General features: G+C 43.5%; 3 protein-coding genes across 7 annotated transcripts in view; 2 read left to right on the top strand and 1 right to left on the bottom strand.

The window, feature by feature from the left end:
• The first annotated feature begins 3,869 nt into the window (after positions 1 to 3,869).
• tent5c (terminal nucleotidyltransferase 5C) lies at positions 3,870 to 6,494 on the top strand. 3 transcript variants are annotated; one of them, XM_015965831.3, is made up of 2 exons: positions 3,870 to 3,959; positions 4,973 to 6,494. In XM_015965831.3, exon 2 carries the CDS (start codon positions 4,989 to 4,991, stop codon positions 6,126 to 6,128), a length of 1,140 nt encoding a protein of 379 aa, XP_015821317.1. In that variant the 5' UTR covers positions 3,870 to 3,959; positions 4,973 to 4,988; the 3' UTR covers positions 6,129 to 6,494. The 3 variants fall into 3 exon arrangements, with proteins under 3 accessions (XP_015821317.1, XP_015821316.1, XP_015821315.1); XM_015965830.3 differs by lacking the exon at positions 3,870 to 3,959 and adding an exon at positions 4,096 to 4,230; XM_015965829.3 differs by lacking the exon at positions 3,870 to 3,959 and adding an exon at positions 4,103 to 4,235.
• A 13,458-nt stretch (positions 6,495 to 19,952) lies between these two features.
• gdap2 (ganglioside induced differentiation associated protein 2) lies at positions 19,953 to 55,439 on the bottom strand. Of its 2 annotated transcripts, none has more exons than XM_015965832.3 (14): positions 55,302 to 55,439; positions 54,156 to 54,379; positions 46,877 to 47,016; positions 46,603 to 46,756; positions 46,386 to 46,474; positions 44,735 to 44,811; positions 41,962 to 42,121; positions 38,650 to 38,800; positions 38,207 to 38,283; positions 35,193 to 35,269; positions 34,952 to 35,091; positions 30,098 to 30,152; positions 29,845 to 29,988; positions 19,953 to 20,208 (listed from the first exon to the last, which is right to left on the bottom strand). In XM_015965832.3, the coding sequence occupies exons 2-14, from the start codon at positions 54,335 to 54,337 to the stop codon at positions 20,176 to 20,178; spliced, it is 1,479 nt and encodes a 492-aa protein (XP_015821318.1). In that variant the 5' UTR covers positions 54,338 to 54,379; positions 55,302 to 55,439; the 3' UTR covers positions 19,953 to 20,175. The 2 variants fall into 2 exon arrangements, with proteins under 2 accessions (XP_015821318.1, XP_054602573.1); XM_054746598.2 differs by lacking the exon at positions 19,953 to 20,208 and adding an exon at positions 26,010 to 26,162.
• A 4,400-nt stretch (positions 55,440 to 59,839) lies between these two features.
• wdr3 (WD repeat domain 3) overlaps positions 59,840 to 64,576 on the top strand; it is a 12,519-nt gene continuing 7,782 nt past the window's right edge. Inside the window, exons 1-7 of one of the 2 annotated variants that reach the window (XM_015965833.3) lie at positions 59,840 to 59,956; positions 60,657 to 60,926; positions 60,995 to 61,204; positions 61,278 to 61,396; positions 63,200 to 63,278; positions 63,438 to 63,533; positions 64,534 to 64,576. The exon at positions 64,534 to 64,576 is cut by the window's right edge and continues 50 nt beyond it. In XM_015965833.3, coding sequence (XP_015821319.1) covers positions 60,753 to 60,926; positions 60,995 to 61,204; positions 61,278 to 61,396; positions 63,200 to 63,278; positions 63,438 to 63,533; positions 64,534 to 64,576 — 721 coding nt within the window. In that variant the 5' untranslated portion in view covers positions 59,840 to 59,956; positions 60,657 to 60,752. The remainder of the gene's footprint in view (positions 59,957 to 60,656; positions 60,927 to 60,994; positions 61,205 to 61,277; positions 61,397 to 63,199; positions 63,279 to 63,437; positions 63,534 to 64,533) is intronic. The other variant, XM_015965834.3, reaches the window with a different exon arrangement.

The following is a 64,576-nucleotide window of genomic DNA, read 5'->3' as shown; positions in this document are numbered from 1 at the left end:
GTGGAAATTGGCTTAGTTATTCTAATACACATAGGTCCTCATAGTGCCTGTACGTTTTCAGGTCTAATGTCTGCTTATGCCACAAAGACACACACACACACACACACACACACACACACATTCTCTTGCTCACTACCTCTGTACCCCTTGCAGCACCTAGGTCCTCCACCAGAGAGCAGATGTGATGCTGCAGGTGTTTTTAGGACCAACCCTGTCAGAGTGGATGTTTGTGATGTTTCAGCTCCATCTGGCATCATAGATGTAACAGAGTTGATTCTTCTACACAATCTGGAAGACATTAAGATGAAAGTCCTGCTCTGGGCTTTTGTGCAGCGATCATTAGCACATGCTGTTTCTGATAAAGTCATTTATTTGTTTCTACTTTCATCTTCACTAATTTTCTAGGAAAGTAATAAATACCTAATATAGAAATGCACTAGTACTCCTACCTACACAGCAGTTTACATATGAGTGTTTACTCTCAGAAAGGGATGTTTACATTTTCTGCAATGTTCCAAAGTTAGGCAAAAAAGAGGTGTGAAGTGCTCAGCCCAGAAGCTCCCTCTCTATAGCTGGTTCTTGCATAAATCAGCCCGTGCAGACGGACCAACGCTGAAGTCAAGTGTATAATAATATTGTGGACAGAGTTGTGTTTTAGACTTTGTGGTAAAGGTTTGGGAGAGACTTTTCCCTGTCTTGGCATGTTTGTTCCCAGTGTAGAAGGTCACCCGATGGCTCTGGAACAGTAGCAGAACACTTGGGCCTTAGCTTCAGACTTAGACCTCACTGATTTTCTCATGATCACACAGAAAGGTTTTCCTGCTAAACCCAATGGGGAGAAGGACGAGCTGTTGAACCAGTGGATCCATGCATTTAGATGTCAGACATGGACCCATCATCACAAAAAGACACAAAGCAACATTAATATGTTTATTTACAACTGAGGGCTGCACAGTGGTGCAGTGTCTAGTGCTGGGTTCAAATCCCAGCCTGGGGTCTTTCTGCAAGGAGTTTGTATGTTCTGCCTGTGCATGTGTGTGTCCTCTCTGGGTACTCTGGCTTCCCCCCTCAGTCCAAAAAAATTTGACTGTCAGGTTGAGTAGTTTCTCTAAATCAGGGGTCACCAACCTGGTGCCCGCAGATAAAAATAAATAAATACATCTGCTGCCATCTTTTAATCACAAATGGATTACTATAATTTTTTAAGTCTTTAAAAAACATTAAAACATGTTTATTATGCATGAAGTTTAGTTTAACTCTGATCTATTCCAGTTCAAAGGTCAGTGTTGTAGCCACCTGGTAGCCCTTTGTATGGCTCAGTAACATCGCTCAGTACCCATGAAGTAGGGCTTCACAAAGGTTGGTGGCCCCTGGTCTAAATTGTCCCTAGATGTGTGTGTGTGTGTGTGTGTGTGTGTGTGTGTGTGTGTGTGTGTGTGTGTGTGTGCGTGTGCGTGCGCGCGCGTGCGTGCGTGCGTGCGTGTGTGTGTGTGTGCGTGTTGACTTGCGATGGACTGGCTCTCTGTCCAGAGTGTACCCCACCTGATTGCCCATTGACCGCTGGAGATAGGCACCTTGTGTGCTCTGAGGATGTGTTTTGTCTTGAGCTACTAACACCAGCATTAACTGACTCAGGTACAGCAATGACTGGGTGGAGGTCTTCTGGCTGCTGTTAGCTCGTGGGCACGGGGCAGTAGATCACCTCCATCTTGGATCTACTTCTTCTGTAAATAAGCAGTTTAGTCTTGCCTCCACTGACCAAGGTAAGGAGATATTCTGAATAAACACTAGGACCAGCTAACTGACCAGATGAGAATGTGACATGATTTTTTCACTTGTTCAGCATCAAATATGACTAGTCTGACCTGGAAGTGACTCCTTCATCACAAAGATGTGCTGCTATAAAACAAAACCAGCTCCGACTCTGAATCTCCCCCGGTTTACTTTAATAGCAACTTTGTAACTAAGGAGTGTCTCAGCTGCTGTTTCTGATTTAGGACAGAAAAACTGAAGTTTTGTGTCTTTTAACTGGGTTTCATTCTGCTGACAGCCATTAGTGAGGGGTCACAGGCTAGCACAGAGGGAATCCCCTTTTAGCACACACACACACACACACACACACACACACACACACACACACACACACACACACACACACACACAGTGCAGCTCTGCTGATTTCTCATCACTTCCTGGTTTTCCATCTCTGATGCATTGCTGGAACAGAAACAGAATCTGAACTCAGATCTGTTTCTCTGACTCCTTTCTCTCTCTCTTCACAGACTTTCTTCCACAGAAGTTTAAATGAGTTCCCCTGACAGCAGCTGTTTATCTGGTGCAAAGAACCAGAAAAGGGCCATCAGCCTCTTGTCTAGTTTCATCCTATTTGTTCTAGAACCGTAGAACCTCTACATCCTTTCAGGAGTGGGTGTGCCAAGTACACCTAACTCTAAAAGTCTCCTAATCAGAGTTGTGTCAACGCAAAAGCAAACAACTGCACAAAAATTACATCAATCTGGATGTCATGCATTTTGTTACCAGCGTCCTGTCACAGCGACACCTTTGTTTAGACCGGACACATCCACAGTGCAGCTTGGGGGACTTTTGTGACTCTCAGGGATTTCATCTGCTGGCCGTTTACGTGAATTGATACTTTCTGACATTTTATTTTCAGATTTTTACTAAAATGACTACAGAAGAGCTAATTTGAGGATTACAAATAAAACCAATTACCATAAAATAGGTTTCACATTTTATAAATAAAAAGTACTTTTTTTTGCCATGTGAGACGTATTAACAATTTTGACCCTCGCCTTGGAAAGTTTGGTCAGCTCTGCTTTATATGAATCAATAAAGAATACCAAAGACTTATGGGTTGACTCTGATGATGTTCAACTAAAGGATGACACATCTGACCTTTAAAGAGCAAGTCACCCCCAAATAAACTTTTTTTTGCTGATAAACTAAATAAACGAGTGTCTGATCGTGCTGCAGACACGTGTAGTCAATAATTTGGCACTTTAGTGCATTTTAGTTAAAATGTAAATATTCTGTCTATAACTGTCAGTGTTGTGCCGTTGTCAGGTAAAAATTCTGCACTGTATTTGGATCTAAATCTGCCATCGATATTGGCTAAGAGGTATGCTATGATGTAAACTGGTACATTATGATGTCACAATGCTGTCGTGAGCATGTGTGTGTGTGTGTGTGTGTGTGTGTGTGTGTGTGTGTGTGTGTGTGTGTGTGTGTGTGTGTGTGTGTGTGTGTGTGTGTGTGTGTGTGTGTGTGTGTGTGTGTGTGTGTGTGTTTGTTAGCGGCTCCGCCCTCTCGGTCTGCTAGGCAACAGCATTTGTTGCCTTTTTCAAACATGAAGTGGGAGTGGTTAGACTCTGGTAGGGGGTGACTTGTTCTTTAAGTACATGTTCCCTAAATGTATGACTCAGAAAGTTTATTTTCTCATTATTTAACCTTATAAAGGTAACTTTCTGGTTTAAATCATTATTTATTTGCATCATCCTCATTAGAGCTGGTGTCTGTCTCCAGCATTCAACATAATAATAATAATAATGTATTATAATAATTATTTTGCCTGCATTTTTGGGCTCAATATATTTTAAGAACCTTGTTATTTTATTTTTCCTCTAATTTATTTACCTGTATATGTGCATGTCCTGATCTCGAGACACAACAATAGAAATTGCACTTTTTAAACCCTTCAGGCTTCCATAGACCTGCAAAATATGGCTACAGTTTAAATATTGAACACGTTACACATATTGCATATTTACTAGCGATTTTCACGTTAAAACAACCGGAACAACAACCTGGGAGAATCAACTTCCAGGACATGCGTCTCGTTACCTAGCAACGGCGAAACATTTTTGACCAATCACAAACGTCGCAGAGTCAGCTCGGCCGTGTGAGAAACCGGGAGTTTGCAGTACCGATTAAACGTACAGGTAACCGTTTCGTGGTGTTGTGCGGTCCCGGGCTCGGTTCTGATTCGGTAAACGTGGTATTTACGGTGAGAGGGCCTGTGTCGCGCTGCGGCGCATTGATCTGAGCGGGTGGTGCTGCGGCTCTATAAAAAAGGCGTGTCTCGCGCGGAGGTCGTGGTTCAAACGCAGTTTTAAACGCTCTGTGAGCTTCCTTCAGACAGAGGATTATGCGGAGGTGTGCGCTAGCTTAACATCTTCCTCCGACTCAACGGGCACACGGAGCACTCCCTCGGTAATGTACGTCCTACTTTCTTTCGGTTTTAATCATTTGTGAAGGTAAAGCTGCGTCTGAAGTCAGTTTGTAAAAAGAATTTGAACGCGACACCGGTTTCGTCTGTTAAATAGTTGAAACCTCGTCGCCATATGGATCAGGATGAAGTCGGATGTGAGCGTTTCTGGTTCGCGTAACGAACTTTACCCTTTAGCCTGCTAACGTCAGCTGTCCAGAGAAGGAAAACCCCACAAATGTTTGCCGTCGGTGTTGTGACCGAAAACGTGTCCCGATTATTCAAGTCGCTATTCGGTGTTTCCGTTCGGAAACGGGTTGTTCCTGTTCATGGACGAGGGGAACTTTGTCTCTAAGCGGTTCAGAAATGAAAGCAGCCGGGCTCGCGCTGAGAGCTGTTCTAGAACTCTCACGAGCAGCCTGGCTCGTGCGCGCTCTCAGCGGGCTCGTGTTGAATGATCCTGTTTCCTGAGGAGTTGGAAAACTGAAGTTTTCAAAGCTTTTTCTGATTTAATCCAATTATTTAGTAACGTCTAGCTGCTGTAAATGAGTTATCTTTGCGCCTCAATGGTGGTTTACACTTGTGTGCTTTATACTTAATGTTTTGATGGCATAATATGGTACATATTTGTATTTTATTTGACAAAATTAATTGTATATGCAAATAAAAATCAGTCTCGCTGGAGTCGATGCTCGCTGGATTAGTGTCACATTAATAATTTGTTTTATTTATTTTTTTCGGTTTCAGTTGAATTTGTGAAAAGATGGACAACAAAGAGTCCAGCAGCTCTGTCCTCACCTGGGAGCAGGTGAGCCGTCTGAATGAAGTCCTGACCGAGGTTGTTCCTGTTCATGGACGAGGGAACTTCCCTACCTTAGAGGTCCAGCTGAGCGATATAGTGGCCCGGGTTCGCTCCCGCCTGGAGTTCAGCGGCATCTGGGTGAAGGACATCCGTCTCAACGGCTCCACAGCCAGCCACGTGTTGGTGCAGGACATCGGCTGGAGCTACAAGGACCTGGACGTCATCTTCAGGGTGGACCTGCCGACAGAGGCCGAGTTCAAGCTGGTTAAGGATGTTGTGCTGAGCATCCTGTTGGATTTCCTACCTGAAGGTGTGAACAAAGAGAAAATCACACCCATGACTCTCAAAGAGGTTTATGTCCAGAAGCTGGTGAAGGTGAACACGGAGCAGGACCGCTGGAGCCTCATCTCGCTTTCCAACAATAACGGCCGCAACGTAGAGCTGAAGTTTGTAGACTCAATACGCCGGCAGTTCGAGTTCAGCGTGGACTCCTTTCAGATTGTGCTGGACTCCATGCTTTCCCACTATGAGCAGTCCCAGTTGTCCATGTCCCAGTCCCATCACCCCACTGTCCTGGGGGAGAGCATGTACGGGGACTTCAGCACAGCGCTGCACCACCTCCGTAACAAGCTCATCGCCACCAAACGGCCCGAGGAGATCCGTGGCGGTGGCCTGCTTAAGTACTGCAACCTGCTGGTGCGTGCCTTCCAGCCGGCCAGTCAGGAGGAGTTCAAGGCCCTGGAGAGGTACATGTGTTCACGCTTCTTCATCGACTTCCCCGACATCAGTGAGCAGCAGCGTAAGGTGGAAGCCTACCTCCAGAGCCACTTCATTGGCGAGGACAAGAGCAAGTATGACTACCTCCAGATCCTGAGGAAAGTGGTGAACGAGAGCACGGTGTGCCTGATGGGCCATGAGAGGCGGCAGACGCTCCAGCTCCTGGCCTCCATGTCTGTGAGGGTGCTGGCAGAGCAGAGCGCCATCCCTGATGCGTCCTGCGTCACCTGCTACTACCAGCCGGCGCCGTACGTCAGAGACCACAACTTCAGCAACTACTATGTGGCCAATCAGAACATTCCAACATGGCTGCCTTGTAACTGAGGAAACAGCCGAGGGAAGACGGGAAGATGTGGCTGCTGCTTTTGAGGAAAACCAGAACAAGAAAAAAAATCGGTTGCAATAAATACTGTGATCGTCTCCAGACACACACCCAGTGTTGCTTTTGAGTTTGGAATCCTTCCTCATTCCTTATTTACAGAGGCGTCCACATTGAGTAGAGGACATTTTTAGGTCTTTTTTTTTTTTGTGTTTGGAGTCTCTCTGTGTGCCTTCGTCTCCATGGAGATGACTTAAGAGTGCCTTCACCTCTAGGTTTACCCCCCAGACCTTTAAATAAAAAAGGGAAGTCGAAAAGCTGTAGCTTCAAATTTGATTTCCTTCTTGTTTAAAAAAAAAAAAAGATAAAAATCTGAAGAAAAAAAACAAAATGTAGAAGAAAAGGTCTGATTGGTCTAATCCTCGGTGTCTAAGGGGGCGCAGTGGCACATGAAGAGCTGTTAGTTTTAATTCACTTTGACCGGTGCCATCATGAGCCTGATGGATGTAAACAATCCTGGACTTGGTCGTTGTTGTTCTCACTGTGAATCTCGGAGCATTCGGCTCCTCTCCTGGTTTATCCAGTTTTCGGAGCGCTGTTTTCACTCGGGAACTCGTCGGACACCTCTGTGTTTTTGTGGTTTCCTTGCCCACTTTGTACATTTATTTTCCCAAAGAGGTAGTGAGAGGCAGTGTGCGAGTCTGAGTGACAGGACGGGTGGACGAGGCCCGTCTGTGGACCACTGGCCGTCTCTTCCCTTATAAGGAGCAGCACATGCAGCCGTTGCGGGCTTGACAGCGGCCCTGAAACCAGATCCTGTTTGTGACGCGGCTCTCAGAATACGGGCCATCTATAATAATCTCCTCCCCCCTGGGGAATTTCAAAGTAGGGAGCTAGAACTGCATGTGGGTCCTAGCTAACAACTGAGTCATTTCCTGTCCCCTATCCGGTGCGTTTGAACCCCTTTTGTGGTCTTGAGAGGACGAACCCCACGTCTCTTTGCAGACTTTGAGTTGTTGACAGAGCAGCCCATTACCCCGTCTATTTGTGGAGCAGCCTATTATTAGTGTTAATGTTGCAGCGCGGCATGGCTAGCTGGCAGCTAACGCTAGGACTGCTCCAGCCTGTCCCCGCTTCTCATTTTGTCCCCCAGCCGTTGGACAGGAGATGGCAGGCAGCAGATAACCTTATCTGGGTGGATGAAGACCCTCACCCTTCCCCGTCGAGAGCAGAGGCAGCTTCACAACCAGCAACCCAAACGTGCCTTTTTCTGTTGGAAGGGTTTTTGTTTTAATTGGGTTTTAATGGGGATCAGAGGGAAAAGTTTGGGTAATTAGTTTCATTTGTGCTTTTTAAAATCCTGAGAAGCTTTGCTGCAGGTTTTGACTCTAGCAGCAGGTCTAGTTTGAAAGCAGGAATCTTTTGGATTGAGTTTGGATGTTTTCTTTATTTTCAGTCCCCAGACTTTCCCCTAGACCCGCCTGGATGGGTCTGTCGCCGGCGGCCATATTTTTCTGAACATTAGAGCCCCTCCTGGTTCTGTTCTGGAGGAACGCCGATAAGCTAATGTGGTTTCCAGGAACATTTCTGGAGCGTTGGACAGAAGCTCCTCCTCTGACAGCAGCGGGTGCTATCTGCTGATCAGAGTGTCCCCTCTCTGTCCCCCCCCCCCCAACGATAGACCTATAAAGTCGAGTGATTGTCGTCGGTGCCATATTGACGATAGGTTTGAGACTTTTTTTCCTCAGCCTAGAGTAAATTAGTCCCACGCCCACCCCGTGTGTTTACGGTTGCTTTTCCCCATGGGGGTGGATGCCTTCCTGAGTACAGGTCAGGTCCAGTCCCCTCCTGTTTGGGTGAGTGGGCGTCTGCGTGGAACTATGAAACCTTTGTGAGGGACGTCGGGGAGGACATGAACCGAAGTGTAGTTTTGTTGTCCTCCACCTGTCTTTCTGCTGTGGGTCTGTCTGCCTCCCTGTCTTTGCTCAGACATTCATGTTTATTATTCAGCCTGGCTTGTCTTACAGCGGCTGATGGATGGTCGTCCTGGAGCAGCAGACCTGTGTGTGTGTGTGTGTGGTGACGTGTGTGTGGGGGAAAGTAAGTAATGTTGCACCTTTTTTTTTTCATTTGGAAATGGTGAAAGAAATGAGATGTCAGCTTTGTAATGACGATTATGATTATGAATTTCATTTTTCAGCACTTTTACCTCACTTGAGTTTTTCCTTTTTGGATGGAAAATGTACACCAGGAAGTGTGTGTGAAACAAACGATGAATAAAGATTATTAAGTGCATGGTCAGCCTCAGCTTTCATCTGTTCAGCTGTATGTCTAACCGAGTTGGGAGGATTTGGATAATCAGGGTCGCGGGTGCAGGTTTCACGTTCTCGTGTGCCGTGGGGTTCCTCCTGCAGACCACGAACGTGCTCGTTGGGAGAACTGGGACTAAGGGCTTGGTAAATATACAGTTTTATCCTGAGACTGTTAACTTGACCATATCTATGAAGTTCATAATGGAATTGATTGTTCCTCTACGGTCTTGTCTGCCTGACGGGAAGTGGTTAGTGGAGAGGTCCATCAGCTCAGCGGTCCCCCCGCTACACACACACACAACTTGACAAGGCGTTCTGAACCAAGTCAGAAGTTCCTTTAGGTTTGCGTACTAACTTGCGTGTGTGTGTGTGTGTGTTATCACACACTGTTTTCCATCAGGACCCTGGCTGATCTGAGGTCAGTGACTCATGCGTAACCTGCCCTCTTCAGCCCCTTTTTCCACTCATGCTGCTTCAACAACCTTCACTCATGCTTCTGAAACCAGCCCTGACTCATTCCCCTCCTCCTGCTGAGCTAGGGTTCAAAGGTCACCCCGGGTCTGACTGTCACTCACCCACAGGTTTCTGGGCTTTAACACACGTCATTTTATAGGATATTTTTATTTAATAAATTTGAAATTTGTCCTATTCCAGGTTACTGGGGCATGTTTCTCTAACCCCGTCGGAGGTAACCTGACTATGGGAGGAGTGACGCTCAGCTAAATCTTTAGTCATTGTACTGAGTTTCTAACGCACAAAAGTTGTGTGTAAATAGAAACCTGAACACACACACACACTTTGGTTGTTTTTCCTGTGACAAAATGTCTCATTTCCTGCTCATCAGAGGAGGAAACAACAGGGAGAGGTGACAACTGGTCTCTGTGAGAGAGTTTCAGGTCTGAAACCCACACACACACTAACACAGCAGGTCAAACAATGCATAAATTCTAGAAAATTACTGATGGTCAGGCAGAGGGGACACGAGGGTCATCTAGCACAAAGCAAAGTGTGTGTGTCTGTCCCTGCTCAGATTTAGTTGTTTGTCCTGCAGCTGCTCCTCCCCTGTGACTTCTGCAGAGGAACCTTTATGACATGTCTTCCATGTTCAGGTCGTCTCCGTCTCCCATCAGATGTCTCACCAGGGTCCATGTAGAGCAATGAGCTACAGATCTGACATCTGTTTTCTGGACCACATGTCTGCTCCGCCTGCTGGCGGCACGCCGACCTGCTGATGGACATCCACAGGCGTCCTCCAGAACATCTCTGCAGGACACATGAGAAAGCCCCTTGAGTGTTTGATCTTTGATCAGTAATATTTACTATAATTCAGTCATGAATATGTTTCTGCAGGTGTCCTATGTGTTGGAGTTCTTATGGAAACATTTAATAAAGAACCAGGAAGTCTTCATGTGGTGTTCAAATACAACCAGATCCAAGATGGCCGCCACCACTGACCAGTCTCTGCAAACACAGCTTTAACTAGGTCTATTCTATAGGTAATGACCTAAAACCTGGTGCATCTGAAGGTCACACACACACATCCATTTATATCCTCCCTCTCTCACACACACACACACGGACAAACTCAGGCTCTGTGTCGCCTTCAGAGACGTCTGGAGCTTTTATCCATCCATCTGTGTTCAGATGGTTCAGACACGAAGGCTTGAGTCGTCTGGAATGTTTACGGCTGCAGAAGCACCTGAGAACACCAGGATCACAGCCTCTTCTCCTGCTGGAGGCTACCTGGACTCTGACCTGAGGGCCAACAAGAAAACGTGTGAGAAGTGCAGCTGCTGGTGTAAACTTTCCAGCCATCAGAGGGATCGTGCAAGCTGAGCAAACAGCCACAGCATCCCCACCCACCCCCCACCCCCCCCAAGGTCCTGAGAAACAGGTGAGGGGTGGAGTCCTGACGGAGAGCAACCTGTGGCTGAAACAGAGAAAAACAAAACAACTGAGAATCTGTGTGTTCTCATGCTGCTGCACGCGCTGGTGGTTCACTTCCCAGACACACACACACACACGTTTGACCCGATGTGATGCTTTATGGTTACATATCTCTAATCCTGTCTCTTGTCCTCATGGGATGCATGGAGACAGACTAGGATGAAACACCTGTGTCGTCTGGCTGTGACGCTTCTGCAGGAAAGCCTGTTTAGGTCATAAATGACCTTTTAAACTTCCAGCTGCTGGAGTAGAAGATCCTGAAACTAACAGCCAGCTGAGCTCTCTCAAATAACTCCCATTTACATACTGAAACAACTTCTCATAACTGCTACTGTTTGTTGCCACGGAGATTTATTCTGGATGACTGTGTGCAGCTAATGACACAGGACGTCCAGATTTGGTCTAAATACATGAATAAATACTGATCTAACTATTGATAGCTACAGATGACTGCAAGTCAGACCCATCTCTGAGACCCACGTGAGTCAGAGAAATAGAGGTCACCTGCTGAACCCTGCCCCTGATCTCAGTGGTGGTCTCTGGCTGTCCACCTGCATACAAACCCAGGCCTAAACTCCCCTGACTCTGGATGGCGTTGAGCAGAAATGTTTGTGTGTTGGCTCTTTTACGCATCTTTAGTTTAGCAATACAATTAAAAAAAACACATTTAAAAGAAGTGTTTAAAATAATTCTTTTGAATGTCCACCCAGGTGAACCGAACTCCGACTGGTGTCTTTGGCAAACAAATATATTCTAATAAAATAATAGTTCATACAATCCTGGTACGTAGGTAAGCACAGCCTTCTCTAACTAAAACCTGCTGATTCTAGAGCAAAGTAGTAGCAGTGGCCTAGTGGTGGAGTGTCCGCCCTGAGACTGGGAGATCAGGGGTTCGATTCCTGGTCGGGTCATACCAAAGACTTTGAAAAAATGGGACCCAATGCCTCCCTGCTTGACACTCAGCATTAAGGGGTTGGATTGGGAGGTGAAACCACCAAATGGATCCCGAGTGTGGCTGTGTCTGCAGCTCACCGCTCCCCCAGGGGATGGGTCAAATGCGGAGAACAAATTTTGCACACACATCAGTGTGTGTGACAACTAATGGGACCTTAACTTTAACTTTAAACACAACATGTACTTGTTCATGCATCAAAACCTGATCTGGAGTCAGCTGACTGTATAAGTACATGTGGAGGCTCCAGGAGCGCCGTGTTTACACGCCCGAATGTTTCTGCTCATGCCAACATGCTACAGATGTTCAACAGTTTGATTGTGTGTGTGTGTGTGTTCTACATGTCAACACACTATAGACATCAGATTACACATCTCTGAAATAAACTCTAGTCTGGTTTGTCTCCCTGATGGACCCAGTTCACCATGACCTTCTGACCCCGTGAGACCCCCCAGCTGTAATCAGGCGAGCACACTTCTGTCACAAGGTCACATGTTTTGCCTGTGATGGAGAGATAGTAGCCGACCCTTCGCACCACAGACATGAACACCTAGATGCCCATTGGGTGTTTGAGAGCATAACAGTGTCACAGCCATCTTGGATAGGTCTCTTCACTCTCCAGAGTCAAAGCAGAGTGAGCAGCCTACGTTTACAACAACCGGTGTGCTATTGAAAACAGATCACATGGGATCACTAGGGACTTTTCTAGCCTACCTGTTGGGATTTTATATTTAAATTTATTTGGTTTAATTATATTTTATTTAAATTAACCACACATTGTGTCTGATTCAGTGAAAAAGCTCGATAAAATGTGGTTTTTAGTTGGGTAAACACCTTCCTCAGTAGAAATGAATCCACTGGGGATGAAGGGAGACCCATCCAAGATGGTGGCCAGCCACTACGGCAGCTCCAATAGACGGCGCCAGTGCTCAGGGCGGTATACGTCTGTCTACGTCTGTGCTTCACACACGTTTACTCTCGTCTGTGAGAGGTGGAGCCTCCAGATTAACCTTTACTATAGATGTATCACAGAATTATCACCTTTAGACTCAATCATCTGTGAGCTACAATTGCTAAATCTCAGTTTACATCTCAGGCATCAGAAGGAAATACAGCAGAGCAACAAAACAATGTTAATAAATAAAAAGGCTTTTCCACCTCATAAGAGTCAGTATGTGGATCAGAGGAAACGGCACATGCGCCAACATTCCTCTGCTGTTAAGCCCTAATCTGGACAGTTTCCTTTAATCATCTGGAAATCAGGCCTCCAGATGAAGACGTCATACACGACAAAACATCTGGGCTTCTCCAGAGCCCTGATGTCCACGATCATGAGGAGTCCAACACATGTGCTGTTAGAGCGAACCACTCTGACCTCCATGACTTGTTGGTTTGATGTAGCTGTTTAGTTCCATCTGTCCGAAGCTCTGGAGTTGTTCGTTTGGACGTGTGAGAATGGGTGAGCTCTGATTTGTAGCTTTTTGTTTTCTCCTGGTTTTCCCAGCAGGCGTCCACGATGGAGCAGAAAGTCTGTCAGTAACCATGAAACAGCTGCTCGTCACGTTTGGTCCTGCTAACAAAGACACCTGCTGTCTCTTGACCCTTTAAAGCCTGAGCCATGAAAGAACAATCACAAGATTGATCTAAACCGACCCCATTACTAAACGCGGTAACCATTTCAGTGGGTATCCTCTCCCATACTTTAACACAAGCCTCAGTAAGTCTCCTCTAAAAGACAAATAAGAATCCAAGTGTTTTCAGCTCCCATAGACCTATACATGTGGATGCTAAGATCCTAGCTTAAGCTTCGGCATACCGTCTGGAAAACAAGGACCAACTACTCATTCACAGCAGCAAACTGGTTTCCTTCAGGCATTCGAGGAGTACAGACGCTTCTCTCTCTCGCTCCCTTATCTTTTTTTCCCAAGGCTCTTTGTCCTGTCTGCCCACAGAGCGCTTCTCTGCATTTCTTCTGAAAAACTCTATTTTTACTAACCATGGATTCGATAAACTGGTCATTCAATGCGATCGATAAGATTTTTTCAACAATGAGAACAGAGCAGGGGGCTCCCACATGTCCACAAGGGACACACCCGGTGGGAAATATGCTGGATTCCTGGAAGGAGTGGAAGATCACATGCCTCAGCCAGCTGTCCATTGAGGACATCGAAGATGTGTGGATATTCGGCCTGATGATCACTGGATTTCTCCTGATTGGAGTGGGAGGATATCTGGTTTTCTGGAAATTTGGGAAGACGGGAGCGATTGGAGGGCGACCCGCACCCACGGAAAGCACCGTCTGTGTGGAGACTTCTCAGACTGGGACGTTACTCGAGGTGAATCATAAGCTAGACAATGTTCTAGCTGCGATACCGGTATTAGTGCGCAAAATGGATGTCATCTCAGAGAGAGTCACCGGACGGTATGGACAGGTTTAAAAACCCAAAATTGGCTTCACTGAAGGACTGGAAATGATCAGTTTAAAGACTGAAGGCAGAGAGGAAAAGTATCTCAGCCTGACCCAAACAAAGTCTTGTTATCTGAATCTGACGCCCTGGTAGCCTTGAGCTGCAAGCAAACAAAACCCCCATGAAGGAATGCAGACAGATGCTGTGCAAACCCAACCTTTTATAATTTTATGACTTATGACTTTGACTATGGGCTGCATGGTGGTGCAGTTGTCAGCACTGTTGCCTCGCAGCATGAAGGTTGCAGGTTCGATACTCAGTTGCGTGGAGTTGCGTGTTCTCCCCATGCATGCGTGGTACTCCGGTTTCCCCCACAGATCACAACATGCCCTATAGGTTATAAATTGTACGGCACTTTGGATAAAAGCGTCTGCCAAATAAATAAACATAAACATATTTTTTCTGACGTTAATCTGATTCTGTTTTGAGATCATTTTGATTTTATGATTTTTTTGTGATTCTATGTGTGTGATGACTGCTATATAAATAAAATTTACTTACTTACCTATATGTTAAAGCCTTATGCTCCAACCCGAGCCCTCAGGTCCACACACCAGAACCTTCTAGAAGTTCCAAAGACCAGATATAAAAGTCGAGGTGATCGGTCCATCCAGCGCCCCAACTTTGGAATGATCTTACATCACCCTTACGTAGCATTGACGTAATGACTTTGTTTTTTCTGACGTTAATCTATTTCTGTTTTAAGATCATTATAATTTTGTGACTTTATGTGTTATTTTGTTTTGATCTATGTGAAGCACTTTGTGATTTTATATATGTGGTAAGTGCTTTATAAACAAAATACTTACTTTATCCCTTCTATTGAGAAATCCTCTACTCCAGCTAGCGTTTACAGATCCTGTTTGATGGTCATGCAGCAATGAGAGGTTGACATGTTTTAAAGCTTTTTACAAGGATGCTAACCTCCAGTTTGCAGATCTTGCACAAGAATTCAATCTCCCGCCTCACCTGTTTTCATATTTCCAGGCCAGACACTGCTAAAGTTTTATTTCCAGTTTCCCGCTACACCGCCACGCCTGCAGCGGGAGGAGTTTCTGAGCTAAATTCATTCATTTCTACAGTAATGCTGATCATGAAATGCTTGCATTTGATTCCCCACCAGTTGCCAAAGTCTCGACTGCTTGGGAACTTGAACTAGGTTTACATTTAGGAGATGACTGGTGGGACACGGCTCTCACACAAGTTCAGTTTGAGCCTGACACCCGTTTACTCATCTCTTACTTCTATTTGGCAGGACTACTTTGATGTTTGGGCTTCCAGCTGATTATAACCGGTTTACCTCTATTCTAGCATTCCTGATTGGCAAGACTTTTTCACTGGAAATGAACCAAAGCTCCCTCCAGCACTCAGCGGCTCAGACTGTTGTTTTTAAAACTGGAGAAGAGTGGTCGGTGAAAGGTAACTAACAAATCTCAGAACACACGACGTCCCCTCCTAACGTTCTTTTAACCTCTTCAATCTTTCCCTCCCGACTGATGCCCCCCCCCTCCCGTTTTGTGAGAAGACAGGAGGAAGGTAAAACCACAAAAAAGGAGGACGATAGATAAAAGGAGAAGAGAAGAAAAAGATAACGAGACACGTCACAGGAAGCAGCACTTCTGCTCTGTTGACATCCTCTAATTAGGTTCTGTGACATAATTAATTTACAGTTAGATTTTGTTTCTTATGTTGCTGGAAAAACTGTTGTTGGATCTTCTGTCCTTGCTAATAAAGAAATCAATATATAAAAAAGATGATTTCAATAAAATAATTTTACAATGACTGATAACATGCTATTACAATGGTAATAACATGCTATTACAATGGTAATAACATGTTATTACAATGGTAATAATGCAGAAAGCTCCTCAAGAAACTTTGATGAAGCCTGCTAGGCAGCTGCGACCGAGACAGGAGGAGACTTAAGCTAGTTAACAAAGCTAGCTCGGTTCTGAGCTGCCCGCTGGATTCAGTTGAGGAGACGCGTGAAAGGAGGATGCTGGGGAAGATGACCTCCAGCTTAAAAAAAGCCTCCCACCCACTGCATTTCACTCTGGAGACCATGGACAGCTCCTTCAGGGGCAGACTGAGACATACCAGATGTAAAACAGAACGCTGCCGTAGGTCATTCATCCCCTCTGCAGTAAGCGTGTAACTCCTCAGTTTAACTGGTACTGACAAGGGGCGGCGTTAGGCCCGGCTACTTGGGCTGAAGCCCCAGATGTTTTATGAAAAGCCCCGGATCTAAATCGCAGAAGTAACATGCAGTACCAAAGTCCAACAGAGAGGGAGCAGCTGGCAGTAGTTTGTATACAGCCTGCTTGAGCCTCCACCACTGAAGAAGAAGCCCTTCTGCAGCCGGCTTCTTCTGCAGTCTCTGCCTAAAACGCATGAGTGAAGATGGACATAAGGACATTTTTTAGACCAAAAGTACAACGACAGAACCCCAGCTTTGATGAGACTGGTGTTGACTCAGGTTTGTGAGTCTTATTTGAAAATATTTGTTGTGCTGCTGGTTTGCCTAAAGTTAGCTTACTATCAGGTAAAGTTGATGGAGAAAGAAAGGGAATTTTTACTATCATCTCACACTAAACACTAACAGGAACAATATTCTGCCCTGAAAATGCTTAATATGTAGCTTCAGATAAAAAATTTTGTGGTACAAGACAAATATATATGATGTTGACTAGTGCATGTCACGTGTGTGCGCGCGCGCGTTTGTGTGTTAAGCCCAGGATCTTCTTCAGTCCTAAATCCGCCCCTGGTACTTGCTCAGTATGCGTTTAATACTCGTTCAATACCAGATTTACATAGTATGTCCCCGTCTCTTGCAGTAGGCTGCATGCTGTTGGAACCCAAGTTTTTATTTTTCGTTTGTGGTTTTTAGTGGTCGAAGGTTGCAGTACTAGACTACTGCCTATGTGTATAAATACATGCACCTTTGTTAAAATTTTTCTTCAAATTATTCTCTTAAGCGTTGGTGCTGCTGTAACAAGTGAATTTCCCCAATGTGGGACCAATAAAGTTTATTCTATTCTACCAGTTTGGTTTAGTTTTGTTTCAGAAACATCGCCACGGTAACAGATATTACCCATAATGTCTTGTGACCCGTTTATATTTCGAGCCTTTCTTAACCAGGTAAAGGTTCGAGGACACGTTCTCACTTACAAATATGACCTGGTCGAGATACAAAGGCCAAATTGGAAAGTTCTTCATCAGTAACTGGAGAATGACTGCAAGAGTGCACATGCTGCAGGAATACCAACTACTGGATGTAACTGAGAGGGATCTAGCAGCAGTCAACACAACCAGGTGATGGTTGTGACTTTAGGGGTGTTTTGTGGATTAGGGTTAGGGTGTGTTCCAGTCGTATGCTGCTGCAGTCAATGACAGAAGAGCTTGGAGACGACCTTAAAGAGCAAGTAACCCCCAAATCAACTTTTTTTGCTGATGAACTATATAAACGAGTGTCTAACTGTGCTGCAGACACGTGTATTCAATAATTCGGCACTTCAGTGCATCTTAGTTAAAATTTAAATACTCTGCCTAAAACTGTCAGTGTTGCGCCGTCACCAGGGGAAAATTCTGCACTGTATTTGAATTTAAATCTGCCACCGCTATTGGCTAAGAGGTATGCTATGATGTTAGCTGGTACATTATGATGTCACAATGTTGTTGTGAGCCTGTGTGTGTGTATTTGTTCGCGGCTCCGCCCTCTCGGTCTGCCAGGCAATAGCATTTGTTGCATTTTTTAAACATGAAGTGGGAGTGAAGTAAGTTTCTTGTAGGGGGTGACTTGCTCTTTATTGTGTTCAGCAGACCTAGTTATAGACAACAAACGCTGCCAATAAGTAATATGACGTCTGTATGAACGTGATTTCTAAATGCAACACGTTTGCATGCAGGTTCTAATTTCTATTCTCAGATCATACATGGATTTTTAAGGGGCGGGGCTGTGTGTGTGTGTGCAAGGGGCTTGTGTTTTCAATTAAACATCTTGGCATCTCAACAGCTGCACTGCCAGTCTCCCATGTCTCAAACACACTCACACCACCAGGGCAGAGTTGGCACATTTTCTTTGTCGGCTTTCTGTCCGACGCTCCCCAGGTGTCGAGCTACCTGCCTTGCCTACGATGGCTGGCGGGCGCTTTCTTGTTGCACAGGTAGTTGGTCAGTGTGGGTGGGTCCCACTTCCAGCTGGTTTATCTGTTGGAAAGCAGGTGGGACTCCTACCAGGACCTGGTGGTCCAACTTTTCATATGCGAGACGATCCCCACCGTGACCTGAACTGGTTCCTGTTCGGGTAGACCGCTCCGACCAGCTCTTAGATTATGTTATGTTAGGCCTTCTTCTTCAAGATGCTTCCCCAGCGTTGTTCAATCTCAGCTCTTGGTTGGTCCTCCTGGTTTCCACTTCTCTAATGGGAGCGGTCAAACGTCCGCATTAAGACTTCCCAGATGGGGGACCATGATTCTTGTGGCCTGTAGAAGGTAATTACTGGATGGACATCTACAAAAGAGTATTTCTGAGCTCAATTCAAGATGGCCGCCACAACCAACAGAACTAGGGCCTTTTGACATGTTAGCAACAGTGTTTTGCATGGGAATCAACAGAAGACACTAGACTCTGCTTCAAGTTACAATTCAGATTTAAACAGAAATTTCTCAACATAACTTAGAATAAAATAACATGAAATGAAAACAGGAGGCAAACAGACGCTCGTCTGATTTGGAACCAACTTTCCCAGAGAAAAGGCATTTTAATCAGAGTGTAAAAAACAGGACAAACAAAACCCCAACAGTAAACACGCCACGTTGTAAATCCCAAACGCCGGGGACAAACTGCCTTTGTTACACCACCGACGCAAAAAGTAAAACATTTCCATAAAGTCAAAGTTTGGCTCATTTAAACACATTCAGACAAAGTCACAGCTCACGTTGCCCCGGAACGTTTAGCTTCTTAAGCTTCACCCTTCACACATTGGTCTGTTAAACGTGTGTGTGTGAATTCAGTTCTGCCCCAAAAGCTCAGATGTATTTATTGAGCAGGTGATTGTTTACTTTTTCTGGTTGGAATTTTAAATGAAGCACAACAAAGTGAAGCAGCTTCTCTCTCGTAGAGGACCGACAGCATCACGATGTCTGGCGTTTTACTCAGGAGGTCCGGTTCCTGACGGGGAGGAGAGGAGCTGCAGCTCTTCAGTCTGGACACTCACCAGGTTAAAACAAACATCTGGTCAGATGTGTCCCAATTAGAGCTGTAAATCTGATTTCTGCATTTGCACATAAAACGTTCAGAGTGAAACTGAAGCCGCGGTAGTGAATGAGTTGCTTTTGGAAACAAATAAATAAGATTTATTAGAGCAGCAGAAATGTGATCCCAGTAACCGTCTCCCATAATAGACTGGTTAAAGCAACAGAGACAGGAAGAGTTTCTGGAAAACAAGAAACTCAGATGAGATTAATAATCAGATTAAGAAATTAATCTGAAAGCTCCTCCTCTGGAGTGCAAATCTTAATTTCTAAACTTCTAATGGATTTCCTCCCTTCAACATGGAACAGAGCCACCCTTAGGCCAATTATTATGGAGCATCACCAAAGCACCAAGAACTGGTCATCGGGTTTCACTAAGGTGCGGATACGAGCGATTATCAGCAGGAAACATCCGTCCAGCTCAGATTCATGGTGACTGACGGGGCGACCGGGCTGCAGAAGACCCAGACTGAAGGGGTTTTTAGCCATTTGGATCAATTTTTGTGTCAAAGTAATTAAAACGGCATTTAGTCTGAGTTTGGTTGCATTCGGACTAGCCGTTAGCTCATCAGTACTGAGAAGTTTATTTCTACAAACGGAGGCTGTTCAGGAAGCCCTCGACTACAGAAGAGGATTCATTTAAAAACTAACCCAACAAGCAGGAAGTTGCCGCAACGCCGTCCATGTGTTCCAGCAAAGCTCCGACGGTTTGGCGGAACGAGATATCAGCGGCTGTAAACAGGTAGCCACAGCGATTAAAGCTCAAAAACAACAATCAGCAAGTTCTGGAGCCTTCACTGTATCCGGCTCACGGCGTCCCACAGAAGTGAGAGAAGAAGAAGATAAGGTGGGTTTGATGAGATGAAGGACTGGAAATGTCCTCCTCGGCTCACTCCAGCGTCTTTAGGATCTGCAGCTCGAGGTTTCAAGTATCACATCAGAGGTGACTCATACGCAGGAATCTGCTGAGTAACAGTTCACTGAGGCACGACTCAGCAACCACACCAGAGCCGAGAGCAGTCGGTCACGACGATGGAGACGATGGCTCAGAGCCGTACGGAGGTCAGCAGGATGCCCATTAACGTCTCTGCTCCATCGGCCTGACAGAGTGGTCCAGATGGTCACAGGTCAGAGGCCTCCGAGGGTCCGTTCATCTGAGGAGGACAGAGACAGCATTCAAGTTCGTCGTAAAGTTTAATGTTGAAACATCAAGAAAATGATTTAGAGAATAAAAAGATGAACCCTAAAACACCCACGGGTGTTCCAGCCTGGTCCTCCACATGTTCCTCTGCTTCAGCACACCTGATTTCATTAACAGAGCTTCTGCTGAATTTAACCCATGAATCGGTGTGTAGGAGCAGGAAAACAACTAAAACCTGCAGGATGGAGGTTTTAGATTACTCAGCAAAGGCGTTTCTAGCCCATTTTAGGGGTGTTGAAGCACCCCTAAATTCAACCCTAGCACCCCTTAAGTTTGACATTTTTTAAATTATCTATTTACTTTTACTGATTGTGGCGATTTTAGTGATATCTAAAAAAAAAAACATACAATTGGTCAAAATTCTATGTTTTAAAAACAAAAATATGGTTTGATCCTGCTCACCTCTCCAGACTCGATCTGAGGCTTCCTGAGGGGCTGCTATGCTGCTTTAGGGTGACCAGTGGGCTCACGCATGGCTCTGAGCCAGTGGACAGTCCTGAATCTACATTATTGTTCTACGGTTCTGCTAACTGAGACACAGTCCGGCATTTTTAACCGTCTCCCATTTCGTCCCCCCCCCCCCCATGTCCTGTCTGGCTGTGAAGCAAACAGAATTAATGTCTGAATGCTGGTGACAAGCCTTACAGATTTACTCTGGGGGAGCATCAAAGCTTCTGCTTTAATGTCACGCCTGATCCTTAAAACTTTATTGTTATTGTTTTGGAATGTTTTTTAATTACGACCAGACATGGAGACAGAGGTGAAAGAGAAAGGAAGAGACAAAAGGTGGGGGGTTTCCCACAAAAATAAACAATAATAAACAAGTCTGCTTCTAGACCTGCAGAAAGAGAAAGAAGAGAAAAAATGGGACACAACAATACAACAAGATCAAGCTATCACTGCGTCAACTTGATGTAGAAATATAAAATCAACATTGTTTAACTGAACAATCACACGATAATAAATCACAGTGCGCGTGTGGCAACGACAGCCTTAGGACGTGTGTTGAACGTGCCCAAGTCCATACTTATGAGAGCACCATGTGAGCACCTGTGTGTGTACACGCGCTTGTATATGTAAGGTTTCTCTATAGGAGCGTCCAATAGAGAGTGTGAGGGGCCACAGATCTGCCCCTAAAGATGTGCAGGAGACGGAGGGAGCTCCAAGTCCCAGAGATCCAGGCGCTGCCCCAGAGCACAGGAACCCCAAGGAGACTGCAACGAGAAAGGCCCCCGCCCCCCTCGAGAGGTGCAGAGGATCGTCCCGGGGGGCCACAACCAACAGCCGGCAGAGTCCCGGGAGATATCAGCGGCAAGCCCACAGGCCCGCCCCGCAGCCTCCCACCCCCTAGCCGGCCGAGCCCGGGACCCAGGGGCCCCATTTAGTCTTTGAATCTCGTATAAACTGATTGTGAGGCAAAACAAAAAACAAAAACAAACAAAAAAAAAACAGCTGTCAATCAAGCTAGGAGGCGGGGCTTTGCACCGCTCATGAACCTCCGAACCAAAAGTAAACGACAGAGTGATCCTGGACTAGTGGGAGATGAGCACGGTGGAGAAATGCTGTTACAATAAAGACTGAAGGGTTAAAGAGTGACTGAGATGGTTCAGTCATTTCTCTGTCACCGTGCTGCTCAACTTCCTCACTAATCAGACAGGCTGGTGCTAAAGAAAAAAAGTCAGAACATTAAGTTTAAATCTAACTTTTGTCAGAGATCAAAATCAGTGAATTTTGTTTTCTCTCCCCTAAATATCTACTGTATGAGATTAGTTGTCATTTTTGCAAAACCACCATTTTGATTTTGTTAGTTTCTAAAATCAAGAAGAAGAAAAAGAAAAAAAAAAGTTTGGATGTTTTTTCAAAGGGATGTTGATATTAGTGGAAAATTTGGCGAAAATAAGTATAATTCATCTAAAAATATCACTGGTAATTTTAGTGTTGTGGAAATTCGGACAAAGCGAAAAAAAATAGGCTTCAATTTCAAGCTTCCACATATTAAAGGACATTTCCAACCATGTTTTTCACTCATTGAGCATCCTTAATCTGCTCATATGTTAAAACAACCAGTCGTTCCCAACCTGGGGCCGGGGTCTCGGCACAGCATATTCAAGTGCCTCGTAATTTTTATCTTGAGAGGCACGAGTCAAGAGACAATTTCTTCTTCTACAACATGTTTTTGCTGAGATTGTGAGGTTACCACACAGCCAAGCGATGCTCAAGGACAGTAGATTGGGAACCACTGACCTAGGCTCTCTAAACCTGGACCAGATTCTGCTACAATGTTAACAATCTATATGTTTACCAGATTTTGCTGTGTAAACCCGTAATTTGATTAGTGAGAACAGTGTTTTTGTTTTCTTTCATAAATGTGAAAATGAAATAGTGTTTAAATTTTGAAATTTATCTTGCCTGACCAGGCAGATCTCCACACCCCTAAATCTCTGATGCTAGAATAGCCCGTTACCCAGAAAGACCCAACAAGAACCCACAGAAACTAAATAACATCATAAAAACCTGCTGTTAGCATACTCTTTAAGTTCTTTTTTAAGCACAGGAAAGTTGTTTTGAACCTTACTAACAGTTTCAATCACTCCTGCGATCTTATTCAGAGCTAGCCGCTAATGGCGGCGTCACTTCCTTCTCCGTTTATCCACGGGCAGCAGAGGACGGTGTTGCCCTCTGCTGCCCATGCTCTCCTCATCGATGACACAGTTCCATGCATGATCTAATGTGTAGACCCCATCGTCTCTGTTCATGGTTCCATGTCCTCGTCTCCGTAACTCCATGGCTTCTTTAATCCATCTTTTATATGTTTGTGGTTCGGTGTTTATGATCCTTGTGTTGTCCCAGTCCATTATATGGTTTTCTCTTGTGCAGTGATCTGTTACGGCCAACTTCTTTATTGTGCTTTCTGCTTCTTGTTTTGCTGCTCTTGTGTGTCCGACTTCTTTCCTTCTAACACTCCTTTCTATATTCTATTGTTCGTGTGTTGAGCTGGCGTCCGGTTTCTCCTGTGTGTGTTTTATTGCAGAGTTTACATTGGATTTAGTAAATGACTCCACACTTATGTGCTACTGATATCTTGTTTTTTGGGTGTACTAGTCTTTTTCTAACTGTTGTGTATGGTTTTGTTGGTGTGTTTATGTTGTTTTTTTTTCATTGTTGCTCTTATTTTTTCTGTTATGCCTTTAATGTATGGTAGGGTTATCACTGGTTTTGGGTCTTGTTTTTCTGGGTTTCTGGCTTTTTGTTTTGGTTGTTCTTTTCTGTTTGTCGTTTTCCTTCGTTTATTGTCCATGTCGGGCATCCACAGGTCTTTAAAGTGTTTTGTATTTGTTGGTCCTCTTGTTTACAGTTTAGTTCTTCTGTTATGTTTGCTCGGTGATATAATGTTCTGATCACTGACATTTTATGTATAGTAGGGTGTTCTGATGTCCATAATAAATATCGGTCTGTATGTGTTTATGTTCAGGGTCTCGTCTTTTTGTCTATTTATTCTCGTGTTCATGACTATTATGCTGCCTTCTGTTTCTTCCTCATATGTAAATTTTATGTTTGTGTTGTTGATATTGATCAGGTGTTCTGTTAGTGTCTCCGTTAGTACTTTTGGTATGATTTCCAGTATGTCGTTTACGTAGCGTTTCCATAATTTAATTTAGCTGTTTGGGGGGAGCAGTGGCTATGGCTTTTTGTTCTAGGTCTTCCATGAAAAACTCACACAGGGTGGCTGATTACGGGTCACCCATGGCGAAGCTTTCCAGTTGTTTGTATATTGTTCCGTCTTATGTGAAGTACGTGGAGTTAGCTATCAGTTTTATCAGTTGTGCTCTGTTTTCTCCTGTGAGGTTTGTTCTTTTGTGTAAAGTTTAGTCCCGTCTGATTCTGTTCACTACTATTTCGATGGTTATCTGGGTTGGTGTTTTTGTAATCAGAGATGTAACGTTGTCTTCTATTGTAATCTTAGTTCTTTTGCCAGTTCTGTGCTGTTTCTGCATTGTTGTTCTGTGTTGCCTAATAGTGGGCTGATGAATTAGCTGATTTCTTTTGCCATGTTGTATATTGGTGTACCTATGCTGTCTAATATTGATCTAAGTGAGGTGTTCTGTTTGCGTATTTTTGGAGTTCCATAGATACTTGGTATTATATTTGCTGTAGGGATCCAGTGTTTGTACATTTTTTCTGTTATTTTGCCTTTTTCTTGTAGTGGTTTTAGTAATTTTTTCATGTTTGTCTTGATATCTTCTGTTGGTCTTTTTTATTGTTTTGTATGTATTTTTGTCCTCTAGCATCTGTTCCATCTGTTGTTTGTGTTTTTCTTTGTCCATTACCACGGTGGTTCTTCCTTTGTCTGTCGGTAGAATAATGATGGAACAGTAGTGTTGTCATGGCTGTTCTTTCTTCTTTTGTAACATTACTGTGTTGTATTTTGCTGTTCTTTAATATCCCAACTACTTCTGCTTTCTTTCCCTCATCTGTGATGAAATACCTGCAAACTCTGCATTAAAACACACACACACAGGAGAAACTGGACACCAGCTCAACACACGAACAATAGAACATAGAAAGGAGTGTTAGAAAGAAACAAGCCAAAGACACACAAGAACAGCAAAACAAGAAGCAGAAAGCACAATAAAGAAGTCGGCCGTAACAGATCACTGCACAAGAGAAAACCATATAATGGACAGAGACAACACAAGGATCATAAAAACTGAACAACAGAAATACAAAAGATGGATTAAGGAAGCTATAGAAATACGGAGACAAGGGGTCTCGGCCAGCAGAGGGCGACACCGTCCTGCTGGCCGTGGAAAAACGGAGAAGGAAGTGACGCCGCCATTAGCGGCGAGCTCTGAAGAGGATCGCAGGAGTGATCAAAACTGTTAGCAAGAAAAAAAAAACATTTCCTGTGTTTAAAAAAAACACTTTAAAAGTGTTCAGAAGAATATTTTAATCTTTTATCTGTTTATGAAATTTTATCATTTTCTGACTTTATTTTTTCTGATGTTAATCTATTTTTGTTTTGAGATCATTATGATTTTATGACTTTGTTTTGACCTATGTGGAGCATTTTGTGATTCTATGTCTGTAATAAGTGCTATAGAAATAAAATGTACTTACTACTTACTTAAAAAACACAACATACTCTTCTGTGTTTAAAAACAAATCTAACTTTTAAAGCAGAAACCCACATTTTTGATAAACACATCTCCACATTGGTTTGTGTTTACAGAGCAGGTGGAAAGCTGTTACATAATAATGAACAGGTAAATTGTTTAGCTGGTTTGTTATAGGAAAACACGCCTGATTCAAGCTTTCAGCTACATTAATAACAGATGAGGGGAAGCGTAGCTTCGACCTACTGGAATGGAGCTGGAACCACTGGTGGAGAAATAAACTGGTTTCACTGAAACAGAATGCAGAGGATTTGTTTTCCTGGATAAAGAATGGAGAGTAGGTCTTTTCCTGGAAGTCTATCAGATCGCTGCTCTATGACACCTTTTATGTAACAGGGTCGGAGCTGAAACTGACGCAGAGATCATAAGAGGCTTAGCACCAGGGTGTTCACGATCACTTATGTGGTTTAAACCCAGCTCTGAGAGGAAAACAAGGATATGTGCAGCATAACAGAGATCTTTATTTACTTATTGGAGAAAAAAGCCAACATGGCAGCAGCTTAAAGATCTCACAAAACAACCACGAGTGTGTCCATGACAACAGGTTACCAGTCACATTAACCAGGTTCAGCCAACTCATCTGATCTTTGCAACAATGAGTGAAATGGCTGCATACCCTTGGATTTATTTTATCTGTCTGGCTCTGCTCATTAGAGCAGCGCCATTTTAATTCACCCAGATCTAATCCCAGCCTGAAACGGACTCAGACCCTCGGCTGGTTTGGGCGTCTGACCTGCAAACAGAAGGAAATCTGGTTGTAGAGACGTCGTCATGTCAACCATAAATGTGTCTGATGATTTTGGAGAAGAAAAAGACCGCCTCTCCACACCAGGTATCTAAAAAACATTTTCAATGATTATTTCTGATTATAATCGGCCACTGTGGGTTTTCATGCAGGCTGAACACGAGAATAGTCTCCTTCTCCTATCTCCTGTATTAGCTTCTGATAGAAAATTGGCTCCACTCTGCAAAGCCAGCCCCCCAGCCTGGCCAGGTTGATTACACACATCCTTAGGAATGCGGACGTGACTGAGCATATGGGCCGTCTCCAAAACTGGTGTGAAAAATTGGGGCAAATATATCAGTGATGTCATGTGCGCATCTCCGACGTGGGCGGAGCATAAAATGCGTGAAAACATATGTTGTGTCTCCCTTAACACAAACAATGATGGCCATGAGCAGTGTTGGTTTTATAGACTGTCATTGACATTGCTTCCTGCTCTGCTGTCTGTCCTGGTGCAGCTCAAGGCTGGCAGCGATGTGTGTGTGCGTGTGTGTGTGAGCTTTTCAGACAGAAGGCCTTAAGTCATAGGAGATGTTTACTCCACAGCATCCAGAATGATAAGGAAGCGTGCATGCGGGAAGCCCTGCTGGCTGATTCTATCCACCAATCGGAGGCTTCCCCTGATGGTATGCAGGAATTTGAGCCGGCCAATCAGTTGGCAGTGGGTGTGTTGGACCAGTTTAGCCTAAAGCAGACCGCCTTGGGAAGATGGCAGAAAAAATGACCGGTTGAAGCTAACTGTTGGTGTTAGCAACTCCACCACACAGCAGAACTCCTTCAGGCTTGTGTTATTTGTGGAGATAAAACGTCAACATTGCAGAGCAAACAGAGTTAGCGGTAGCGTTACGTTGCTGTTAGCCAATCTAGTTACAGAGTCTGTCTTTCCTGGGATCCCGTATCACCTTTTCTTATTCATTTTCTTTCTTCCTTCTAATTTTTTAAATGAAAAACGTTTCATTTCCCTTATTTGTTATTAGAATACTTAAAGAAAAAAACGTGTTATATTTTCTCATGATATAAAAGACCCGCGGTACTCAAAGCTTTCAGTCTGATCAGCTTTAACTTACATCTTTGTGATTTAGAGTGATGCTGATTCTTCATCTAGATGCCCAGGGAGACGGCCAATAAGAGGGTCTGAGGTAGGATGAAGTCTGTGTAGAGTCAACTGTGTAAAACTATGGGCATCAGCTGCTAGACCTCAAAGATGGGCTGGTCTAGTTTGCATGGTGCTGAAGCACCAACAGGCCTGGTTGGTGATAGTCGTGTTTAACAGCATTAACTTGTTGAGGTTGATCGTATGTAAATCATTTTAGACGAAGCTGGATACGAGTTTGGATGCTGCTGCTGCAAACTGGTACGGTTTTTAACACTTCCCATATTGTCCCGCACAAACATGCTCTTTGTCCCACATTCTGCTGGTTTGGATCAGGCCACCCCATCTACAGTCCAACATTTAGTTAGAAACATCACCACAAAGTCTGAAAAGAAAAGGAAAATAAACTCATGAAAGACTTCCACACGGCTCAGTGCACATGAACAAAGTTGGTAATCGTGTAGAACCTACGGTCAACTCCTTCTACATCCACGGATTACTCACTCTGGACTTGTAGCACCGCTCAAGAACGAACCGTGTCCTTGACATCATAAAGCTAATTGAGTTTGTCAGCTAACTGATTAATATGTGTCATTTTTCGAAAAGAACACATGTGCATGAAACAAACCCAGGAGCGATTGTTTCCGTCATCTCTGAGAAGTATCAGAGCGAGATGAAAGAGCTCAGAAAAGCCTGGAATCAAACACACATGGAGGTAAACACACAACAGAGTTCAGCACAAGAGGATCGCTGGTGAATTAGGTTTCTGTTAACACTGCAAGCTGAGTGGATGTGAGGCCATAGAGTCCACAACTCAAAACAAGGGCCTGTGTCTACCCTGAACATATACCGATGACTAGAAAGTAGGGGCTGCATGACTTAATATTTTGTTAAAGGCGACAGTAAAGTAATGAAAATCTAGTCAACTTTGACTAGTCGTTGATGACGTCATACACCTGAAGCGGGTTGGTTGGCTGGAGCTTTTAACAATTAAAATTGACTATGTGACTATTTTTCTGTCCTGTCTGTTTATTATCTTCCTGCATCTCCTCTCAATCCTAAAGAAAAACTGCTACCTGGCTTCATATTTATTAACCTTATGAGTTACCTTTGAACTGCAGTTCTAAAAGATCTACCGACCGCAAAAACAGCGGGGTGCTCGCCGGCCACACCAGTGAGGTGCGTCACCGAAGGACAAAACAGGTGATGCGCCCCGCTCCACGGCAGCGAAACGCATCAGGCACAAATAAAAGACAGAAAACATGAAAGGAAATGAGCCGACATAAACGATTGCGTGTTAAATTAGTTTTTGAGGTGGCGACACCTAATTTGATGTTACTGTGGCCGTGCTCAGGATGCAGATGTCTGGAGCGCTAGGGATGCAACGATACCACTTTTTTCCAAAACGATACGATACCGATACTTGTATCTGAGTACTCGCCGATACAGATTACCGATACCGATTCTTCTACCACACAAAAAAATGCAATGAATTGGAATACAGGTTTTATTTTCTTCTCTGTTTTCAATAGGAAAAGACTGAAGTAGATAAAAAATAAAATATGTTAATATAAATGATCACAAAACTAAAATGTACATGAACAGAAATGACAAGTTACAGTGAAGTCACTTTCAAGCAACTGCATTGGTATCGGTTACTGGTATCTGTTAACTTTTACCAATACTGGTATCGGTATCTGTATCGGTACTGGTATCGGTATGATGCCGATACAGATATCGATACCAGCATCGGTATCGATGCATCCCTATGGAGCGTGTCAATGATCAGAGCTTTGCATGCGCAAGCTGGTTAAGGTTAGGATGGGGGTGAGGGGAAGGTTAAATTGCAAGAGGGTAAAGGTCACAATTCAGTCAAATGTCCGTTTTACCGCGGGTGTCAGTACCGACGCTCTGGCACAACGCGTCGCCTCCCAACGAGCAGGGGATCATTACCTGCTGTCTTTTCGAGGACTGCATCTTGTCGGTCATTATCACATGACAGCGACTAGTTAATGACAGGCATTAAAAGTCACTACAGAGCAGTGAAGTCGACTAGTTGATACAACTCCTACTAGAAAGATACGAAGAAAGCTGCAGACACAATGAAATGTGATGACCCGCTGGCGGAAAACGTTAAACCTAAAGCTCCTGGTTTTCTCTAAAGATGAACCATGGTATTGTACTCAGACGTGTCTGCAGCACCCCGTCTCCAACATCTTCTAAAGATCTAAATCTGGTCTCTCTGCCCTTTACAAGAGAAGAGCAGGAGACCTGTGAGGTGGTCACAGGAAGCTGAGGATAATCTGTGGAGATGTTTTGAGGCTATGACTGGGATGCGCTCTGTGACTCGCCGAGTGTGTGTCTGACTATAAAAACCTCTGTGCAGACACCAGAACACCCCCAATAACAAACCCTGGGTCACCAGTGACCTGAAAACGCTGCTCAACAAGAAAAGAAGATCCTTCAGGGAGGGACAGACGATTAGAGAAGCACAACACCAGCAGATGTGTTCATGTCTGTGTTTATGCTGCCGCTCACCCGCGCATCGTACTCCAGGACAAACGGAGGAATGTCGATCTGTTCGGGTTTAATGCAGGTAAAAAGCTGATGCAGGTTCTCCAGGTAACGGACCTTCTCCTTCAAACCAGACACACTGAAGGTGGTGAAGAACCACGTGGAGACCTGGACAGTTTAGACAAGGTAGTGTGAGGCACACTCAGAGTATAACCAGCTCTTGAAGACAAACTGATCGCAATAAATCAACAAGGGTCTTCTTCTTCAGAGATCCTACCTTTGCACGAAACGTTGGATGTATGAAGTAGAAGGCCTTCAGATTCCTTTTATACCTGCAACACGTGAAACACCCCATCTCAGACAGGAACAGTGTGAACACCTACAGACCAGATGTAGTGGTTGGACCAGACACGGCTGGATATCTGAACTAAATCACACAGCATTCCCTCTGAACAGAGCGACTGCTCTCAGACTCAGACACCCGAACCCTCGCTGGGTAACGAGGTCCAAGACAGTTCTCACTCAGAATCTTCACTGTTTACAACCATCTGGTTCCATCAAGCATCCATCAGTCTGATGCATCACGAACTCCTAACTGGAGTCCAGCCCTTTACCCTTGGCTAAAACCTGACCTTGTTCATTTTCGCTTCATTGCTGCATCAAACCACATCAGCGGAGGTCTCAAACTGTTGAGCTGGCAGCTACTGTTGTGGGAGAAAACCACAGCTTGTTTAAAGAGGAGAGTTCCTGATTTGACAACATCAGATGAATCTCAGACCAACAAACCCGCCGTAGCTCCGTTATAACCTTTGGAAAACCTATGGAGCTCGGCTACTGATTCAGTAGGAGGTGGCCTGGATGAGGTGGAGTTCTTCTCTTAATGGAATACTAAACTATGGTGAAGTGGTAGAACTTGAACATTAAAGCGAGTCGCTAGACTTGAGCTTTGGTACAAAAGAGCTCATAAGTCTGCTGAAGAACCAGGGACATGTCCAAACTCGGCTGGAGACGTTTGGACATCTGTTGGCCTGCTTGGGTGGAGCCAGAATGTGTCTGCTGATGAGTTGTACCAAGGGCTGGGCAACAAATCCAAAATGTATTGTTATCAAAATTTCTGACTCTTATCGAGATGAATTATCCCATGTCGATAAATTTGATAATAAAAAAATGAAAAGATGAGTGAAGGTTGGAAACATTCATGTCCCTTTAAGGGAGGGGGTGCTCACTCCCCACCCCTGTCACGTGGACATCAAGGGATAAACCATCAACCCTGCTCGATGGTCAACTTTCCTGGTAGGGTCGCTCATGAGGACAGTGGGAGGGTGAAGCTTGGTTTATGCTTGACGCGTCCCCGAGGTTCGCACGGCTCTGCGCGGCAAAATTGCGTCATTTTAACAACCACGCCCCTCCACCGCGCCTCCGCACGGCCCAAACTTTCCGCACCGTGCACCTAGGAAATTTTCTAACCACGCGGGCACGGAAAAACATGGCGGACTGGAAAGAACTAGTATGGCGGAGGTTCGTAAATACAGACCTTTGTATGATTCAGCTCTCAAAGATCACCGTGATCAACATGTTGTTAATAATTCTTGGAGAGAAATAGCTCGCACTGTCGGAAAAGACGAGGACGCAGTTAAAAAATTCTGGAATGCCACGTTGTAAACAACAGTAATTTCTACTTCTACTATGGTGTAGTGTTGGATGCATGCCGTAGAGCTCCATGCTGCCCCCTACAGTTTGGGAGAATATTGGCTCACCACAGAGACGAGCCGCATGAACCATAAACGCTGCATGTTGTGATGCGCGTTCCAGCCGCGAGCCGCATCACCAAGCGGAAAATAAATGCGTCAAGCATAAACCAAGCTTTAGGAAGCTGCATCACCATGAGTCACGTAAATATGTGACGCAACCTAATACACATGACAGCCCCATCTAGTGGGCAACCTATGTTTCTGCGCATATCTGTAGTTATCGTCCATGTGTTGTTGTTGAGGTGAAATCCTCAACATATCATGATATTGATTTTAGGCCATATTGCCCAGCCCTAACCTGATATTCCAAATCAGGGTTTTTAAGGCTCAACACTAGCAAACAACCAACGTGTAGGAGACAAGTCTCTTCACATACAGCTGTGGGTGGTTTACATAAACTCATAGAGGGATAAATGCATTCAGTTCAATGCACCGGGGCCCGCTGACGGGCTTGCCAGGGCTGGGACAGGGCACTAGATGATATTAGAAACTGGGAAGAAAACAAATACGCCCATTTAGAAAAACCTGAAAAGGAACTTTTCTAAAGGTATTCCATATTTCAATGGGAGCGCAGAACCCTGGGCTCTTCCTCACTGTTAGGGGGTCAGTGCACACCTGTATGCAGATATTCACCTACATATTTTAATAGGTGATGCTGACGGTTTTGAAAAGTCGTAATTGTTCTTCAGTGACCATTATTGACTGCAGCTGGTGAGTTTTTCATACCAATACATAAAGAATCAGCTTAACATCACCTATTAGACTGACCAATACCCAGGAGGGTGACAAAAGGGACTCCGTATAGAGGAGGATGACATCATCACAATGGCAGACTGGAACACTAAGGGTGTTTGATACGGAGACACCTGCAGCCCAGGTAAGGCTGCCCAGGTGTGTACTACCTACATCAACAAAGCAGGTATTCTTTAACCCTCCCACTGTCCTATCGGGTGACCCCTCCAGGAGTGACGTGGTGCTCACACCTCACCCCTGCCACGTGGACCTCAAGGGAACAACCGTCAACCCTGCTCAAAGGTCACCTTTCCTGGAGGGGTCACCCGATTGGACAGTGGGAGGGCTAAATGCTAGAATAAATGACTTCAGCCTGAGGCTTTTGGTGAAGGGGAAACTGGTCTGATGGAGGAAGTCTGTAGCACCTACATGCTAACACAGCGAATGACTGATCGGGCTTCCCCAGTTCAGATGAAAGAGGAAGCTGAACGTGTTCGTTCATACGAGTGATGACTGGCTGAACTTCCACTCCGTCACCGAGCAGCAGCTCGAACCTGCAGGTGGCCGTCGCAACATCTGGCCTTAGAACCAGGAATTTTCCCAGCAATAAACCAGAAACCAACTGAATGAAGATTTAGAGAAGAACACGCTGGTTTGAAGAAGCACGATGACTGTGTGGAGTTTCCCCTCCATCACAGGATGCTGGTTTAGATCTGTTCCTAGAAACCACACGAGACCAGAACTAGAGACTTTCTCCCCAGTTTCCATTTATTAGCAGAAAAATTAATGAATGGGTTTAGATCTGTGCTTGGGTGAGAATTAAAACAACCTTTTTACAGACGTTATTGTCTTTTCTGCTTTATTATCCACATTTATAGCCACGAAACTACCTACAGACTGGACAACTACCACCATAATATCCATAATTATTCAAAACAACAAACTAAAATGGTTTAGTGGCTGAAATCTAAATCAGGAAGAGCTAAAGTTCCAACTGATGGACAACGATCGGTGGCTATGAAGGTTCTGGTCTCAGAACGGCCGTGAAGAACCAAGAGTCTAAAGGCATCAAAGCTGAGATCATGGCTGAAGGTCTGCTGTAAACAATTCCTTTTGTTTAAAGGATGTGATTTTTATTAAACTAAAAGTATTCATCAGAAACGAACCTCACAGGAAATGACTAACAGCTGATGTTGGAACAACACCGAAACAACATCTGCCGAGTAAATGATAAAACGATGCTGCGTACGAGGAGAAAAACGCCCTCCGGTTCCTCAGATTTAGCTCTATTCATCCCATATTTTAGGTTTTTCAGCAGATCCACAGATCTAGATCCAGGTCCGATCCCTGGACCACATCTCCCGGGATTGGATTAGCCAAAGAAGACACTTCAGGAACTAATCCTCATCTGTGGCGTCTACAGACAACTTCCAAAGCCGTTCTCTTAAGGTTCAAGCTTATAATAAATTCTGTTCATCTATTTCCTCACATAGGTTTTATGTTTTTTGATCATTATTTAAAAAATAACTTAAATCCATCTTCAGGTTTAATTTGAACCAATACTTCTTAATATTTATCTCAGCCTGACTGGAGGGGAACCGTAAAGCCTCTTCCAGGCCTCTCCAGATCTCATACAGATGTTTACCACTGGAATGCCTTTGGTGGTTTTAATAATGACTTTTTCTAAAACTATTTTAAACTCACCAAACAAGAAACCTGAGCAGATCAGGTCCTGTTCCAAAGCTAGAAGAGAAGTTGGTCTTCTACGTTCCATAAATTCAATTCAAGTTTCCTCATACTAAGCAAGCATTTAGCAACAGTGGAGAGGAAAACTCCCTTTTAACAGGAAGAAACCTCCAGAGGATCCTGGCTCAGTATAAGCAGCCATCCACCACGACTCACTGGGGATGGAGAAGACAGAGCACGCACGCACGCACGCACGCACACACACACACATGCACACACACACACACACACACACCAACATATATACCAAGTAGTGTTTCTATGGTTACATTGTGATTTCTTAGTAAAATAAAGTGGATTTCTTAAAGGTTTTCATTAGAAAAATGAATATTTAAAGAGCAAATTGCAAGTTAGAGACTCCCATGAACCAATGTTTAGAGAAACATTTTTTACACATGCATAAATTATTTAGGCTTTTAGAGCCATTTTTGTGAGAATTTTATTTTTTATTTTTTTGTCAAACCAAGTGACGTCAGCTGAGGGAGACAGATGCCTGTCATCCAGTTCTGGAGCTCACACGGGATTCTGTGAGCTGGATCTGACCCAGAAACCAGCTCGACTGGCTCGCCGAGCCGCGCGTCTCTTCTGGTGGTTGGTTCTGACCTGGTTCTGATGGTGATGACTGGATCACATGACCTCTCTACTCTAAAACTAGCCACTCTCCACACTGAGCTGAGGCAGCACCGAGCTTCTAACTCCCTTTGGTTACGTCAGAGGTTCACATTTAGAAACAAGAGAAAGGAACTTTTACTAGAAAACTCTGCTGTTTTGTATTTTAAAACGAAATATCCACAATAAGCTTTTCAAATAGTATTTTTGGACAGCATTTTATATGAATTAGAAAGAAAAAAAACTGTAATTTGCTCTACATCAGATCTAATGTACTCTAATATCAGACTGACTTGGAGTCGACGATGTCGTAGAGGTTCCTGAAGAAGTCGGAGTTCAGATGGTTGTGTTCTCCGGTCAGCGTGTGGAAGTAAACGATCACATACTCCTTCACCGTGATGTGATCCATCACATGGATGAAGTACAACAGAGCCTGTAAACAAAGACACAACGTTAAAATCCTGATTCCTGAGCCTGACACTACCACAAAAGAACAGGATCTGGGTTGTTCCCTCTGAAACAGATGTTTGTTACCTTTTCAGGGTCAATGAGGGTCACTGGGATGTTTCGACCGACCACAACCATCACAGTCCTCCCACACATGTCCACACCTACAGACACACCACCAGTTAAAGACACCAGTACTAGATCTGAAAACCACAGAACCTCTGAACAGGATCAGGAACATCCTCGTCAAACAACCAGAGCTCTTCTGCTTTTTTACCTTTCACTGCTGAACCTTTTTGAGCTAATTTGTGTGAAACAGAATTAATGTCAATATTTACTGTCAAACGTTCGTTTTCTGCTGTTGGTTATTAACATCCATCACTCGTTAACTAAGAATAACAAGGTTTAAACCAGGCCATACTGGTTTATACCCGTCCATACTGGTTCATATATGTGGTTTTTATATGAATCTATACTGGTTAATATCTATCCATACTGGTTCATATCTGTATGTTCTGAGTTATATTTGTCTATACTGGTTTATATCAGGCCATACTGGTTTATACCCATCCATTCTGGTCTATATCTATCTATACTGGTTTATATCTGTCCATACTGGTTTATTTGAGTCCATATTGGTTTATATGAGTCTATACTGGTTTATACCTGTCCATACTGGTCTAAATCTATCTATACTGGTTTATACCTGTCCATACTGGTCTAAATCTATCTATACTGGTTTATACCTGTCCATACTGGTCTATATCTATCTATACTGGTTTATACCTGTCCATTCTAGTCTATATCTGTCTATACTGGATTATACCTGGCCATACTGGTTTATATGGTGCGATATTTCACACACACACACACACACACACACACACACACACACACACACACACACACACACACACACACACACACACACACACACACACACACACACACACACACACACACACACACACACACACACACACACACACACACACACACACACACACACACACACACAGCCTATAATCAGATCAGCCAAAGCTGATGCAGGACTGAACAACACTGCCTCCTACTGGCAAAAACGCACCACTGAGACAACCCAGTCATTCCAGTTAAACCCACAGTGAGAGGGGGAGAAAAACTAAAATATGTATTAAAGTTGTTTTCTTATTAAAATGGTCTATAATAGAGTTATAAATCTGATGTTTGTCAGTTGTGTAAAATGGTCTGGATCTGTTAAACTAGTTCATGCAGGTGATCCTGCAAAGGTGATACTCAGACACTTTATTAAGTACACCTGTTCAGTTGCTCATTAACTGCCAATCATACAGCAGCACTGACTCATCGCCTACTGAAGTGTATCCTGAGTTTAAATGGAACAGAAAGGTGACGCTGGTTGTGATGTGGTTGCTAGTACCAGACAGGCAGGTCTCAGTGTCTCAGAACCCGCTGATCTACAGGGATTTGAACCCACAACCATCTCTAAGTTTTACAGAGATCCAGTGAGCTGCAGTTGTCTGGCTGAGGTCAGAGGAGCCTGGTCAGACTGGTGTCCCTCCTGTCAGCTACGACCTCTAATCGGAGTGGCCGACGACACTTCTACATGTTTCATGTCAGCAGACACAGAACTTGGCACGACCAATCAGACATTAATAAACATGCATCAGTAAGGTTTTTTCAGTTTTTATTATGTAATTAATACTTTTAACTCGTTCACTGCCAATGACGACTAAAGATAAGATCTCTCTTTTTAATTCTCATCAGAACTCTAGCTGCAGCATTTTGGACAAGCTGAAGACGTTTAACTACATTCTGTGGACTTCCTGAGAGTAATGAATTACAGTAATCCAGTCTTGATGTAATAAATGCATGAACTAGTTTTTCAGCATCACTCCTGGAAAGGATGTTTCTAATCTTAGCAATATTCAGAAGGTGGAAAAAGGAAATCCTACAAACCTGATTAACCTGGGATTTGAATGACATGTCCTCGTCAAAGATAACACCAAGGTTCCTTACTTTGCTCTCAGAGACTAATATAATGCCAATCAGGTCAGGTGATCGACTAAGCAATTTCCTTTTCTGAATTTCAGGTCCAAAGATGAGAATTTCAGTCTTGTCTCGATTTAAAGGCAGAAAGTTTTGAGTCATCCAATTTTTTATGTCTAAAAGAAAAGCCTATAATCTTATTAGATTCATCAGGGTTAACTCAACAACTATCCCGCACCATGAGAACAAACATCTCAGCTCTAAAGTCGATCTTCATCCGCATACGTCACACGTCACGTGATCAGGAAGCAGAACATCCATGTGTTAGGAGATCGTTTTGGGACGCTGCTGTAAAAAAAAGTGAGGCGCGAACCGGAAAAGCTTCTGCCGATCACAATTCGACAACGGATTATGAAAGAACGGATAAAGCTCGAAACACACGGATTCCTCCTGATGTAAGAGGTGATTCTACTCTTTGTTTTGGTTGTTTCGGCGTCAATGTCATCCTAGCACGCAACGTTCTGTGACTCTTAAAAAAAACAGCAAAAATGGCGAGAAACGCTGGCAGCGAAGGCCGTTAGCGATCAGGAAACGGCTGGCAGCGAATGAGCTAATAATCTGATTACTTTTGCTAAATTACCATCTTTGTTTAAAATTCTTAATGCATTGTGATTCATATTAATTTAAAGTACCTGCAGAATTTTGCTACCTCCTTTTGAGCTTCCTGTAAGGGCTTCTACCTTTTAATAAACGTGGTGTAACTTTGACCTTGAGGCTCCACGTCCATCAAGAACGTTTCTACATCTTAACTGGACTTTTTCTGTATTTTAAGAAAAGACTTTTGAAAATTAATCATCAGACTCTTTCATTTTGTTGTCTTCAATACACTGACCAAGTTTATCTGTCCATAACTTTACAGGAACCATCTTTGTTCTGGGAAAAATATCATTTCTTAAGTATCGAGCGGAGATGGTTTTTGTGGCAGATTTAGCTAAAAATATACATGTTAGCAGCAAAAATATTGAGAGCTCAAGAGACTCAAGAACTCTTTTAACTCTGATTTCTTTGAAGCAAACCAGTGGACATGTCTCCAGACTCTGCCCAACACGCCCTACCTGTCTGATATAAGGCCTTCAGGGCGGCGATGTCTGACAGGTCTTCAGCTCTCGCTCGACCCAGCCAGCGACTATAGCTGCAGGATCAAAACACACAAAGAAAAACACCGTTGTTCTGTGGTTAAACAGCTGAGCACACACCCCAACTACTGAGTAGACATGCATTTACATATCGCCTCCATAGAAACTGCTGCTGTTGGATAACACCTGTTCAAACTTTGACAGGAAGGTTATTTATGATGAAATGAAGGATGTGGGAGAACTCCATCATTTGGATTTTAACTCATATTTACACAACGTTGTGTTGTGGACTTCATTTTATTAGGCTATTCAAAGAGAATCTCTGTTCAACTCAAGCAGAGAGGTCAAAGATGGCGTCTGTAGCTGGTGACAGGGGTCACGGCACCCATGTAGCTAAAATCCTCGTCCAGGTGACCACTTACTTTCTTTGGTGTTGCTTCTGCAAGGCTGCCTCTGAAATCTGTCCCTGGAGGATTTGCTTCCTCTGCTTGTCCACGTCTCCTTCCATCTGGGCAAAGGCGTGAGTCCCCACTTGACCCAAATCCAGTTCCAGACTTTCCTCTTCACCATCGTCTACATCAGTAAACAGATTGAATAAACTCAACAGCAAACGTGATACATTTTTGTTAAACTGACTCAGGTGTAAGCACTGTGGTGGGTGTCTGCTGGGGTCAGAGGGCTGTGGCAGCCATCTTGAATTGGCTCTAAAGGCGTGCGCACACGCACACGCACACGCACACGCACACACACACACAGATCTGAAAACATGACGGTGAAACAACCATAACTCAGTCAGCATCCAGGCCGAGTTTTCTCCACAACCACATGCATCACACACATTTTATCAACATCGACATGGCCATGTGTGTCGGCCAGTTGGTGTACATTAGTTGCTGGGCTTCACTCGCAAGAAGCCTGCTTGCTTTGGATCACTCTGTAGCCACATTTCCTCCTTTGAAGCACCGAGTCAGCAGACATCACCCTGGAGGTCAATGGAAGCTCAACATGGAAAACTGACTCGTTGGGTTGTGCAAAAGCTCAGATTGGCTAAAAGACAAAGTCCGGTTTACACGAGTGGTTAAAGCCGCTTTCCGGAGTTTTCTACTTTCAGAAATTATGTATGATTGTCAGAAATCCGTAAAAGCCATTATCTTATCATGTACTGTAATGTAAGCAATACATCCTTTTTTTTTTGTCCGGCAGAGCTCCGTGCAATAGGAAACTGAGCGCAGACCAGAACTAACCAATAGTGTTACGCTACAGCTTAGACGCTTCAAATTTAAGGAATACCTCGGCTGAAGCAGAGCCGATGAACTTTTCACGGACAAGAAAGTCTCCAAAATATAAATATATGAAAACACAACATGACATGAGAATAATACTCATAAAACAACGTGTTTGTCGGCTACAGAAGCACATTCATAAACTCGAAACGTGAAGTCGCCATCTTAAAAAAACAGAGTGACAGATTTTTTGTGTGATATGCTTGTCGGCCACTAGATGGTGCCATCGGATAAGAGAAACACTCCAGAAAGAGACTTTAAGGCCTGCATGAGAGTTTAAGATGCTCCTTCCTGTTTCTGAGCCAAACGAGGAAGTCTGTGAGATCCTGGTCTTTTCGTCACTACTGGAACCAAATAACAAAAAACTTTTCACAAATTCAGATGTGACAAAACTCTCCAGGAACAGAATTCATTTATTACGTTTGCTTCCTTCACACGACTTCATCTCCCTGGTTCTGTTGTAGCTCGTTGACCAAAACATCTAAACTATCCCAACCATCCTCTCTGGGTCCCTCTATGTAACCCCCTTTAGCAGAACACTCACGGTGTCACTCTGGAAATCACTCATGGTAAAAAATAAAGCCAGGAGCTGCTGATCGGCTGCACTGATGAACGGCTCCTGTATGTAAATTGGGGGGGGGGGGGGGGGGGGCTTGCTGCTCTGGAGCATAATAAAGGTGTGTGTTGAAAGAATGTCTAGAATGAATTTAGAGAGGCAACTGTTGCTGCTCATCTAACTGGGAAGGGTTAAAGGTCATTCCACCATTCTGCAGAGAGAGAGAGATGTTTTACATTTCTGAATCTTCCCAGTAGTGGGCGTGTTGCCGGGTTAAGCCTGGTTCATGCTTCTCCGTCAGCTCCGCAGGGGACAGACACACGGATTGACGGAAGCGTTTTGCTCTCATATTTCTCTGTCTCTGGACGGAGTTGCAAAGCAATTGCCCGGCAGGACAACAGAGGGCGTAGCACTGTTCTGTGGTATCCTGTCATGTATCCGGTCCAAGATGGTGTGTTTATATTGTGTTTTTTTGTATATAACAGACTTTTTAACACAGACATATTTGTCTCTCATCCTCCTCCACCGCTTCATGCGCTCACCACCTCTAAACCCACGTTTCCTGTCATTTCCGTCCACAAATAAAACGCTTGCTGCGCATCTTTTCACTCCTCCAGTCACGGGGGAATTAAATGTTCATGTTTTTAGAGTTTTTTCGCGAGGTGTTCTTCAAGCTTCTCCGTGTCTGCCGCTAGTTATCCTGGGCTCTCTTAATGTTTTTGAGGGAGCAATGGCGGCGCTGTAGACGACAGCGGTGTCCTGACCAATCACAAGCTTGCGTTGTCCGTCTCGACCTCTCGACTGACGGATGTTTAGAAAAGAGAGCTCGACTCCGTCCGTCCTTGCGGAGCTCTCCGGCAGGCCCGCAAGGACGTTGCGTGTCTCCACACTGACGCAGACGGAGAAGCATGAATCAGGCTTTAGACTGTGATGCAACAGTATGGGTTCAACAGGCATGAGCTAGCAGGTTAAAGTTAAAGATCTACTAGAAACAAGCCTGAACAGGTACGGCTGGTTAATGGTGGCAGGAGAAAACATCTGGCAGCACAACTTCTGGAAGAAATTAGACGGACCGACGTAGAGATCAACCTGTGTTGGGTCCAAGGCAAACAGTGCTGCCAGCACGGTGGTAGAGGGCTCATGGTTTGGGCTTGTTCTGCAGCCTCGGGATCAGCGAGTCCACCGTAAACTCCTCTAGAGACCAAATTGCACTGAAGTCAGATGCGAGTCCATCTGTCTGACAGATGACGACAGAACCTGATTAACTTCAAATACATAATTGTTTGGGTCTTCCTGATACATAAAAAGTGGACCTTTTTGTACACGTAACAGTACCAGCTGATTTTCTCTGATTCACCAGTAAGACGATACAATTTAACCAGTTTAAACTGGTACGTGACATTCTCTCTGGGTAGCGTTGTAGCTGATGCTGATCCATCAGCTGTTCTGTGTTTCATCAGGCTGTGAGCTTCGAGTGTGAATCCAGATGATTTCCTCCTTAGCTGCCAGGATTCATGCTTTCACTACGAAGGGTGAAAGCATGATGATTAACATGAACACATAAATAAATCAATTTCTTATGAAGGTCATGCAGCCAAAACACACACACACACACACTGTAAAGCTGCAGGGTGTTTTTTAGAGCTTCATTAGACACACACAAAGAATATTTATGTGAACAGAAGATCTAATTGAGCTTGCTTGTGTTTATTTTGCTGACCTTTAAAGCCAACGAGTGAATTTATTTGATCAAAGACACCAGAAGAGACTGCTTCCAGTTTCAAAACCAATCACGTGCAAAAAGAATCCCGTCTAGTTTTATGAAAACATGGCTGGCATGAAAGAAAAGCACATTAGATGTTCCCCTTTAATGCCTGGAATGAAAGAAGCTGTACCTTCCAGGCTGCCTGGTTTCTCTGTGATGCGGATCTGTCTCTCGGGGACGACTGATTCTCCCTCAGAGTTGCCAATGTCAGCAGGGATGAGAGGAAGGCAGGCCTTCTCCTCGGGCTCGGAGCGAGGGAAGTAGAGCGGTAACAACCTCCTGTAGACGGGCTAAAGAAAGCAGACCCAGTTCAGACCGTCATGTCAACCAGGTGGTTGTGTGGTTAACTACGGTAGCATAATAGTGCAAAGGCGTTTCTGCACGTAGTACTTCTGCAGGCCTGAAACAACCCCACCTGAAAAAGGGACAGACAGAACAAGAAGGGCGTAGCTCTGGTCTGCTGTAGTGAAGAAGCAGCTTCAGAGCTACTGCACCGCCTGTGTTCAGACCCTCATCCTGAAGATGGAGATTCTGGAGACCAGGGGCTGAAATGAGCTTCCTCTGAAGGAGGAGAGGGGTAGTAATCTCAGCCCAACAGATAAAGTGAGGCGATCCGTCACCTCCCTCGATCTCAGAGTAGAGCTGCAGCTCCTCGTTGAAGGGAGCATCTGGTTAGGATGTTAGGATATGGAGGTTTAGTGGACACATCCTGACAGGAGACCCACATCTCACTGTAGGGATTCATCCTTTCTGAATGGAGAACACCCAGGAGAGCAATGTCTGGTTTCCCGGGTGGGTGGGTGGATTTGTGCTCTGGTGTTTTAGATGTTTGAGGATACAGGAGGATCTGCAGGTGATCGAGATCTCCTTGAATCACTTTGGTCAAGACGTCCATGACACAACCAGAAGAGTGCTGTGTGTTAGAACATAGTCCTTACACAGGCAGTGAAACTTTGTGTAGCAGGAAATATTATATACCCCAGAGACTCATGAAGATGCTTCTCCAGCTTGGACTCAAGCCCACTTTGTTCCACCGACTGGAACCTCAGCCAGTGTGGGTTGGCAACAACTGCTCCAAGATGCTAAGTACTGGTGTCCTCAGGGTTGTGTACTCGGCCATCCACTGATTACACCACTGAGCTGTGAATGTGAGTAATCAGGTCATCTAGTTCACCGATGAGACCACAATAGGGCTTGGGATCGTGTCGCCCCGTTGGTGGCCTCGGAGACTTGTTGCTTGTTACTCCAGACAGCAGCAAGCTCAGGCTCGGTCTTGTGGCTTCATTTAATCCATTTTTAATTTCTTTGGTTATATTATGCAACCATGGTAAATCGCTGCTGTGCTGTGGGGTGCAGGGTGGAAAACGAGCTAATTGTTCACCGTTTTCCTGGTTGGAGGCGTAAACACGGAGACCAAGTATCTAGGAAAGTCTTGTCGGCTCGCAGCTGTAAGGCAGCCCAACATCACCTCTGGAGTAGTTTCGTTCTGATAACTTAGATGGTTTACATTTTTTTATTCATCGTTTCTCTCCTTCAACCACGACATACACACACACACACATATATACAACACACAGACACCGGTAAGCTAGTGTGGGCGCACTGACACACAACTTCTGCTACTTTGCTGCGGCTGCTATGGGATGATAGTTTTGATTGTTTTACTGGAAAAAGCAGCAAATGAAACGTTTACCCCTCATCCGCACGTTGCCATCACCTCACACCTCAAACAAGTTGGCCCAAAATGTCCGTTTTCAGAACTGCAGCAGCAACAAGTTGTCGTCAGTGCTCCAGTCGTGGGTCTTTCATACGGATCCAAACCGTTTATCATGCTGATTTTGTCCACATGCCGGTCCCCGACTTCTCCGTTTAAAATATTCCACATCCTTTTAGGGATTTTAAAATATGGTTTAACACTTCCTTTCTTCCCAAATCTGCTTCTTCTCTGCAACGTACGGTTTGTTTACACTCGTATGTCTGCGCCTATCCCAGAATGCAATGCATAATCACGTGTGATCCTGAGCCTGATAGTGGGACTCACTTGAGACAATGAATCAATGTACAGTGTAAACAAGACAAAAGGACAAAGGAAATGACCTTCAACTTTCCAAGATCACAGCCTGAGCACACGCCCCTCTACATCAGTGACTCCCGGTGGACAGAGTGATGTCCTTCAGGTTCCTGGGAGCTCAGATGTCCGACAACCTCCCCTGGTCACTGAACACCACTGGTCATGAAAAAGGCCCAGCAGGGACCGCATTTCCTGAGACTTCCTCTAGAGTGGATTCTTCTGATGATCTGATGGAAACGTCTTTTTGTTTTTGAGTACATTGCTCTGTGTGAGTACCACCAATTACAATAACACTGCTTTGAATTCATCAGGGTATCTGCAGGTTTAAGGGAGCCAAATTTAAGACCTTTTTAAGGCCACTTTGACCAAATTTAAGCAGTTTTTTAAAATTAAATTTAAGCTGTGATTTCCAGCTATTGCCTGGAACGTCGCGAACGTGGGATTAACCATCCAGTTACCATTAAACTTGCACTTCTCCATGGTGCAAGCTCCCACTAGCTTAACCAGCTAACGTGCTCATCTAATAATAGCCCCCTTTCACAACCAACTGAACGTGTACGGTTCCGCTTACGCCAACATCGGACACAAAAAATGCTGAACACTTAACTAGAAATTCACGAAAATTTTATAGAAATAAAAGAGTCTTGTTTATTGGGTCTTTGGTAATTTAAGACCTTTTAAGGACCCGCGGATACACCTGGGTTTTGTAGTTTCTTACAAGTAACTAGTCGATCACGTTTTCACATAATCTAAAGTCTAAAACACAACTAGATGGTTATGTTTTTCAGACCATCATCTGTGAAGAGCATTTAGAACACAGAACAATACAAACCTCTTCCAGTTCTGACACGGCGAACACCACCGACTCGATGCAGTTTCCGTAGTTCTCCAGGAACCTGCGCACTGTTCCTGAGGACAAACAACACACTCATAACCCTGTGGTTGTTTACAGCCGATGACCAAATAAAGCTGGAACTCATTAGCTGTGGCGGCCATCTTGAAAAGAGTTGACTTCAGAAGATACTCAGTTTCAGATGAATGTGTTTATGGTTGCGTTAAGGATTTTATTAAAATATATACATATGTATTTAGTTACCAGACTCACAAACGTTGGGTCTGTGATCACACATGTTAACATGCATCAAGTTTAAACTCCACCTCTGTGGAACGCTCCATCAGCTGTGTGGAAAAGACACTTCTGTAGGACTAGGGGCAAGACAACAGACTACAAAACAAAATAACAAATCAGGAGTCACTGATGTTTGTGTAACGGAATGAAATGACTGTTTCCCCCTCTCCTCTGACACAGGACAAGTCTGCATGAGATATGGCCTCAAGGTCTCATGCAGTCATTATAAACTGCTTCTTTCCAGCTCAAGAGAAGAATGAAGAATGGACTCTCTCCTTTTAATAAATCAAAGAACTCTATTTTAATAAAGCTAATCAAACTAAGTGTTAGTCAATAATAAGATGTGACCAATCTGTGAAATCAAAATATTAATTACTTTATTATAATCCTACAGAATATAATAAGTAATATGACTTTAAATGTTCCACTAGGACTGATCTCACGTAGCGTTAAGACGACACGTTGTTTTACTGATCCAATCAGAATCTGCCAGATCTGACGGAGGCGTAGTTCTGGTGGTGTTTGGTAAATCTGTCATCTTTTCATTCGACCATAAACCAAAACATCTGAAGTATAAAACTATGCCCACGTCATCTCCAACGCCAGTTCAAAGCGTTCTAGAGAAGATGTCGGAGTGGCCAATCCGTAACTTTCCTCTTCAGCCAAAAGAACCAACGACAAGCTGGATAAAATCTGTTGCTGTTCCACCTGCTGCAACGGTTCCTTTCAGAATAAAAGCTGAACATCACGACCCAGTTTTGGGTCTCTCTAGATGCCAACAAACTGTCGTGACCCGGGAGTATCTCAAGACTGGTGGTCAGCTGCCACGGCTGTTCCTACAGGCTTCGGCTCCATAAAGGTCAAGCTGGACCTTTACACCTCCTGATCTAGACGGGGATTTCCACAAGGGTGCGTTGACCGACAGAATGGCGTCTTATCTGTTTATGAATCTCCTAACCAAAGCTTAGCGTGAAGACATCACTTTCACTTCCCATCAGAACTAATCGTTTCTTCGGATTTCCTGGTTCTGAGCAACATTCCACATTACACCATTCACCGTCTCACTCACCTTAGTTACACCATACATTTAGTGTTTAAAGTTAGTCTAGTTTTAATTTGTTTAGTAATAAATCTTTAAACTTTTAAAACTTGACTCTCTCTCTTCTTTTGTCTCTGAATTAATACGAAGCTGTTATCTAATCCCTGCAATAAAAAGTTCCAATCTTCTGGTTAAACAGTACCCACAGATCCATAAGGTTGATTTCATATTTACTATGGAATCCTATGTCTTATGGCTTATTGAATAACATGTAAATTAACTCATTACATTTGTAATAAAATCAGCTCGTCTTACTGAAAGCTATGTGAGTAGCATCCTCCAGCGGGTAGCCCCTTTTTGCTGTGGTCACCACACAGAAGCCCACAGATGTCATCGACTGTTCTCTGCAGCGAGAAGAACAAACGGCAAACATTTAAACGGCACACTGGATCAGATATTCTGCAGATAGAGTGTTGGGTTACGCGTGTTCGCTCTGACTGAAGAAAGGAGAGCGTGACCTGCTGGTTCTTACGCTGCCAGCTGCATGATGTTCCTGTAGCAGAAGTACAGCGAGCTCTCTGCTGCCGTCCTGTACTTGGCTTTGTACTTGGGTCCCACCGTGTGGAGGATAAATCTCGCCGCCAGGTTGAAGCCTTTGGTCAGCTTTGCCTCTCCTGTTCGGCAACCTGCACACAAACACGTTTAGACTCCGCCTGAGAGGTCTTAAAACCACGGACGTTAAACCTCCATCAACACATCCTTTCATCCAGCTGTTTAAAATCTTTTATGGTTTCTGTCAAAATCACCTTTGAGTTTTAGGAGTTCATCCCTGAGTTCGGGCCCGGCCAGCTGATGGATGCTGTCAGACACCGGGTTCTTGTCGCTTAGCGACTCGTTGCTGGTGTTCACCACAGCAGTGCAGTTCAGCAGGGCAACGTCTCCGGTGCTAAGAATAAAAACACAGTATAAACAGAGCTTAGATTTAGATGTAAGTGTCCAAACAGCCTTTGGGTAATGTGGTCTTACCTGAAACATGAATTAATCTAAAATAACTCAAAGAGATTTAGATATAAACAGGGCTGGTTTAGCCCTGGTGCAATCTGCTAGACGGCGCAAAACTGCAGAATAGCAAAAAAAAAAAGTTAATTAAATGTATGCATGTATTGTAGCACCCGTATGGATGTGGAAAGGATAACCACGGCGTTACAGAAGAACAACTAAATGAGATGAATGAGCTGCACCAAACCAACACACACATCGCCCTGCCTCCCTCTCTCAACCTCCGACACACACTGCCCTTTTACAATCAGCTAGCACACATAACAGGAAAACAATACCATCCATCCATTTTCATCCGCTTATCCAGAGTCGGGTTTCGGGGGCAGCAGCCTAAGTCGAGAGGCCCAGACTTCCCTCTCCCCCCAGCCACTTGGGCCAGCTCCCCCGGGGGAATCCTAAGGTGTTCCCTGGCCAGGTGATAGACATAGTCCCTCCACCGTGTCCTGGGTCTACCTTTAGGTCTCCTCCCGGTTGGACGTGACTGGAAAACCTCACCAGGGAGGCGTCCAGGAGGCATCCTCACCAGATGCCCGAGCCCCCTCAACTGGCTCCTCTCGATGTGGAGGAGCAGCAGGTCTACTCCGTGCCCCTCCTGGATGACCGAGCTTCTCACCCTATCTCTAAGGGAGAGCCCAGCCACTCTTCGGAAAAAACTCATTTCGGCCGCTTCTATCCGCGATCTCGTTCTTTCGGTCACTACCCAAAGCTCATGACCATAGGTGAGGGTAGGAACGTAGATCGACTGGTAAATCGAGAGCTTCACCTTCTGACTCAGCTCTCTCTTCACCACGACAGACCGGTACAACACCCGCATCACTGCAGATGCAGCACCAATCTGCCTATCGATCTCACTCTCCAGTTTTCCCTCACTCGTGAACAAGACCCTGAGATACTTAAACTCCTCCACTTGGGGCAAAACCTCATCCCTGACCCAGAGAAGGCATTCTACCCTTTTTCGAATCAAAACAATGCAACATTGTTTAAACATGAACCTTACTGCAGGGCTGCTACAGTATTATGAACATTACACTCTACACACACACACACAAAATTTCCATCAGAAAGACATAAAAATAAAAATCTCAATATTTAAATTATTTGATCCGGTTGCATCACATGCAGTAGGGTTTACATTTGCAGACGGTCCCTGAGCGCTCGTGGCAGTTTCGACGGGTTATCTAGAAAAAATGAGGTTGTAGTTGGGTCACTACCTTTCCACGATACCAAAGAGGTTTGTTATGTTTCGGAATGACCTTCTGATCAGAAGTTCATGAGCCGTAAAAGTCGAATCTGGCAATAACTTTCAAACTTTACTGAAGTACGTCACTTTCCCATGAGGCCAACCCGGCGCCCCCTCCGTCTGATTAGCCTTTACCCGCTACCTGAGGAGAGTGGTTGTTTCTGATGATTCAGCTAGCTCAACATGTCAAAACGCCCTAAATGATCAGAAGTCTGGGGGAGGAAATGGGACAAGGACAGAAGTAAGGAAATGTTACAGTAATGATGTCATCACGACATTATTAGTTAGCATCCTGGGGACGTTTTACGACTAACTATGCTAACTTCTTATGATTTCAAAAGCTGAGACACGATATTTAGGAACATTTCAGTAGTTTGGAATATTTTGAGATATTTTCATGTTTTGTGTTCTGAGAATTCTGTGTTTCATAACAACTCCTTATAAGTAACTATATGATTTTCTGGTAACTTCTTATCAGTTCTGTCTGTTTATTATCTTTTTCTGATCAGAGTGACTTGTCACTTCATTCAAATTCAAAGATACTTTATTAATCCCAGAGGGAAATTAGAGTTTCAGTACACACAATTCAGAGATCAGACATACGTGGGCAAGACACATGACAAGAATTGGTGACTGTGGTCATTCGCAACCCTGAGTCGCGCTACCTTGATAGAGATCAGAGGGTTACATGAGGATTGGTTCAGGTGGAGGGAAAATAGTAGAAATGGTTTGAATTTTGCCAAAAACATTTTTCTTTTTAAATTATTGCAACAGATTATTGTTGCAATACTGATAGTATGTAAATGTCAGAGGTCACTCACTACAAAACACCCTGTTAAACAGATGCAGATCAGTCCTCAGAGATCATTTTAAAATCAGTCGTTTTAAAAAGGATTTCCATTGATTCATTGTGTTTTATGTTTTGTTTTTATTGGTTATAATTGCATTATTTGGTTATTTTTCCAACACAGCAAAGGAGTTGTTTTACTTTGTTTTTGCTGATGTTTCGGCCAACGCTGAATGTTGTTGTTTTACACGTTTACCTCTTCACTTGTTGCCAGTGATGAAAGGGAGTCTGATGTGCTTGTTATTTATCCAAAATTTGCACTCCCCAGGGTTTTTTGACCCTAATGGGAATCTGTTGGTAAGGTCTTTCTCCAACACAAAAATACTGCTTGCTTGCAGCGATTTAGGTACCTACTGCCCCCTATCGCCAGGAAAAATACACACTGTCACACATAGAGCTCCAGCCTCACAGAACAAACCCACCCCTACAGACTAGTTTGTATACACTGGTGGTAAAATATCTGTATTATTATTATCATTATCGGATGTTGTGTCAGAAAATAAAGGAGTGCTAAATCATGAGAAGCATCCTTTTGATTTGATGTTGTTTAACTTAATTTAAGTGTAGCTGCTTTGTCTCACGTGTGACTAACAGAAAACCCTCTATTTTCCTGCTATTTTTGTGCCGCCCCAGCCTGGTTTCACTCTGCCCCCAGCTATATGAATATTATTTTAACTGCAGTTGCAGCGCTGCGCCACTATAGGGGCGCTGTATCAGCAGCGGTGCACCGAAAAGCGCTAAAACCGCTGCAGAACAAGAAGATCAAAAACATGTCGATGATCAAAAATAGCTTTTCTCGCTAGTTGGTACATATCTATGGTTGGTGCTATTGACGTCCTGATTTTTCCCCAGGCTCTTCCATATCAGAGCAGGGCTGTACAGTGTTGTCTGTGCGTGTCTGTCTATTTTTAAACGTAGCACTGGTGCAACATCCTTCAATTACTATTTTCCCCAGAATTTTACTGAACAAAAGTAAGTTACTTGTAAGAAAAATGCTTTTTACTGGCGCACAGAGTGGACATCTGGATGCAGTAGAGGAAAATAAAGGAACCAGCAAAGGCAGAACCGGTCCAAAGTTTGGGATCAAAAGTGCAGCTACGCGCAGATTGGCTAATGCTAAAGCTAACGGGTAGCAGTCTCACGATCAAGTGACGCACAGAAAAATAAATGATGATCGTAAAACTAAGAAAGACTAAACTCTACAAGTGGATAAAAAGTCCCCACCATCCTGTTTATTCTGCATCCTGCAGCGCTATAGCCTGGCAAGTCTGGCCACGCTCCATTGACGGCTCTCGGTTGTGGGGCGGGTTCTACCGTTGTCTTTCAAATGATCTCTGCATGCTACTGGCAGTGTTGGGCAAGTTACTTCAAAACTGTAATGCATTATTTATTACTTGTTACCCTCATTTTAAAGTAATTCATTACATTACAATATTACTGATTTTAAATTGTAAGGCATTACACTACTTTTGCATTACTTTAAGTTACTTTCACCAATACAACTTCAATATGAATCTGGTAATGTGACGCTCAGTGAGCTCATGACATATATGTGGAAAGTGATGTGGTGTCTTGAGCTAGGGTTGCTGTTAAAAACAGTCAGATATAATAACAGTGCTTTAAAATGATTGTTTATTAAATAAAAGCAACAACAATCTGTACTCTCAGCACGCTGCCATCTTATATTAACTGAGCAGGGAGTGGGGTGGTGGGGGCTCCAAGCCTATATTTGCCTTGGTCCTCAAATGCCTTGATACGGCCCTGGATGTGGGACTGACTTCTGGGGTGATCTGATTCAATCACATGTATAATTATTAAATGCTTATATATTATTGCTTTTCACTGGTAAAAATGTGTATTGGGGATAAATCTACCTACTTTTTTTCCCTTGATTTTATTTGAATAATTTCCTGCCCTTTCTCTCTCTAACCTTCCTGCATGCTGCATGTTTTCTCCGTCTTCCAGAAAAAACTGTTTCCTAGATTTCCTACTTTCTAACTAATCAGCCAAAGGGATCTTCACATGCGCGGCGCTCCAGCAGTAATGAGTTGAAATCACTGGGGCACAGATTATGAACTCAGCTGAGTCAAAGCACGTCAGAAAAGCACAAAATACCAGAGAATATGCACTGATATGAACGATCGCAAGTGAATTATTTTGTTTTAGTGGAGCGATTTTGGGAATGTTGCAGCGGCCGCGTGCAGGACGCAGCTGAGCCGGTACCGCTGCGTCCTCTCTGCCCGCAAAGCTGAGTCCATAAATGACGTAATATATGCAGATACTGGATCTTTCTTCGGGTTTCCCGCAATTTGAATTTTTAAGGAACACATCTTGATTCTGTGTTTAAAAATGCATTGTAATTACCGCTTTACTGACAATTGTACCGAGTAAATATTACCATTTTCTTTCCCTGTAATGCCTTACATTACCACATTACAGCAAAAAGCAATGTATTACAGTAATTAATTACTTTTGTACTGCATTACTCCCAACATTGGCTACTGGACAATGAGTGTGACATACTCTTGTTTCACTCTGTTGCATCATCCCACCCACCAGGCATACAGAGTGCCCTGATTGGCCCACAAAGCGGATAAAGCTCTGTGATTTGTTCACTAAGCAGATAGAGCACTATGATTGGCCCACCATTATGGACCAATCACAGCTCTTTATGTGTTTGAAACCCCTCTAGAGAGCTGTGATTGGGCAGCCAGAGTCCTGGTAGGAGCTGCGGAGGTTCCAATGGAGCGTGCCTAGACCAAACTTTGCAAAGCAAGAATTTGGTCTAGTTCACTAGGCTAGCAGCGCTACGGATCAGAACCGCTGCAGATACGAGTCACACAGGAGCAGGAAATACGGCAAGCCGTTTTAGTATATAATACACAAACGCTTCTATCTTTGAGCTGGATTATTGCCAACCCGTACATAATGGACATGCCACCATTACACTGTTAGCTGCAGAAATTAAATGTTACTACCATTTCCAATACAAATACATGTTAATGACATGCATCAAATTTTACTGTATATATTTATGTGACTAAGATGAGTGTTATTAATACAAACCTAAAATGTTACTGAAATGTAGGTCAAATATTTAAAAATAGTTTGAACTATAAATATCAGATGGGAAAAAGGAACTAAACACCAATCTGATGCATATTATTGAGCCTTTTATAATAAGAGTCTGTTATTTCAGCCTGATAATTTGTTGTTTTATTTCATATTTTTTAGCAGCAAAACAGTTTTGTTTCACTTGTAACGTTGTCAAATGGAATATTCTATTAACCAACAGAAGCTTAGATTAGAACACTTAATAAAAAAAATATTTGGCCTTTAAAAAAATGAGGCAGTTGAACACACAGAGTATGCATGTGCTGGCGCATGGTCAGGATGGTACCACCTCTGCCTCAGTTTGAGCCAGGAAAAACCCTGCTATTGTTGGCTTTTAATTAGTTCTCTTTGAAGCCATCACATGCTTGAAGGTGCTGAGGGTCAGTAGTTCCTGATCATGTTACTGCAGCAGGAATGTGCTTCCTCCTGCTGCTGCAACACCACGCCTCCTAGAGAGGAACCGCTGCCAGCTCCAGTCTGAGTGGTCATGTGTTCCTCCACAAAGAGGCTTTGAAGCAGGAGGCCCAGGCAGCTTTCACACACACACACACACACACATACACACACACACGCACACACGCACAGACACATACACACACATGCAAAGACACACACACATGTATGCATGCAGATAAACTGATCAACTTTAAAATGCTCCTTTAGCTGACCACCTGAGGTGATGGGACCTTAATCAGCTGACTTTCATTACCATCAAAAGCCCAGGGTTGTTATGGTTACACAAAAACTCAGGTGTGAACAGGTCAAGAAGAGCAATCAAGATATAAGATCAAAGTGCAAACTGGACTGGTAATAAAACCTGTGCTGACCAGCCCATAATACCCATAGGTAAAAAAACAACGTAAAATGTAAACCCCTGTAAAACCCTAAAACCTGTGTGTGTGTGTGTGTGTGTGTGTGTGTGTGTGTGTGTGTGTGTGTGTGTGTGTGTGTGTGTGTGTGTGTGTGTGTGGTGTATGTGTGTGTGTGTTCTTGTACATACTAAATACTGAGGACCATTTTGACCATTTTCCCTACAAAGTGAGGACATATTTTTACCAGTTGGTTTTAGAGCTATGGTGTGAATTAAGCTTTAGTTAAGGTTAGAGTATGGGTATGGGTATGGGTTCGGCATAATACAGTCACAAACATGAATGTAAGTCAATGAAGGGTCCTCACTATGATAGAATGTGTGTGTGTGTGTAAACAAATTATGTCATATGAACCACTGGCAGATTTTAATCAAACTCCCAGAGTAAACGTTACACACATTAGAACTTGTTGCCTTTAGAATTAAACACGATTCAAGATGGCGTCCACACCTAATCACACCTAGCCACAACAAAAACAGCTGTAACTCAATAACAGTTTAGAGTTACCTTCGCTTCAGACTGACATGGAATGCGGGGTCTTGGGTATTCCTTTAACGATCAGACATTTATTTAACTTGGTAAATTACAGAAATGTAAATGTTTTCCTTCGAGGACTGGAATCAGACAGGTCGTTTTAGCACAAATTAGGTTTCCTTTATTTCTGACCCATTTCTCAGGTCTATGTGGTACCACAGCATGATGCTGCCACCACCATGCTTCACTGTGGGGGTGAAGTTCATTGGATACTAGTGGCATTTATTTCAGTGTACAAAACATTAAGCCTCATCTGTCCAGTGTAATTCTCCGGTACTTTATGAACATGGATTCAACAAGTTTTCATTTTTAAATCTTTAAATTTCTTTTCAGAAAACACATAACTGAAGTAAGTTTGGCTGAAACTTAAGCAACGTCCCCAAAAAGAAACAACATTGACAAAAAAAACAGCAGTGACTCACAAGAGGATGATCTTGCGGTTGATTTCTGATCTGAAGGGGAAGGGTGAAGGAAAAGCCTGAAGGCTGCGCACGCCGTCGCTCTGGTCCAGCAGTGAGTCATCGCCATCCTCCCCGAGCTGCTGCTGCCATGTGGGAAGAGACTGGATGTCCACAAACTGGGAGCGAGCGCCCAGAGGATCCATGCCCTCTGAAACAACAAGCTCACAGAGGATCGAGCCAGAGAGCTGCAAACCCAGGGAAAGTTTGATTGATCAGAGTGAATATTTGTAACAGCATCCTCCAACTGATGGTGGCGACTGTGACCGAAGCTCCACCAATTTACCCTTAAAACAGATTTAGTTCATTACTTTTTAATCACACAAATAAAGAGGACAAACTCTGTCATCTCGTCATTTCTAAATAAGTTAACAGGCTGTCATAAATCCAAATGTAAATAAATGAACCAGATTGTTTTCAGTCATTTAAACTGATGAATAACAACAGATGTTATCATTTTATCTGATTAGGAATCATGAGCTCATTTATTAATAAAAGCAGATCTGCTTTTTTAAATTCTGGGTTAGTGGTGAGTTTATTGGCTGAAAGGGGATGGTCATCTTATTTTAGCTTATTAAAACTAATCATTTATCAAGAAAACAAGACGAATCGTTTACCAGGCAGATATGAGCCTTCCATATATGCACAATATAAAAAGTAATAAAAGAAACATGTCATTAGAGGTAAAATGTCTTTTCAGCTCTTTTAACGAAGTCATGTTCTGCTTTTACGGCAGTAAATTATGTTTTGAATCGGGAACTAGATGTAAACGAATCAGACATCTCAGATGAACAGAAAAGCTTCTGTAACAAAAACAGCACATTGTTTGAAATTAAATTAAATTAAATAAACACATATTGGTGTGTTTCTGAAACAGCAGGTCTCTGAAAAGCTGCGTGACATTAAAACTAGTCAACTCAGGTCAGTGTGAGTTTCATCAGAGCAGAGAAGTGGTCGTGTTACTGACAAAAACGCATTTACTTCTCTTTGTCATCCAACCTCTTAATTTCTTTAAGAAGGCCAAGCGTGTTTCTAATCAGTTTACGCAAGTAATTTTGGTTATTTGTTTATTTTGATGGGTATTTTGTGCGTTAATCAGAATTTACCTACCTGACCAAGCCAAGGCAGTGATGGTCAGAGCGAAGAAACAGAAAAACGGCTCCGTGAGCCTCTGGACTCAAGTGTTGGTTTTGTTAATCTGAGTTCTCATGCCTACAAGCAAAGTACGCGAAAAATAAAGTTATAAAGTGCCCATGACCTGGGTTCCTCACGTAGCATGCATGCTACTAGCTAAATGCTGGACTTATCAAACAAGCTAGTTGTGGTTATACAAACATCCGGTTTGGACTTTCAACGTAAAACGTCTTGAAGGCCCTCAGCAACATCCCCTCTTGTTTTTTTTTTATTTGTTCATTTGTGATTTACTATTAATTTAGTCAGTACAAGACAATAGTAAATTTACCATTACAATTTTAAAATATTAATTCCATTTTTTATTTGAGACCAGAATTGGTTTGAGGTTGCCATTTATGCCTCAGCAATCTCAAAGGCAAGACATTGTAAGATGGGAACTGATTAATTAATGAATTAGTGGAAAAACTCCTCTCACAATCGAGTGATCATCAACCGTGTGTATCTTGAGAATTTTGCACACTGTTGTGGGAACATAGGTCCTTGCAATGGTACTTTTATTTTTGACTGGTTTAAAACGAGTTTCCGGTAGCTTATTTCGCATTATTTCTACGTACCCTGACCTAACATGTCAGTTGTTAATCAGCTGACAAGTGGGAAAAAATACTTCCGCCGAAGGACGTACCGGAAGTCATCACGAGGAAACAGCGGCTGAAGTTTTTAATATTTCTCAGCAAGTCCTCAGACCTGTCCGTTCATGTTTTAGTAATTAATTAGATGATTTCCTCAGAACACAGCAGAAAAACTGAAACAGATAGTTCTCACCCTAGTTTGTGAAAAAAAAAAACATTTTAGCTTCTTGGAAGGAAAATAAAACAGCTGACTCAGCAAAACACATTCTGATTCCATTTATTTATTTTCACAATCATCAAACTCCAGACTTACAACTTTTATCTGAAAACCATTCAAACTAACTATTAACAGGATAATTTTGTTCTTTTTAAAACAATTTGTTTATTAACCAGAATAATTATAAAACCAACAAGTTGAATTTTAATGTTTTATGGAGGCTAAAAATTCTAGAGAAAAACAAAAATGATAGAAACATCCAGTAAATAACGAGCTCACCGGGTAAATAGAGGAATGAATAATTAATGGGAGACATTAAAGAAGAAAATTATTAAAGATCAAAACAACTGAAAACATCATAAAGTCATGATTCTATTTCTCAGAAAAATGTGGACTTGTTTCTGAGGATGTCTCCAAGCTCACCTCTCCACCAGCAGGACTTCACCTACAGAGTCACTCAGATCAGAACTTTTTAACAAACAGACTTTGTGTTCACGGAGCTTCGTGAGAGAAAAGATCAGACTGATGGACCAACAGGACAGATGATCAGAGGATCTGAGTTTTTACCTCTTTCATTAAGACCAGGATAGATGTACGGGTGGAGTTTATCAGAGAAGCAGCAGCCAGTAAAGGAGTAGATCAGAGCTGCAGCTCCTACATCATAAAAGTAGACCAGACCCTCCTCATAATCCACAAACACCCCCACCTTCTCAGGACCAGAATCAACATCTATTGAGAGGTTAACCCAAGCTATGTACTGATTTCTATTTAGCACCCCAATGGTCCAGTAACCATTTTTAGGATTCAGTGTGATGGGGTGATCTGATTCTATCACATGTATAAATATTAAATGCTTATATATTATTGCTTTTCACTGGTAAAAATGTGTATTGGGGATAAATCTACCTACTTTTTTTCTTTTCAAGCACTTTGTTTTGTTTTCTTGATTTTATGTGAAAAATTTCCTGCCCTTTCTCTCTCTAACCTTCCGGCATGCTGCATGTTTTCTCCGTCTTCCAGAAAAACTGTAAACTAGATGTCCTACTTCAGCCAAAGGGATCTACCGAACACACACACACACACACACACACACACACACACACACACACACACACACACACACACACAAAATTCTTAATATGCGCTGCGCTCCAGCAGCAATGAGTTGCACCAGGGCACAGATTATGAACTCAGCTGAAAAGAACACGAAGTACCAGAGAATATAGGCTGATATAAACAATCGCAAACGAATTACTTTGTTTTGGTGGAGCGATTTTGTGAAGATAACAGCGGCCGCGCACAGGACGCAGCTGGAATATTCGAGCCATTACTGCTGCGTCCTATCTGCTCATGGAATGCCCGCAAAGCTGAGTCCATAAATGACGTCATACATGTGGATACTGGATCTTTTTTCAGGCTTCCCGCAATTAGAATTTTTAGGAAACACACATCTTGATTCTGGGTCAAAAAATGCATTGTAATTACAGCGTTACTGATAATCGTACCGAGTAAATATTACCATTTTCTTTCCCTGTAATGCCTTACATTACCGCAAACAGCAATTCATTACAGTAATTAGTTACATTTTTACCGCATTACTCCCAACACTGCATATCATTTTGATCACAACCAGTAAAATATAACAATAATCAGACATTTAGATTTTGACTTCCAAATAAAAAATGAAATTTTATCCAATCCCTGGCTGCTAAAAAACTGAAATGTTTCGTGATCAACACTAAAATGCCATTTCTACAAAACTGTATCATATTTTTCCTTACACACAATTGTTTATTTATTCGGCTATTACATTTCACAGACCACACACAGAGGAAGAAAAAAACAGCCAGTAGTCACCAAACAATATTGTACCTTGTGTAAATTGTATGTGAAAACAAAGAAAAGGCCCAAACAATCACACACAGTGTTCGGCCTAATAGAAATAAAAGCATGAAACATCTTTGCCGATAGCTAAGCAAAGGAATTCTGAGAAAAAAAGTCATAATTTTCTTTCTTCCTTTTTCAGTGGCCCTAATCCTCTTCCGTACATGTAGAAGGTATAAAGTTTTACTACAGCAGCATAAAAAGGTGTGAAGCTAGTAGATCAAATGTGATTATAGTCTTGGTGTATCTAAATGAAATACGTTTTGTGTTCCTTTACATATTCACTTTAAACAGCACATTCTTAGATCAACTACCCTATAAAACCTCGGTGGACCAAAACACAGTGGTTACACGTGGCTCCTCATTCCAATGCATATGCAACACCCCCTCAGCCTCCCGGGGGAGCCGGATCTGCCGGTACAGGACCCCATCCTTCTCCACCAACCGGTCCCACTGCTTGAGGAGGGCCAATGCAGCCGGAGACAACTGGAGTCTTTCCTCACGGGTGGGATGTCTCTTTTCTATCCAAAATATCCTGATTTCACTAAGGACTGGATCAGCTTGCTGTACAACACAGAGGCCAGCCTGGTTAAAATGAGGCAATGAGATACTGTATTGTGTATGTAAACAGCTAGCCGTCCGTGGACCATGCGTGGCAGGAGAGGCAGTTAGCTACAATGGTAATGCAAAAAGTTCCTTTGCCAAATTTTTAAAGTCTACATACCTCTGCTTTGGGCCCGCTTTTTTTCTTTTTCCTTCCTTCGCTTCCAGAATGCTGATCCCGATGGCTTAGGTGTTCTTTTCACCGTAAAGATATCAAAAAGATATCAACAGTTTAAACGCGACAACAGGATGTCCTTCTACAGCGCTAACCACGCACGTGATCTACGGCACCCTTAACGGTCAAATGCATCGGAGCGGTGGCCCAAGCGGGAGCTCGTCACGCAGCCAGATAATTAGAATTTAAATATTGATGTTTTAATTTCATGTCATTTCAAAGGACAATTTTGAGTATGTAGAGAGTGCATTTCATATTACAAACATAAATTTAATAAACTTTTTTATTTTATATATTTTTTTTTATTTTGCGCCCTATCCACGAGATGGCGCCCAGGCCCAGGCGGCCGCCTGTGTCGCCTGTCGGCAAAGCCGGTGTCGCACCCAGGAAGCGGAAGTTGAGCCAAAGCAAAGATTGCGGTAGCGCCACCCCAGGCCCTATTTATATTAGCACCTTCCCTCAATGATAGGTTGTCCAATTACTTGGTGGCAGATGACTAATCCCACTACACATAGACCAGCAAACCCTACATGTCTGCAGCCATCAGCATCCGTCTGCAGGTGCTGAAGGAGTCACTGTTTTCAGATGGGATCAATCGTTAATCACAATTTATCTTTAAGAGCTAATTTAAGATGGGGAAAATAATGCTGTGGACCTCCTGACATGCTGAACTGAATTTTATTAATGAAAAACATATTTGTTTAGAACCCCACTGTTGTTTGGTATTGTTGTTTACTGTTTATATGGTCCTGGTAGGCCATGAGGAGGCGGTCTGTGGAGTAAAGTCCCCCTCTGATATAATGATTGCGACGCCAGTGCGCAGAAAAAGTAATTTTATGAGTTGACACAGAAAATAATGAGCCATTTTAGTCAGGCAAAAGCAACGGAAGAGGAAAAACACATCAGTTAATTTCAGCGATTCCGCTAAAAATGCGCAAAATTATTTTATAAGAGGATACGTATAAGTTACAAAACTATAACAAATAAAGTATCGATGCACTGAGTACAACCATACTGAGCCCACCGTTGCCTAAAAAAAATCGGTGGTTGATTCGTTGGGTCTGAATCTGACAGCATTTCATGGAGAACGACGCAAGTTAGCTCGTAGCACCGCAGTTGTTCGGTAAGAACACGATAACGTTAATCCAGAGGGTGTTTCGTTGATGGTAGAAAGGTGGACAGTGTGTAGGACTTTTACACACTTAAATATAAGTTGTGTTGGTTGTTGCGGTGGTGGATTTAGACCAGAACATCACCACGTGGGTACAAAAAACACCGGACCTGCTCCGTATGGACGCGCTTGTTTTATGTTATTGCTATGCCTGGATGGGCGGATCGTATCACCTGCATTGTGCATTTTAGCTTGAAGGCTTTAAAAAGTTTGAGCGTACGGACTGTCTAGGGTACCAAAACGAACGCCAACTGGAGTCGAACATATATCGTTTAAAATAACAAAAACGGTTGTTGTTTTGACTTCTAATGATTGAAAACATGTGTGAACATCATATAATCAACACACGTCCTACGTAGCACCAGAATAATACCGACTTCAAACACGTTTTATGTTCTGAATGCTTTATAATGTGTTTAAGCAGAGTAAAGGCTGTTCAGTTAAAGGTAAAAGGGAGGAAATGTTATAAATTGTGTTTAATTTGGCTAAACGTAGAGCTGAATACAAACAAAACTGCTGTCTGGTGACTCTGGTCTTGGTGAAAATTAATTTTAAAACCATTTATTCTGTCAGATTAAAGTCTTTGGTTATTTGCCAGAAATAAACAGGAATGACTTTTAACCTCTCTAATACAGGACTAATCTTTTTTCAGAAATAATCAGAACTGATCTGAGTTTCTGGATCCAGGAGCAGACGCAGAAACCTGGGGGAAGTGTGACGTGTGTTTTAACATCACTTCAGACGGGCCATGGGTCTGACCAAACAGTACCTGCGTTACGCTGCCAGCGCCGTGTTTGGAGTCATCGGCAGCCAGAAGGCCAACCTCACATACGTGACGCTCCGAGGAGGGGAGAGGGGGCGCTACGTGGCCGTGGCTGCATGTGAACACGTCTTCATTTGGGACATTCGAAAAGGAGAGAAGGTGAGACCAGGCTGCTGTGACCCGGATGAAGTGTCCGGATGTCCACTAAAACTCGTGTTTGTGTCCAGGTCCTGATTCTGCAGGGTCAGAAGCATGAGGTGAGCTTCCTCTGCGCCTCTCCTGATGGAGTTCACATTGCCGTGGGTTATGAGGATGGAGCGGTGAGGATCTTCAGCCTGCTGAGTGGCGAAAGCAACGTCTCCTTCAACGGTCACAAGTCAGCTGTCAGTGTGATAAACTACGATGCACTGGGGGCGCGGCTCGTCACCGGGTCCAAGGTAACCTTTGGGTTAATTCTGCTGATTTGCTCCAGCATATCTGCTTCCTAATAGAGTTCCTGTCTCCTTTTAGGACACAGATGTGATTGTGTGGGACATCATCAATGAGTGTGGGCTGTACAGGCTGAGGGGACACAAAGACGTCATCACTCAGGCCTTGTTCCTAAAGGACAGGAACCTTCTGGTCTCAAGGTATCATCGCCTTTAACTCAATGCTTCCTGATATGGCTGCAAATATTCACATTAGGATTTAAGCTATGCTGCACGCCTGCCGTCCGATTCACCCGTTGGTGTTTCACGTACAGCGGGTGGTAAAAGACACTGTTCTGGTTGATTCAGTGTTTTTATGCAACATAATAAAATCACAACTGTAGACTCAGTAAATCTTTAGGCAAACCAGTCAGAAACGTAGAATAACTCAGTGCCTCACATCAACAACAGAATGAAGCTATCTAACATAACTCCCTCTTTACATCCTCTGATAAAGTAGTTCATAACAAGTCTTCCATCCACAGTCCAACATAAAAAACCACTGAACACCTTAGAGATTTCATTCAAACATTTTCTATCAGTGTTTTCATCGTGGCTCTGGTTAGCATCCTCGTATTAGCTTCAAGCTATTACAGCACCAACCCCGAAGTGTGAGCTTCAATCAGCATCTTACCGATCGAACAGCTGAAGGGTTCGGCTTCCCTGACCAGAAGTGCCGCATGTAGCTTGAAGCAACTGCAGCTCAGTTTGAGGTTAACTGATGCATCAAACGGTCAATTTCAATTAGGGATGCAACAATACCACTTTTTTCCAAACCGATACTTGGATCTGAATATTCGCAGATACTGATTACCTATACTTCTACCACACAAAAAAATGTTACGATTTGGAATACAGATTTTATTTTCTTCTCTGCTTTCAACAGGAAAAGACTGTGAGGTAGATAAAAAGTAAAATATATGAATGGAAATCATCACAAAACTAAAATATTATGTGAACAGAAATGACAAGTTACAGTGAAGCCATTTTCAAGCAACAGCATTGGTATCGGTTCCTGGTATTGGTTAACTTTTACCGATACCAGTATCGTATCGGTATCTGCACCAATACCAATATGATATTGGTATCAGTATCTGTGTCGGTGCATCCCTAATTTTAATTCAGACAACGAAATCTCATAACCAATATCTTGTGGCCAGCTTCCATAGACTAAGGCCTAGTCCACACATAGCCGTTTTTTAAAAAAAAAAACGAATATCCGCCCCTCCAAAAACTTGCATCCACACCACCTCGTTTTTAAAAAGAAACTCTGTCCACACGTACTCGGATAAATACGTTGTTAAGGACATGCCAGACCTGTAGGCGGCAGTACGCCCCCCATTCTTAACCTCGTCCTTCGTCTGTGGTCTTCCGCAAGGAGCAGTAATTCTGCTTGCAAAAACAAACAGAAAGCGCTTGGACAATTGATGGATCGGGTAGTGACAGAGCGCAGCTCTGAGGGCTTCCATGATGCCGGCTAGTGTAAACACAGGTCGCACACGTGATGTCGGCATTTTTTGTCGCGGAAAGTGACGTTGCGGACCTTAAAACTCTGGGTTTGTCCGTCCACACGCAGACACCCAAAACGGAGAAAACACAGATCTTCACTGTGGCCGGAGTTTTTAAAAAGATTTGTTTTCGTGTGAAAAAAACTCAAGTTTTCGTGTGGATGACAGGCCAAAACGTAGGAAAATATCTACGTTTTGGCAGATCCCCGGCTACGTGTGGACGGGGCCTAAGAACCATTGTGGTTGGTGGATCGCTGTGTGTCAGGTACCGTTAACGTTGAGTCTGGCATCACAGCAGGACCTGAGATTGTGACTGTGGTGCACAGGTACGTTATGATGCTGGTACCTAAACGCGTCATGTTAGCTCTAGCTTCAAAGAATAATAACCGATCCTGTGAAACTCATTATTTCAGTTATTACACAACTAAGCTGTGTGTGTTTCTGTGTTTGTTCTCAGCTCCAAGGACAGTTTTGTGAAGTGGTGGGATCTGGACACCCAGCACTGCTTTAAGACCATGGTGGGCCATCGCAGTGAGGTCAGACTTCCTGCTGCTCCTGCAGAAAAGCTGCTGGTTAATAAAGCAGCTGCTCTGATGTCATCACTTATTTAGTTCTTATTATATGTTTTTGTGGACGTTGCTGTATTCATGAAGTAGTGTGTGTGTGTGGGGTGACTCGGTGTGTTTTCCTGATAGGTGTGGGGCATGGTCCTGCTGAACCAGCAGAACCGGCTGCTGACAGGCTCCGCTGACAGTGAGCTCCGATCCTGGGACATCAGCTACCTGGACCAGGTGAGGGACCTGCTGAACGACTGGGACTGGAAATGAAACCATAAAATGGATGAAAATCAAACCTTGTTGAACTGAAGGAGGGGTTTCTACTGCAGGGTATCTGCAGGGTCTTAAAAAGTCTTAAAAGTCTTGAATTTGATGAAAGGGAAATTAAGACTCTTGAAAGTCTTTAAAAAAGTCTTAAATCGATTTAGTAAAGTCTTAAATTTGGTTCATGTTGACGTGAATTTAAAACACGTTCGTCTCTTCCTTGCAAATTGACACTTTTCAACAAAAATTGCCATTTATGAAACCAAAAAGGTGAGTCTTTGGTCGGGTTTCAGTCGCTCTTTATAAGAATCAGCTTCAGAAAAACGAGGAGTGTTCATCCTCTTCACAAACCATCTTTGTTAGTGGGTCACGAGTCGCCATTTGACCAATCACAGTCACGGAGACCGCTAGGGAAAAACACGCTGCGGTAGCCGGTGTTACACCAGATTCTGCAACCCATCACAACTTGTGACCCCAGGGGGCAGTGTTGCACTTTGTTGCGTCTGTACATCCTGAATTGGCATAAAAGAAGAAGATGCTACGTTAAAACCGTAAACTACGTAAGCTTTTAGGAAGTTGTGCGACGCGGACCGTGGATATTATAAAGAGTGTTTGTTAATGTTCATTGCAAACAAACGGGACAGTGCACCCCAGGGCAGCTGTGGCTACATTGTAGCTCATCCCCACCAGTGTGTGAGTGGGTGTGTGAATGGGTGAATGACTGATTGTGTTGTAAAGCGCCTTGGGGGGTTCCAGGACTCTAGAAGGTGTTATATCAAATACAGGCCATTTTACCACTTACCATTTAAAGTCTTCATTTTATTTTTCGAGGGTCTTAAAAAATCTTGAAAAAGTCTCAGATTTAATTTTGAGTTCCCTGCATAAACCCTGTACTTCCTAATGATGCAAACCAACATGTAAACAACACAACGTCAGTAGTTTTGATCCTCGCTGACTGTTTCCTTTTCAGGGAAAAGCCCAGGGGGAGCCCAAAGTGAAGAAGGGGAAAACTC

This window comes from Nothobranchius furzeri, chromosome 14, assembly GCF_043380555.1.
Source record: "Nothobranchius furzeri strain GRZ-AD chromosome 14, NfurGRZ-RIMD1, whole genome shotgun sequence".
Lineage (NCBI taxonomy): Eukaryota > Metazoa > Chordata > Actinopteri > Cyprinodontiformes > Nothobranchiidae > Nothobranchius > Nothobranchius furzeri.
The sequence above is the reverse complement of the archived record's forward strand: the minus strand, read 5'-3'. Positions and strand labels throughout refer to the sequence as shown.

What these genes read in the sequence shown, in the direction of transcription:
- gdap2 (XM_015965832.3), bottom strand. Translation starts at nt 54,337, where the DNA reads ATGGATCCTCTGGGCGCTCGCTCCCAGTTTGTGGACATCCAGTCTCTT. An exon ending in TGAACTCCTAAAACTCAAAG is followed by an intron (nt 46,757 to 46,876) that starts GTGATTTTGACA and finishes GTTTGTGTGCAG; the next exon opens with GTTGCCGAACAGGAGAGGCA. An exon ending in CCCTCATTGACCCTGAAAAG is followed by an intron (nt 35,092 to 35,192) that starts GTAACAAACATC and finishes CTTTGTTTACAG; the next exon opens with GCTCTGTTGTACTTCATCCA.
- tent5c (XM_015965831.3), top strand. Translation starts at nt 4,989, where the DNA reads ATGGACAACAAAGAGTCCAGCAGCTCTGTCCTCACCTGGGAGCAGGTG.